We start from the raw sequence: 71,943 nt of genomic DNA, 5'->3' as shown, positions 1-71,943 counted from the left end.
TACAAATAATGACGCCAGATTTTTAGCGCAAACACAATAGCAGCTAATTCTAGATCATGAATAGGGTACTTCTCCTCGTGAGGTTTTAACTGCCTGGATGCGTAAGCGATCACATGATCATTCTGCGTCAACACACACCCTAAGCCTTGAAAAGAGGCATCGGTGTAAACACTGAAACCATCAGATCCTGATGGTAACGCCAAAACAGGTGCAGAAGTCAGAAGTCGACGAAGCTCTCTGAAACTATCTTCGCACTCAGATGACCACTCAAATGGAACATCCTTCCGAGTAAGTTGCGTCAATGGTCTAGCTACCTGAGAGAAATTCACAATGAAGCGACGATAATACCCTGCCTAGACCTAGGAAACTACGGATCTCAGCCACCGTCGTAGGACGTGACCAATTCAGCACTGCCTCAATCTTGCTGGGATCCACAGAAATTCCTTCCTTGGAAATCACATGACCAAGGAATACTACACGATCAATCCAGAACTCGCACTTACTCAGCTTAGCATACAATTGCTTCTCGCGAATAATCTGCAACACAATCCTCAAGTGCTGGATATGCTCTTCCACACTGTGAGAATAAATCAAGATATCATCGATGAAAACCACAACAAACTGATCCAGAAAATCACGAAAGACTCGGTTCATTAGATCCATGAACACCGCTGGCGCATTCGTCAATCCGAATGGCATAACTAGAAACTCGTAATGCCCATATCGAGTACGAAATGCAGTCTTGGAAATATCATCATCTCTGACTCTCATCTGATGATAACCCGATCGCAAGTCAATCTTGGAGTAAACAGAGGTACCCTGAAGCTGATCGAACAAGTCATCAATACGAGGTAATGGATACTTGTTTTTGATCGTCACACGATTCAGCTGGCGATAATCAATACACAATCGCATCGATCCATCCTTTTTCTTGACAAACAAGACTGGAGCTCCCCAAGGTGAAACACTCGGGCGAATATAACCTTTATCAAGAAGATCCTGCAATTGCTGCTTCAATTCTCTCATCTCTGACGGAGCAAGACGATAGGGGGCACGAGAAATCGGTGCAGTCCCTGGCATTAACTCAATGCCAAATTCCACCTCTCTAACCGGAGGAAAACCAAGAATCTCATCTGGAAAAACATCAGGAAATTCACAAACCACTGGAATATCATCTATACCAACACTACCTGTGGAGGAATCAATCGCATAGATGAGGTAGCCTTCCCCGCCCGCCTCTAAAGCACGACAGGCTTTCAGAGCAGATACCACTGGCATCGGAGGTCGCGCTCCCTCACCATAGAAAAACCAACTAGAGCTCTCAGTCGTACGAAACTGAACAAGCTTCTAGTAACAATCCACGGTAGCTCGGTAGGTAGTCAAAAGGTCTATACCTAGAATACAATCAAAATCTTCCATCTCCAGGATCATAAGATTCGCAATCAATTCGTTACCCTCAAAATCTAAGGGACAACCCATCACTAGACGCTTAGCTAACACCGAATGACCCATCTGGGTAGAAACGGAAAGAATGACGTCTAGAGAAACATACGGTAACTTATGACGCTTAACAAATCGTGCAGAGATGAATGAATGTGATGCTCCGGTATCAATAAGAACAAAAGAAGGAATACCGCATAAACGAAAAGTACCTGCTATGACTCTCTCTGTCTCACCTGCAGCCTGATCCTGGTTCAGCGCAAAAACCTGACCTTGGGCACGAGGTCGAAGATTTGAACTACCCATTGCCTGACCCTGCCTCCTCTGCTGAACAGTCGTCTGAGATCCGGAACCAGATCCTGCTCCACCTCGCAACTGAGGACAATTCTTCTTGATATGACCCATCTCTCCGCACTGAAAACAAGCTCCCGCGGCTGATCGGCATTGCTCCGATGGATGGTTCTTCCCACAATGCACACAAGAAACCTTCTTCTTACCAAAGCGAAAAACACCGCTAGACCGTGATCCAGATCCAGAAGAAGAAGAACCTGACTTCTTGAAAGACTGAGATCGAGGGCTCAAAGTACTCGGAGGTCTAGAAGAAAGAATAGCCCTACCACGCTGGAGACTGATCTCTGCCTGGCGACACCGGTTCACTAACCCATCATAAGAAGTAGGATTATCACAACAGTGACTCGATCAAAAATCTCCTGGTTAAGACCCTGAAGGAAATGGTCATACTTGGCCTCAGAACTGCCACTGATATGAGGAGCAAAGGGTAACAACTCGAAGAACTTCTGCTGATATTCATCAACAGACATACTACCCTGCTTAAGGTTCAGGAGCTCAATCGTCTTTGCCTGGCGAAGGGCTGGAGGAAAGTATAGCTGCATGAAAGCCGCACGGAAATCGGCCCAAGTCACCCTACCCTGGGACTGAACTATCGACGCAGAAGTCGATCGCCACCACTTACGTGCACGGCCCTCGAGAAGAAAACTAAGGGTCTCTATCTTCTGCTCCTCGGTGCACTGGAATGCACGGAAACAGCTCTCCATGCGCTCTAACCAATCCTCAGCATCATCGGGAGTCTCACCGCCGACTAAAGGCTTAGGCCCCATCTGAATGAAACGGTGCAAATCAAAACGCCTAGGACCATCCCGATGATGACGATGTTCACGATGACGCCTACGATCGTCCTGGTCACCCCAACGACCTACACTTCCCTGACTACTCTCATCACCAAAGTGGTCAGCCATCGCTACAAGATAGAATGGGGAAAATGGTAAAATGGTCAACGAAAATCCCAAAACAGAAATCTATATCCCAAAATCGTAAGCATGCTCTGATACCATAAATGTAGTGACCCGTTCCAGAATCACCTACTAATCAAGAACTAAGCATGCGATTAACTTAATTAAAAACAATCAGAAATAAAGGCGGAAAACTGTCACCAAAAGATAGTTATACAATCCAATCGAAAATCCAGGACAACTCAACTAAAATGAAATATACGGTACAACCATATCGAATCAAAAAGATACCGAAAAACTAAACCAACCAGCTACTCAACGTCCTCCTCCTCCTCCTCCTGAGCTGTCCAACCTGAGGCCTGCCCCGTGGGAATGGGGTGTCCAAGATAAACAAAACCGAGGACATGAGCGATAAGAACGCCCAGTACAAAAGCATGAGTATACAAACCTATATGAAATGCACATGCTATGATATGATACCAGGGTAGTCAAGAAACAGGAGTAACAAAGGATCTCAATATGCTCAGTCTAGAGGCGCCAAGTGGATAGTGCCGCGCGGTACTCCTCTGGGTCACTGCATCCACTACAAGAACAGACGTGGACCTAAAATGTCCCGGATCACCGAAGCCCTCCGGACCCGTCGGCCACTGTGTACTCTCGGTGTCCATGCGTCCACAACACAAGACAGGGCTGAGCGGCCCCACAAGATATAGCTTATCTCGAAAGAGATACAGCTCAACAGTAAAGGCTATCTCGAAGGAGATACGGCTCAACATGAAATGCAACATGCATCATACAGCGTGACATAATAGCATGCATCATATGACATATATCAATGCACCACATAATCATGCAACACATATAAGAATGTATACTCGACCAGGATATCTCGGATAGTACTTTCGTACCTCTATCACTGCAATCCTAATCCACTGGAAAACCAGACAAACAGGTCTATTCCAAGCCTATTCATCAAGTGAAAACCATCACTAAAACTTATCTACCAGACTTAACTAGATAATCCTGAAATAATAATGATACAATTCCAAACCTTCGTCCGTCGCTAGCCCGCTGATGCCGCTAGCTCCCAACTAGAGCACAGCTCCGCTACAAAGCCAGTAGCTCCCTGCTAGTGCCTGAACCTCGGGAAAGACTAGAAACCTCTCAGAAACGACTAAAACGCTCTGGAACGCTCTGAAATGGCGAGTAAGAAATGAAGCCTCGCGCCTCTATTTATAGCCAATGTTCGGACGATCCGATCCACTTCGGAAGCTCCGATCCGGTACATTCGGACGATCCGAACCCACTTCGGACGATCCGAACCTTGCATGCGTTCTACGTGTCCAGCCACCTGTCTCGGACGATCCGAACCCTTGCTCGGACGATCCGAATTCTGCATGTCTGCCACGGGTCCAGCCACCTGGCTCGGACGATCCGACATCTGGCTCGGACGATCCGAACCATGATCGGACGATCCGAACCCGGTTCGGTCCTTCCGATCCCACCGAAAATAATTAATCCAATAATTAACTCAAATTAGGAATCGGGATACTACAACTTCCATCTCCTTATAATAGTCCTCAACACTCTTCAACCATTGCCTCAAAGTTTGTAACCTCTTAAACATCTCCCTATAATAGTGGTTAGGCACAAACCTCTTCCTCATTATCCTCTTCATCTCATCCCAAGATTCAATGGGTCTCTCATTATACTTTCTTTTAGTGGTCACTAATTGATCCCACCAAATGAGAGCATAGTCTAAGAATTCAACCACCGCCAACCTCACCTTCTTTTGTTCGGAGTAGTGGTGACATTCAAATACGAATTCTACCCTCTTTTCCCACTCTAGGTATGCCTCCGGGTTAGATTTCCCATGGAACGATGGAATTTTCATCTTAATGCTACCCATATGACCATCTTCCCTAGTCTCCTCATATCTACCCCGCATGGCTTCTCTTCTTCCTCTCCCAAATCCTCTATCTCTTCAATTCCTACCCCAATTCTCATTTTGACTCTCATCGCCTCCTCCTAGATCATACTCCTCGTCATCTCTACCCAAATCCTTAGGCTTAGGTTTACCCCCACTAACACTAACCTCAAGTTTACCCAACCTCTCATGCAACGACTCCATTTGGGTCGTCATCACCCTACAAAAATCCCCAAACAACGCATCTAGTTGGGCCTTGGACACCCCCGAATTCGAACTATCTCCTACCTCCCTCTCCATTTAATTTCAAATTTGTACCTGCAAGAAAAGGTTAGTAGAAATAAAATAATCCTCACCCGAATGCTCACGGTCACTCCAAAGAAATTCACTCGTCTTTTCTCACAATTTTGTTTGCTCACAACAAATACTCACCGTTCACTCCAAAGAAAAGTCACTCGCACTCAAGTGTATCACTCAAATTTTGAAAGCTCTCTTGGAAGTGCTCAAGTTTTGTATTTTGAGTAAATCAAACAACCAAGTTTCAACTTGTGAACAATTGCAACCGACTCACTTGGACCGTGTAAACACGAAATTCGAATATAATATATATATATTTTTATTTTTTATTTTTTATTTTTGACTGTGAGAGACAATTAAATATGACTCTCTAAAGGAAATAGAACAAGATATAAAAAAGAATTAATAGTGAATTTTCGGAAATTTTGTACTCTTTTTTTTTTTGGCTTGAGTACTACTCGAAAATCCCAAAAAAAGACACAACAAATTTCGAGAATCACAGATTCACGAAAAAAAAAGACGAAGAACGATAGAACAAAACAGATCTGAAAATAAACGAAGAAATAATACAGATCTGCAATTTTAAGAACAAGATAATTCACTTGAATTTAATAAACCTAAAGCTCTGATACCAAATGATGTGAATCTTTGTACGAATAAATAGCAAACACGATTAAAAAATAAATCGCACCCTCTATTCAATTACGATAATAAGATTCGTGTGTTTTTCCCGATCTTTTGAATCAAGTAAGGTTGTGTTATTCACCTCTAAACTATAAAAGTTTAGCAACAAATAAACACGAGAATAACAATCGAAATTTGATACGAACCTTCGAAGAACGACGCCTACGACAATCCGCACAAGCACGATCGACAAACGCCACAAAGTTATAAACTCTGATAAGTTTGATTTGATTTAACAAAACTAAAGCCTTGAAAAGTTGAGAGAAAAATCTCACAAATTTGATAAACTCAAAATAATATGTGTATTGTGTTCTAAAAATTCGTTCAACATAGTCTATATATCAAAAGATATCATAAAATCTAGTTTCCTAACAAAATAAAACTCTAAAAAAGATAATTTTGTCGCGCAGAAAACACTAGGCACGGACCCCGTGCAGACCTCCGTGTCTGGGTCCGTGTACATACTGTAACTCATCTTCAGTCGGGATCAAGGGACACGGACCCCGTGCTCACCTCCGTGTACGGGTCCGTGTAGGCACTGTCTTCGCCAAATACATAGGGCACGGACCCCGTGCCTGGGTCCGTCTTCAGGTCCGTGCAGGCACTGGAAAAGCTCATCTCAGGTTGTAAAGGACACGGACCCCGTGTGCAGGTCCGTGTGCTGGTCCGTGCAGACTCGGCCGATGAGAATAATGTTTGAATCATGTTCCTTTGGCCTTCCAACATACTCCCATGCATCACGACCCCTTCATCATTTTGCTCCTCGCACGTAAATCCATCTTCTTTGCCCATACTCCCGTGCAAGGCTACCACGATCGAATCAGTCACTATGACTTTTTTTGTTTATTTTTTATAGTCTATGTGACTTCCTAGTAGAATTTGTAAATAGTAACATAATACTTGACTCGAGGTAGTCGAAAAGTGGATTAGACTTCCAAGATTTTGTCTCATGGGACAGTCTTGAATCCACCTCATGGGTGTTAAGGTATCCCATGATTGCATTTTTGTCGTCTTGACCTCTTATAGAGTCGTAGCTTAGGCAATCGCATAGGGCTTGCCAAACTTCTTAAATATATAACAAAATCAATATTTTACTTCCTAAAATAAGTAATTATACTTTAGTTTGGTACACATTATAGGATAAATATGTGATCTATAATATAAGGATAAGTTAAGGATAAATAAGATGTAGGATATTATATTTAATGTTTGGTATGATTTTAATATGAGTGATTAAATTTATATATTAGATTGTATTGACAAAATTAACCTTATCATAATAAATTTTATAATTTCAAATTTGTTGCTTGAGTTCATATTTTTTGTGTCGATAGTACTTGCATGATTTATTTATTTTTACCTAATTGTATATATTATATAATATGATAATTGAGCTCTTGATTTTGTGAGTCAAGTCAAATATCATTTTTTAAGGTTAATTGAGTGATACTAATAATTTTATTGAGATTTATAAAAATTATTTATATACTTATCTCGAATTCATTTATATAATTATCATATTATATAATATATAAAAATAAATAAAATATTTATTTAATTTTAATTTCTACCTACTAGAATAGATTTATAAAAAATCATTTATAAATTGAGGGTAATTAAGTCATTTGTAGTGTATTTTATCATTAAATTAAAATTATCACACCTTTTATTAAGGATATTTTATCCTTCTAAAAAATTATTTATCGAGGACCCGTGATATTATCATGAGCTTTTTAAAAATGTACCAAACATAGGATAAAAATGATTATTTATCAATTCCTCTTTTATCTCATATATCAAACTATGCCTTACGGAAAAAGTTTAGTACTAATAGTTCGTACTTTCTCCCTCAAGACTCAACTCATAACAAAATGGATAGCACTCTAAGCAAGGCTGTTTTCCTCCTTACGCTCCTGTTAATAGCATCTGGTTTGTGCTTATTTAAATAATCTCTGACGCACACCACACTTTCTGTATTCATATAAATTTTTACACACAAAGATTATATTAAAATATTTTTATGAGTGAGATCAGTTCCAAAATTTTGGAAGTTTTGTTTTGGTCAATTCTTGCTTCTTTCAATAGTTAGAACTGTAAATGACTATAATTTCTATATCAATAGGAAAAAGAAAATAATAGCGTTACTATTCATTCATTTTAATTCCCAGATAAACAATATTTCCAGAAACCAGAACAAGCGAAAGCCTTTCTCTCATTTATTGAACAATTTGCAGGTTAGCAAGTTTCGATAGCTCTAGGAGAACCAGGAGACTTTTATCGAGCACGAGTGATGGTCCAGAAAAAAAGTTTGCAGAACAGACGAGCATTGCATTAATTGGTGCCACCCCGAATGTTACAGCAAGAATTGCATATGCGGACATTGTTTTTGCGGATGCAAGCACTAGAACATTGTGATTAAAATATATCTCAACTTCTGATGTTTTGCTCGTCCCTTACATCTAAGCTTTCTATTTTTTTTGGTTCTGTTTCTTTGGCAAAATTTGCATCGAATAGCAGTGGAGAACAAAAAGAGACGGCTGCTTTAAATTTAATCAAGAACTTGTGCTCAAATATTTGCCACGGATACGAATGGTCTAGTTCCTACAAACAAGAAGACATGATTTTTATTTGGTTGAATTATTTCAAGTTTACCATTTTAATCTTTTCATCGATATTCTTTAGCCAGACCAGAAATTTGTGCAAGGCCGAATTTAAACAACTCCCAAGTTTATTATTTTACAGGAGAAACTATCCCGTATTAACAGGTGCGAATAATTGCAATGATTAAGCGCTATCTATAGATCTCCATTTTGTGGAATAGTGTCCGCCACAGGCAGCCATACAAGCTTCCTCCATTTTTGCGCCGGAGACCCCGTTATTGCACATATTTGCAAATGCTCGCATATGTTTCATGCCATACTGAGTCAACGAACCACAACGCGTTTCAAACAAACGGACCTGATGTGGAAGGAGTCGTTTCAATTGGATTGGGAAAAAATTCAAGAGAGCATGCAATGGGATGAAAAATTAGCTTACCATTGATTTCAAACACTCCCAGTCATCCACTAGCGGCAAACCACGACCTCTCGTGGAATTCAGAACTGACGGTCCATTTTCTGGACCAAATAAAACTAGGCCAATAATATCTATGCTACCATCCAACCGTTTTCTGTGCAGTATCGTGTCGGTTATCTGCTTCAGATGTTCCGCCTTCTCTGTAGGGTCTTGTATGATTTTGTACTGCAAATATAACAGACTCGTGTTCAGAAAATAAGCTAGCTGGTCTCTATGACTCTAAGGTAAAGAAAAGGAATGTTTGAACCAAATATTTTTATCCACCACAAGCTCCAGGGTCTCGAATATTTATCTAAAAAAATGGCTTACCCTTTCCCATAAAAACAGAAGATCTGCATCCCTCTGGTTGACAACATCCATGTGGTATTTGGTGTGGTGCATCCTGTTTGGTGGTAGGTCCATGGTTGCAGGATCAAAACCTTGAAACCGAGATAGCTTCTCGGGTTTGAAGCTTTTATTTCCGTATTCCATCACATGAGATCCAGCATTGTAGGTATCATGGTTAGACGTTCTGTCCTTCACCTGCATAAAACACGATTTTAAAAATTCTCACATGTTTTCCTCTTCGCATGAAGTTAACAAGAGTTTGATTCGAACATCACCTGTTGATATTGTTGCTCTATTGTCTCTCTTTTCAGGTTGTGAGTTTCACTGTAGAAGAAATTATTCAGGATGGGTCGAAGTCACTTTCCAATGGTAATGCTAATAAGAAATCTCAGCTTTAAAAACTACTCAACCGATACTGATGGCACTACATTTATGAAGAGCCAAGATATTGCAAGTTGCAAAATAAAACATCTTAATTTCCCCAATAGAAAAAACACTTTCAATATGCATGGAACCATAAATTTTTTGACGATGTTCATAAATCACCTATGTGGTGGAAAGTTCATACGATCAGGGAATTGGTTGTGTAGCTCCACCAAATATTTGGAAAGCAAATATACAAGGACAACATTCAACAAAACAACTCGGACATAGAGCAAGAATACCTGTCTTCCATCCAAGCAACACTATACAAATCTCCCAGACATGTGATATACTCTGGAGGTGGAGGAGGATCCATCCCCGGACAATAAGTTCCCCAGCTATTCTCTTCTGCATTTGATGCAGTTGTAACATAGATGTTCAGGTTATCTGACATCATCCCTTCAAATAAGCTTCCACTCTCGCAAGCTTCAACATATATAACCTACAAATTCATAAAATGTATTTTATGTGCACAGGTCAGTTTACAGGAAGTGAAAATTAAGCCTATAACTAAATAGACATGGCATGCCATTCAATGAGATGAAACAAAGACATCTAGATTGGGAGGGGGGGGGGGGGGGGGGGGAGGGGGGGGGGGGGTTGGGGTGGAGGAGCCTAGCAACTTTCATAAAATTAGAATGAGTGGCCAAAGCCAAATTTCTGAAAAAGTAGACACGAGTGTTGTTGTTCATGTTTTCAAGTTGAGGACCTTTCATGTCCGTTCACCTCTATGGTTAAAGTAATTAAGCATATCATTTCTCAACCAGTAATGCTCGAAAAATAAGTCCAGAATCGCGAAACCACTTGCCATTTCTTTGTATGTTCCAGATGCATGCTTCTTTTTCAGAACTTCGATAAAATCATTTGCATAAAGGTATGGCATGTTTGGCATTCCTGAAATTACAAATAATCCAGTAATTCTCTCCTGAATTTAACATAACTTCTTAATACAAACCACAATTTTACAACCGGTAAAAAAGTACAATATTAGTGTCCAGTTAATTTTTTCATGATCAACTGATCAAGCATCGAAATAATTTACCTAGAACTCCCGGGCCACCGTGATCAGAATAGTATATGAATATTCTGTCATCAGGTTTACTGTTGACAACTTTTCCGCTTCCACCTTTTACAGCACTCTTGTCTCCAAGTATTACAGCATATAAGTTCTCAGCCGTAACTTGGTCACCAGTGTAATCCTAGAATAAGCAGCCGTCAAGGTATATTTTGTATACAATTGTCAACTTGATAATGTCATAGCTTAGACTAAAAACTCACTCCCAACAACGACTAAAATTTTTTCAGCTCCACCCTTTCTGAATAATCTAAAGGGTTGTTTTCCTAAACTTTATTAATCTATCCAGAACCAGATTATTTCAACAGTGGTCTGTTACAAGTTCTTCTGTCTATCCCCACATATTAAAAAGCAGAAACAAACATTTCAATAACTTTTGCCTGACACAGAAACAAAGGAGTAGATCGAGAACTAATCAGAAGCTTGAAATATTATGCTAGAGTGCTATTTAGTTATAATTCCCAAAACCACTCGCAAAAACTAATAAATTTTGACCAATAACGGTTCCAAATAAAACAATAGCCATTTCTTAGAGCTATGATAGTTCCAAATCGAACAATAGCATAATATCCACGATACAACAACATTTCTCAACTGTAGTAACAAGATTACTCATCAATATAAAATGAAAATGCAAGAGCAAATTTCCTTTCCCGCAAATTCAGAATACCTTCGGAACGCCTTCATAGACATCCCCACCGGTCGGATGGTTAATTATAACTCCTTTCCTTGGATTTAAATCATTATTTGCAATATCATCATACATGAAAACTATAATGTTCTCATCTTTTAGACCACCTCTTTTCAATATCTGGAATGCATGACATATATCAGCCTGCATCATCAAAACCATGAAGTTACAAATCATAGAGTAAAATTTTTTATACGACAACACTGTTAAAATCCAAGATCAAGTGTTTGACTCCATGAGTCGTAAATTACTGCAATAGGGACCGTTTGCTAGCAAGAATGGTCCCCATAGAGAGCGGCTCGTGGCAGTCGAACTGCTATACACTCTCTGGAACGGTGAAAGTTATAAATACCAACTAATTATCATAGCCAAGTGTCCAAAGGTTATAAAATCAAATGCCAACTTCAACTTTTTCTATTAAATGATGGGCACTGACTGAATACACCTCCACCGTACAAGTTCATGTTTTGGATATTAGTTCCAGATATAATTCTCCTTTTCCCTCCAAACTGAAATTCATCGGGCATAAATTTATATAAGCAATCAAATATCCAACCTAAAATTCTGAGGATTTGAAACCAAATTTTGACTACTTTGACCAATACACAAGGGAGAAAACTCAGAAGACTGTTATGGCAATATCCCTTTTACTGTTTAAAATATAAAATCTTTTTACACGATTTTTTAATTTAATGAATCGATCAGAAGTTGAGATGAATTAAAATCAACTCAAATTTTTTTATTAGAAATATTATGAACAACCTTGATGAAGGCGAACTAGAGAACGAAAGCCACAAAATATGAACCCCACATATTAATCTAACACCACTTGGCATGTAATCAATTTCTTGAAATTGATAGACCTTGGAATCAAAACTTCACCTGATGTCGATAATTCCCATACCCACTTGAACCCGCCACCAGCACCGCCCATCTCGTAACTCCCTCCACCGGCGAACGAATTATTGGGTCCCATGGGTGTTGCCGCCTTCTTCCTCCGACTTCGAAAGGCAGCGCTACGACCAGAATCATCAGCACCAGAATCGAAGTAAAACGAGAGAAAGCCATCTTTGAAACGCAGTACGCATGCTTCAGCGTGCCTACTGTTTATATTGAAGGTGGTGTGCAGCCATGCAAAGCTGAAGAGTGACACCTGGTGGGAAGAATGGTAGGTGGGCCCGCAACTGGAGATCGGGTAACATGTGGACGTGCACCGGTCCGGACATTGAAATCAATCATTAAAGTCGCCGTATTGGTGCTTCCGGGTTAGTTCGATTATGGGTGTGTGGGCAGTGTCCACATCTCATATGTAGTTGAGATTCCACCTCATGGGAAAAAAAATTAAAAAAAAATTAAATTGGGCCAGAAAAAATTCTGGCCCTTGGATGTGCCTGCAGGGGTAGGATGAAATAATCCGTGCTTCCGCGGTTTTAACAGACTGAATCGTGTGCGGTTTTAGCTGTTTCTTCTTTTGGACCATTTTTCTGCTCTCACTTTTATAATTTATCGATTTCTTAGATATTTTTGCATTCGTAGATTAGGTTTTAAACGCCAAAATACAACTCTCGAAACTTTTTTTTTTTTTATAAATAAAAATAATCAATAGTGCTGATTCAAACATAGATAAGAACGTGTTATGGTTTTTTTTTTTTTTTTAAGGGTAATTTTCTTATTAGACGATCTCACAAATATTTATCTATGAGACGGCTCAATCATATAGATATTCACAATAAAAAATAATACTCTTAGCATAAAAAGTAATATTTTTTCATAGAAGACCCAAATAAGAAAGCCATCTCACAAAATACGATCCGAGAGACCGTCTCACATAAATTTTTTCTTTTTTTTTTTAATTGACATAATCTTCGACCAGTCTCCTCAAAATAAACGCCTACGTATTCTTTTGTGGCATAATTGTCTTTTTCAGAAAAAATGAGAGAAAAAAAATAATCTTATTATTCATTATGGTAATTGGGCCACAAAACGCAACATCATTTGGACTGGGGCCATCAAATTGGGCCCATCGGTTGGAACAATTTAGTTACAGGAGTTTCAACTTTCTCAGATTATTTCTTTTGAGCATGAATGGTATCATGGTAACGATATTTGATTAAGAGAATAATAAGAAAAAATATTAAAATTAGAAAAAAATATATGAAGGAGGAAAAAAATATAATTTATCTCAATATTATTATTCTACAAGATTTAATCAATTTTATATTAATAATTTTTTTTCCGTTGATTCAACTATTATAATTCAACAAAATCATGTAAGAATTAATAAAAATATATGTATAAAAAAATTATATATATGAATTATTATTTAAAAAAAAGTAAAAAAGACGATTTCACGCTTCATAGTCTGAAGACATATCTTTTATTTCAATTATCTATTAAAAAATATTATTTTTTATATTAAAAATATTATTTTTTATTATGAAAATTTACGAGATCGTCTCACCTATAAATAACGTGACAACAAAAATAATGTGACAACAGTCTCGATCTTTCTAGAAACTCTCCATTGAAACCTCTAGCAACTGCACCGTCTTTATTTTTCCTCCTCCATTCATCTGTTCTCATCGTAAACCATAATAATCTTCTTCAATCAAACGCTTCTCTTAATCTGTCTATGATCATAAACCCTATTAGTCTTCACACATTCATCTTTCGCTTAATTCTTGAAACCGTTCATGGCTGACGAAGCCAAGGCCAAAGGGAATGCGGCGTTCTCTGCCGGAAACTTCACCCACGCCGTCATGCATTTCACTGAAGCCATTAAGTTGTCCCCCACCAACTATGTTCTATACTCCAATCGATCCGCCGCCTTCGCGTCCCTCAACAATTTCTCCGAGGCCCTTTCCGATGCTCAGAAGACCGTCGAGCTTAAGCCTGAATGGAGCAAAGGCTATTCTCGTCTAGGTGCGGCGCACATGGGGCTTCGCAACTATGAAGATGCTATATCCGCTTACAAGAAGGGTCTCAAGATCGATCCCAGCAACGACGCACTGAAATCGGGATTGTCCGATGCCGAGAGGGCCTCTTTTAGGGCTTCAATGCCTAGGCCGGGTCCGGGAGCTAGCCCTTTCGACGATGCTTTCGGTCCGGAGATGTGGGTGAGGCTAGCGAGCGACCCTAATACACGGGGGTTTCTTCAACAACCAGATTTCGTGAAGATGATGCAGGATCTTCAGAAGAACCCCAATAATCTCAATTTATACTTGAAAGACCATAGGGTTATGGAAGCTTTGGGGCCTTTGTTGAATTTGAAGTTCCAAACAAGGTCGCCGGAGGAGAATGCGAAGATGCAGTCGGATGCAGATTCCGCATCATCTACTGCTGGTGGGTCAACTGAGTGGAAGAGGCCCAAACCCGAGCCCGTGCCTGAACCCGAAACTGTCCCAATTGAGCTTCAGGAGGAGAAGCAGAAAAAGGAGATTAAGGCTCAGGCCCAGAAAGAGAAGGATAATGGAAATGCTGCATATAAGAAGAAGGATTTTGAGACCGCGATTCAGCATTACTCTAAGGCCGTTGATCTCGACGATGAGGACATATCATTTTTAACTAATCGTGCAGCTGTATATTTGGAGATGGGCAAGGTAAATTAAATTTTCCCTAATTTGTTTGTTTCTTAATGCTATTTTTCTTATGATGTCTAAGTAATTTGGCGGTCAGTTTTCTTGTGGTAGTGTGATCCTTTCATCAGTATCAGACGTGGAGAAATGTATAACTTTTAGAAAATCGTGTTAAATAGAAATCTGGACATGTAGCATCCCCCCTCCCACCGCTGTAGCTATTGCATCATCGACACATGATGTAACTTTCATTAAAATGTGGAGACCCACATGATCAACGATGTTGGGATACAGGCATAGTTATTCCCGGCGGAAGATAGACTAATTCCATTTCTTAGATGTTAAACATTAAATTGGGTGTTAACATTTGGAAAGTGGGGACTCTTTTTGTAGCGAAATTGGGAAAAAATGTGATTTACTCTTCAAACTTTAGTGATAATGCTGTGTTTTAAAGTTGAATTATGTCAATATGCAATCATTTAGGTGTTTCCAGATATTTAATTAATTCTACCTGCTAGAGCTGCTAAGCTTATCTTTATTAGATTGATTTGAGATTGTAAAATGTGCATGATGGTGTAAAGCACATAACTAATTAATCTGTATTTAACAATTTGACGAGCCTATGATATTATAAAATGGATTTATTGACCTATTAGGGGCATAATATTATTTAATTCTCAATGATGTTTCTGAAATGTGTGTTCACTTGCTCCTTGTGCCCATGCTTGGGCTATATGAATTGATCGCTTTTATGTTCGTTTAACGATGTTAGTAGTTTAGAATATAACTTTTCGAGTGTTGTGCAGTGGCTTCTTTGAGATTATAAGTTTGTAAGTCGGCTAATTTCAGAGAACTGAATGCTAGGATATAAAAATCTGAAAACAGTAACGTCATAGTTTCTGTAAAGTATTTGGTGATTGAATCTATTGTTCTGGACCATGTTCTTTTTTTTAAAAAAAAAAATCTGTGTAAACCCCTGTTATCCATTATTGATGGTTGTGTTCTATTATCTTGTATTTTTAAGTTGATAGGCTTCTTCTTACTAAACCAGTTTTTCATCCGCGAAAAAGTTGATACTTTTAATAGTTAGTCGGGCTGTTACATATGAAGGTGCTTACAGGTGAATGTGTTATTTATTTGATATGGTTTCTTTCAGATTTATTCTTTTTTTTTTTTGCTGCTAAAAATGTAAAAAAGTTTGCATGCTTCTGATTTTAAAGAAAAACATGATTATGAATTTATGTGGTGGCAACATTACTCTCAGTTACGAAGAACAGCTTCACTGGGTTGATTGCAGTATACTCCTTGTGATGTATAAAAAATCTGAAAACCCTCCAATAATGAATAGCTTTTACGTTTAAAACGAAATGTGATAGCTTTGTATCAACTCAAATTATTTTTAAATGATTGTTGATTTATTGTTTACATTTTGTATGGAGTATTAGTCTTCTAATAATTCACTGGGGCCAGTGGTGTTATCATTTCTCATATTCTATCATTTCTCATATTGCATGTGAGGCATGTTTGCAGTGCTCTATAAAGTGATAGGCGGTAGTCGGACGGTCATCCACCGGCTAGCGTCTAGGCGGTTTTTATTTTATCTTTACCTAAATATATAATTTTTATTGTTTATCTTCATATTTCACTAATAGTTTCTTTGTATCAAATTCTAACTCAAATTTAATGACATCATCATCTTTATCCTATACAAATTGATTGAAAATATGTTAAATAATATTTTCTAAAAAATCAAAATATAAAAATGTTCTATGTATTACATTAGGCAGCTGCCTAGGCGCATCTAAAAATCGGGACGGTGGGCAACCGCTTGGCGCCTAGTCTAGGCGGCGTGCGTCTTTTAGAACAATGCTTGTTTGTATGTTTAATGTTATCCACATTGTTTTCTTTGCTTTGTTAAGGTGAAACGGTGGTGAATTTTGTCATTTTGCCCTAAGGCAGCCAAATTTTGGACTATGTTTCTCCTTACTGAGCTATATTGTACTGCAAGTAAAATAACATATTTGCTTACTATTGTGGTATTGGATTTGAAGCATGATGTCTTCGTTTTGCTATTGATTTCAGTACGAGGACTGCATTAAAGATTGTGACAAAGCTGTTGAAAGGGGCAGAGAACTCAGATCAGATTTCAAGATGATAGCTAGGGCTTTGACTAGGAAAGGAACTGCCTTGTTGAAGATGAGCAAAACTTCGAAAGATTTTGACATTGCCATTGAGACTTTCCAGAAAGCCCTCACCGAACATCGAAATCCCGACACTCTGATGAAGCTCAACGATGCTGAGAAGGCAAAAAAAGAACTAGAGCAACAAGAATACTTTGATCCACAAATAGCTGATGAGGAGCGTGAAAAAGGTAGTGCAGCCTTTTCTGCTCATCTAATAGAATTGAATCTCATCATAAAATAGATGTTGGACAATTTTTAATCGTTCGATTGTAGGTAATCAGTTCTTCAAAGAGCAGAAATACCCTGATGCTGTCAGGCACTATACTGAAGCGATAAAAAGGAACCCAAAGGATCCGAAGGTTTGTTACACTCGGGGTTATAAGCCTGTTTGTGCAAATACTACTTCCTAGAAGTTTGTATCATTTTTGAATTGTTGAATTTGCAGTCATATAGCAATAGGGCTGCTTGTTATACAAAACTTGGGGCAATGCCTGAGGGACTCAAAGATGCTGAAAAATGCATTGAGCTCGATCCAACCTTTCCGAAAGGTTACAACAGAAAAGGGGCCATCCAGTTTTTCATGAAAGAGTACCAGAAGGCTTTGGAAACATATCGGGAGGGTTTGAAGCATGATCCTCGAAATCAGGAATTGCTTGATGGTATCAAGAGGTAGTTTGATTTATTGCTTCTTTTTGTTTATGTTTCAATGCTTGCTGCAGTTACGAGTGGTTTTAATTCCTATAGCGTAATTATTTGGAGCCCATCGTGTTTTCTTGCAGATGTGTGGAGCAAATAAACAAGGCTAGTCGTGGAGATTTGACCCCGGAGGAATTGAAGGAGAGACAGGTCAAACACACTTCCTTTCAGCATTCTTGAGATCTAGCTATGACTACATATATTTATGTGCTCTATTTTGCAGGCTAAGGGAATGCAGGACCCAGAAATTCAAAACATTTTGACAGATCCGGTAATGAGACAGGTATGATTGAAAGGATTCTTGATGCATGTTTTGTTTTGGTAATTTGAAGTGTCTTTTGTTTGCTGCACCCCTCATCATTAGATTATGCATATCTTGTGGTTATGTCTGGTGCTTCTCATTATCAAATGGTGGTGAATGCATTTGTTGGGTATCGCTGTGATTGGTCATAAAGTGATTTTGGCATAAATTTCTCTAGCACTTCTTGTCCCCGTTTCTAGTTTCATTAGTCATAATAATGATGATACCTCTTGACGTTGGGTTTCTCAGCCATACCTAAGGTTTGGTTGATTTATTGACACATCTCAAGGTTAGCTTTAACCTTTGTTATTATTCAAACATAGCGTATTGATTATCGCTGTTGTGCTACTCGTGCTGAAATAACAGGTCCTAGTGAACTTGCAAGAGAATCCTAAGGCATCACAGGAACACATGAAGAACCCTCTGGTGATGGACAAGATACAGAAGCTGATCAATGCAGGAATCGTCCAAGTCAAATAAGCAAAGCACAACAGGATGCGGAGGAAAGGCAGTAATTAGATATCTCTGTATGGGAACTAATGGACCTGCCTCATTTTTGTAGTTTTGTGATATTTTGATCCATGTGTGTACTGGCCCTTCTAATATGTGTTTTTGTCTCTTGGAGCTTGTAAGACAGGGTTGCTACTGAAATGGATCAAGTTCAATCGAGATATTTCCTTCTGAATTATTTTGTGGTTCATTCTTTACTGAAGTCATTCTAGATTTTTGAAGTTGTCAAATATTTTGATGGAAAACTTTCCATTGATGTTGGTGTGGTGGTATTTCTATGTATCGATCGATTTTTTATTGGAGCCATTTCATGCGAAGTACTTTGGTCTAACCGTGGCGAATGTCTTCATTTGTGCATGAGGTGATCGATCGACGGAAAGTTACTTGTTACGATAATTTCCAAAAAATTGAAAAGAAACACCCCAGGATGATTGGCTTGCTTCCACATTTCCTGGTTGGATTTATGCTTGTTTATTGCCGTGGACTACTTTTGGTTATGGTCTGTTGAGATTTTGCATACACGTCAATTATGCATTGGTTAATGAACCGAGACCAGCTTGTTCATTGTTTGTCATTACGGTCGCCGTGAATTAATTTCAAGCTGACTTCAATGACTAAAGATTAAAATGTTTCGTTTAGAAAATCTTCAAATGGAAATTAGCGAATTCAAAAATCATGGATTTAAATTCACTAAATAATCCATTTTTTTGTATGAATGAATTTCATTTAAGTGAAAAGATTTTTAAAATTTTGTACAAATAATTATATATATATATTTTTTAATGATATTATAAAAAAAACATTTTTTTAAAAAAAACAATTAAATTAATGACGGTCTATGATATAAACCATCGTTAACGACGATTGTGACGGTGACCTTAGAGAGGAATTGATTGCGACGGTTTTTCAAAACATTCGCGAATTTGATAAGCGACGGAATTTAAAACCGTCGCTCATTAGAAATTTTTTTGTAGTGGGATATGATGCTTACTACTAAGCCAAAAGTTATAACTGTTAGGTTCATTAGTCCGAGGAGATGCATATCTATTTGTTGGTGTTATCTAATATATATTAGAGATTATTTATAAAATTTCTCTATTGTCTTCCATATATCCAATAGAGACAATATGATCCGTCATAATAATATTTTAGATGTAAATTTCCAATTTAATGTTTGATCTTAATTATATATTTATAAAAAATTAAGCATATCAAAACAAAAAAAAAGGTATATAAAACCCAAAAAATCGAAGGAAAAACTTGTGAGGAGAGTGTTCTCAAAATAGTTAAATTATGAAATTATTAAATAAAAAAACGAAGCTCGACGTTATTAAAAAATTAACAAGATATTAGTTTTATAATTAATTTTTTTAACATTGTTAATAAATATAATTTTTTTTACATATGTAAAAATATTAAAACTTATATCAAATAAAATTTAAGGACAAAGTGAAAATAGGACTGAAAATTAGTAAAGAAAATCTCGTCGTTATATTATTTTCACACACAAGATAAATAAATAAATAAATAAGTGTACTTTTTGTCAATTAATAAGATATAAAGTAAAAAAAAAAAAAAACTGAAGTATTACACTTTATATTTTTTCTCGTGAATATACGTGACAAGTTTTAGTTTCTTCACGTCTCCGATTTGTGAAAAAGGTGATAAATGCTACCTCGAATATCTATAGGGGAAAAAAAAATTATTAATAATAATAAACAAAAATACACTTGCAGACAGTATTCTTAGTTCGATTCTACCTTAATTAATTATATTATATATCCTCTTTTTTTTTTTTGAAGAGATATAACGACATATTTTACACATGTATTATTAGTTTACAATCCTCCATTTCTTTTACTAGTTATTTCAAAATACGAACCAAAAAAAAGGAAAAGAAATCATTGGACTTAAACGAGAGCCTTTCAAACTCGAGCGTAACTATTGATGAAGGCCAAAGCAACACTCGCCAGACGAGCAATTCTTAGGATCAATCCTCGTATCACAATTTTCATCTTCCCATTAACATTAAAATCATCGATGCACGTGTCATCATCGGTTAGAGCAGCACTAACCCATGTTTGAACATCACTCATTTGAAGCACAAAATTGTATCCCGTTTCAGTATGATTCAATCTGCTCAAGGATCTGTGAAGTTCATACACCGAGTCACCCACCACTTCCACGCACTCTGACAACGAAGCAACTTCTCCAGGTTTCGACATCCCATGGCTTTTTTCCATATTCTTCAATAACTTTAGTGCCGAGCTCGTACTGTTGAGCACCACGGAAAGCGCGGTGAGGGCTAATGTTCTAGGGTTGGATTTAACTATCGCTTCATATCTCGAAAGAGATTCGTAACAAAAATTTGGGTAGAGTGTTGTTGCACATGACCTTTTTATGTATCCAAGAGTGTTTGACTTTGTAGGAGAGGAGCTCAGGGGATGGCATGCAACCCTATTATAGCAGAAACAGAAAAATATAAGAATCTGGACAATCTTTAAAAGGTTGTGAGAATAAAAGAACTTGTTTTTCATTATAGTAGTCTTGTTATCTTTTTTCTTTGGGAGAATTGTAATATTTTTGGTGTGATTTGAGAGAATATATAGGATGGAAATTAAGGTTCTTTAGTTTATTTGAGAGGTGTGGATATTATTTGTCGCCTTTGTTGTGCAATTCTTGTCAATATGTAGTTGTTTAGATAAGAACTACATTGGTTTAACTCGATCCCTAAGACTGATAATACAATAGAAAATCGCAAGGTGACAAAGATCTAACATCCATGTACTAAATTAAGTCATGACTTTGCTGGTTGGCAACTACATCTGTGTTGTGTTTGAATCAGAAATCATGGTGCAACAACATAAAATTTAATTGTTTTAATCAAAAAATAAAATGGATTTGCAATATAATTAAGAATTCCTAATTTAAACCGGGAAAATTATAATTTTAGTTGATATGTTTTGAGTTTTAATCTTGTAACTTTTCATTGTTTGGTTTGCATCAAATAACTTGCTTTTTTTTTTTTTTATATTTTGGTATTTATTTCGTTTGAAAGCAATAAATTCACAATATATCATTTATTTGACACTGATGTTATCTTATATATCCCATGTGGCGACGACACACATTAAGATCTATCTAAACAAAAAATAAAGAGAAACAAGAAGTTTTTCCTCACATTTTGAAATATTGAGTGTCGTTTTGACTTATTTTCTTCTTTTCTTTTGTTTAAATATATCTTAGTGTGTGTAATTTATGTTTATTTTCAGTACAAGCGCTATGTCGGAGATAATCAGCGTCAAATAATTTATCGCTTAATGGGAAATTTTTTTTTTTAACTATTATATGAAAACCAAATATTACTAAATTACAAGATTAAAACTAAAATTTCAATATCTGTTTGAGATCATTGCTTTCACAAGTAAACAAGGAGAGCCTTGTCATCGATGTGATAATGGGGTGATGTTTAAAAATTTAGTGGGACATGATGTCGCACAATATGATTTTTTCTTTTTCACGTATTTATATTACGTAAGCTAGCTAGTGGAAACGTCTAATTAGGAGGACTATAATATAACAGTTATCTTCAATAATTGTAAAAATAATACAATTACTTCTTATCTTTTCCAAGTCCCCATCCAAAGAACATAATATATAAACTGATGTAAGAAGGTTTTACGGATCTATAATTGTGAGATGTATTAATTCGATCCATAACTATAATGAATAATAATGTTGTTGATATAAAAAGTAATATTATTAATGAGTTTGGTCGGATCAAATATAGACATCACAAAATTGATCCATGAAATATTCTCGCGTGATTTTTTGTGAATGAGACTATATTATATTCCATCCTTTTGTTTAATTTCATCTTTAAAATAATAGCAACTTGATTAGTATCAGTTTGATACCCCTGGAGATATCCTGGAGGTACCCGGGTCATCTTTAGCCCGGATTCTAGGAACTCAGGAAGCCAACGAAGCGGGGAAAGGAGCCAGCCCAGATGAACATTTGGATACCACAGGACCAGGGAAGTTGAGCAAATCGTCCAGTGCTAGGGTGGGCTCTGATCAGCTGAACTCGGGCAGTGTGAGCTCGGGTAATATAATTAATAGGCAGTACTCCACGTTACAATCACTACAACAAAAATGACTTTCCGCAGCGCGCATATTAGCTTTCCGCAGCGCGCATCGCACGCTACAAAGTTAAAAGCTGTTAAAAGTTCAAGATTATCCGCGGCGTGCATTGTACGCTGTTAATACTATTATTAACGGCGTGCATATGGACGCTGTTAATACAACTTTCCGCAGCGTGCATGCGTACGCCGTTACTAGTCATAAAAAAAAATATTAGCGACGGTTTTGGATAAAACCGTCTCCTATCAGCGACGGTTCATAAATTAAACACCGTCGCTAAAATAGCGACGGAATTTAAAAAAAAGACGGTTAAAACTTCGCGACGGTTATAAAAGCCGTCGCTAAATTTTGTGTAAATTTAAAAAAAAAATACTTTATAATTTAATAAATTTTAACAAATAAAAATTAAAAAATTAACCAAAAATGGAAACAAAAACAGGTATCTAAATCGAAACTAAAATCATATAAATATAGAAAAATTTTAAGTGTTGTTAAATAGTGTGGAGGAAATGAAACGGAGATCTGTTTAAATAGATAATTTGCGCTTTGTTGCGACGGTTATTTATTAAACCGTCGCCGATTTCTTTCTATTAGCGACGGTTATCAGTTAACCGTCGCCGATCTACATCGGCGACTGTCGTAGATAACCCGTCGCTAAATGTGGCGTTAAATCGTGTAAGGCGGCGACGGTTATAGATCAACCGTCGCTAATTGTGACCTTAAATCGAAATTCGGACTCATTTTCGGCAGCGTGCTAATAATATGCATGCCGTGAATAATACTATTAACGGCGTGCGATTAATGTACGCCGTTAATATCTGAACACGAATTTTTTTAAAAAAAAATGATTTATTTTTAACAGCACACATAAACTTGCACGTCGTTAATAATTCTATTAACGGCGTTCGTTTATTGTGAGCTGTCGTTTATATAATTTATTAACAGCGCACAAAATTGCAAGCTGCAAATATTACTATCCGCAGCGTGCGTTTAATGCACGCCGTCCATAGTAATATCCACAGCGTGCTTTTAATGCACGCTGTTAATAGTATCAAGTTACTATCCGCAGCTTGCTTTATATGCACGCCGTCGATAGTACTATCCGCAGCGTGCTTTTAAAGCACGCCGTTAATAGTATCAAGTGTAACACTATTAACGGCGCACAGGTCGGTGCACGCCGTGAAAAGTCGTATTCGCAGCGTGCTTTTAATGCACGCTGTTGATGACGTGCTGCGGAAAGTCATTTTTCTTGTAGTGAATCATCGACTCGGTGCAGTGGTGATACCCCCGGAGATATCTGGGTCATCCCGAAGGTACCCGGGTTCTAGGAAGCTAAGGAAGCGGGGAAAAGAGCCAGCCTATATGAACCTTTGGATACCGCAAGGACCAGAGAAGTTGAGCAAACCGTTCCGTCTTCTAAAAGGTTGCGCTCTCAGCTGAACCCAAGCACTGTGAGCTCGGGTAATATAATTAGTAGGCAGTGCTCCACGTTACAATCATCCACCCAGCACCCTTGTACAGGTGTCACTTTCGGGCCCACATGTATGGGACGCTATGTCTCGATAATCATCGACAGGTCTTTCAGCACACGTAGGAGTGATGTGACTAAAATCTAAAATTAGTATGGGCTGTCAGATTTGACAGTATCAGGGAACAAGGAATAAGCGACCATCTCCCCATGAATAGCAACTATGCAATGAAAACAAAATCATCTTTGATTTTTTCTTACAAATAGTAGTTTGCTTGACATTAATGTATGTTGATATTCTTACACAAAATAACATACATTATCCTTATACTTACCTTCGCATAAACAGTGGAATGACTTGAGTTACGAGTGATCACGCTGGAAAATCTTCTAAACACACCATTAACTATCTCTGCTTTCTTAAGTGAGTAAATTCTTTGTCTCGGATATTGGTCATCCCAGCTCCAATGTAAATCTTCGATCGATATCACAGTACTTTGTTTTTTATGATAAAATAAAATTTTGATGTGGATAAGAGGAGGAGGAAAATAAAAGAAAGTAGAAGAAGAAGAAGCTTGCCCACGTCAACAAAAGAATTATATATTTCCTGTAAATCTTAAAAATAAAATCTTGAAAACAATCCTTTTGGCTGTTTTTGGTAGAATATAAACTTATGGAGTAGGTCTCATGTGAGACTGTCTCACGGATCTTAATCCGTGAGACGGGTCAACCCTACCCATATTCACAATAAAAAGTAATACTCTTAGCATAAAAAGTAATACTTTTTCATGGATGATCCAAATAAGAGATCCGTCTCACAAATATGACCCGTGAGACCGTCTCACACAAGTTTTTGCCAAACTTATGTGAGATTGACACCTCTGAGATATAATTGAAATAAATGGAATCTTGTAGCTATACTCCCTAATCTAGACAAATTATGTCGACGTGATTAATTTGCGGAGGAAAATATAAAGACATAATGGATACATGCACTTGTGGTTCTTATATTTCCAAAAAATTCCTTCAGTACCTCTAATGACAATGATTTTTTTGTGATTTTTATTTGACCCTGTTGCATTAGGACCACGTATTGTACGTATTTAATTTAATTTAATTTTATTTTATTTTATTTTATGTGTTCTTTTTTGTTTTTGTTTTTGTTTTTGGAGTTAGAAAAGATTAGGGTTGTTACTACTCAAATGAGTAAGATTGATGAGCCACAAATTTAAAAACTTATTTAATCTAGTCAAAAGCTTTTGAAATGTTTAATAAATGCTACTTGTATTTTACAATTTAGTAATTGCATCTAGGTTGAAAATAATATTCTAATTTTTGATAAATTCATTTGAGAGTGTTCGTTTGAATAATTTCAGACTTTAAATATTCATCATTAATGGGGAGCAATTATCAATCAATTTATAGTTATGAGTAGCTTTATCATTCTTAATATCGTTTAAAGTAATTTTAAGTTTTGGCTTCATAAGTTAAATATATTATCTCCCAAAAATGAAAAGAAAATTATCGAGATGCTATCAAAATTTGAGCTTGAATGATTTTTTTAAAAAAAATCGAGATTATTATCAAACCGCACTCGAGTAGTAGTAAATTCTTCAAGCCAAATTCAAACTCAAGAATTAATGTATTACTACCAAATTAAATAAAACCAAGAGCTCGAGCTGAAATACTAAAAGTTTATCCGGTGATCCCTAGCTACCTTCAAAGTACATAACAATACAATTTTCCTTTTTTTTTGGGACAATATATATGGAGAAGCGTCAAATTAATTATAAAGATTTAGACATTTAGTACAGTTGAGGAGTGCATCATATAATAATAATTGAGACACAATTTTTTATTTATTTCTGAGTTAAGAAAATATGTGAATACATATTTGATCTGTCATATGTCCATTTTCAATGGGGAGACTGCTTCACAATTATTGTGAATGTTATTATTTTCGATATTTATATACCTATCATCCCCTTAATTCTTTTAAAAAAATCTTAAGCTAGATGGCGTTCATTTAATCGTAAAAACTCTCGTGGGACAGTCTCGTGGGTAAATTTTGTGCGACATATGTTTTATTTGGATTATCCTTGAAAGTACTACTTTTTATATCAAAAGTATTATTTTTTATTTAAATATTGGCAAAGTTAATCTGTCTCGAAAATAAAAATATGTGAAACTATCTCACGACCAACGAAACATCGTTGCTCAGGGGGGACTAGCTTGGGATCTCTCCTTCTGTTTTAGCTTTCCTAATCATTTTTATTGATGGCGTCACGTCTTAATTTTCAATTCCACGAAGTTTTGGGGTCCGATGCCATCACCGGAGGAAATAAAGAAATACGTTTACATCATGAATGATCATTTGACGATGGATTTGGAACTACCGGAACAAACTGCCCAGAGATAAAATAATAGGAAATAATTTTTTTGATCCACTAAATGATTTTGTTTTGGAAAATATTCAAATTTTGGTTTTAGTATATTGAATTTTAATTTCGTCTAATTTTCATTATCAAATTATTGTTACGTCAATATTCTAGCAAAACAATACTAAAAGACAAATAAAATCAAAATTATTGCAATAAAACCAAAATTTGAATACTAAATTAAGCAAAACTCAAAATGAGACAAGTTAATTGGATCAAGAAAATTATTTTCCCTCAAATAAACTTGAGAATCTAAAAGACAGAAGACATATTCATTTTTTTTTCTCGAAAATTAAAATTTCATGATTGGAAAACTTTGTTGGCGGCACGATAAAAAAAATTCCCGAAAACAATTCCTAAAATTTAGTAAAGAAAAAATAGAATCAAAATTCACAAAGAAATATAACCCGATCTCACACATAGGGGTGAGCGCAGGTCGGGTTTTTCAGATTTCGGATAGTTTGGATCGGGTACTCGATTTTTTGTGTAACATTTTCATTATCCAAACCCGATCCGATTCTGGACACTACCAGCCTTTTCGAATACTTGATAAGGTCAGGTTCGGGTTTTTTTTTTTGGACAGAATAACATTTTCTCCTGGGACGGCCGCTCACAATCACCTACCCTCATTCCAAGTACCCAAACCCGACTAGTTACCCGATTTTACCCGAAAATTGTACCCAATCGGGTTCGAGTAAGGTGGAACCCGAAAAACCCATCCGATTGCCCACCCCTACTCACACACATCCAATGAAAAATAAGAATATTGCATACTTTTAGCAATGGATTGCATTATTAGACGGTGAAATCTAAAATCGATTTTAGTTCTTATTAGAACTGTCAAAACAGATTAGGCTCGTTTCATTACATGAAATAAGAGATTGGGTTGGCAGTTTGCCACCCCACCAAAATGGGGACTCGCCTACTCCAATTCATCTCGTCATATAAAATAAGCGAGTTGAGTCGACAATTTTCTGACCTACACTGGTAGCCCGTTTTGAGTACAACCTGAAAGATAATAACTATTATCACATCATTTTATTTTATGTATTCACCATTTCATGGATGAGTTTGATGGGAATAGGGAAATTTCTAATTTTAGTTATGTAAGTTGCTCCATTTGATATTTTAGTCATGTAACATTTCAATTTGATTTTCATCTAGTAATTTTGTTTTTTTTTTTTTTTGTCTTTTTAAGGAAGTCATCAAACTCATTGAATATTGCTTGTTAAAACATATACTCTCATATGTTGATCATGCGGTGTACATTAAAATCTATATAAGCATAAATAAAGCAGAAAAATAGTGTGTTCGGGGGAGTTGCTGAGTTTAGAGGCGCTCCTTTGAAAGGAAGGGTCACCTAACCATTTTTTTATATATAGATAACAAACACGATTGCGAAAACATCTTCACCTCGTTGCTAAAGATGAAGAAGGAAAGGAGATTGCTTTGTAAATTGTTAGCTCTGTTTCAATATAAAATCTGCCGTTAGTGTATAAAATTATGCAAAAATTTATTCAATGTTCGGATGATCAGTATAGAGCCTTGTATGGAGTTTATTTTTTGAAATATTGGTGCATAAGTTGATCCTTGGTCAAAACAATTATACCGTTGCACATGTGATGCGTGTGTTGTGTAGAAAAATTAGAAAAATGAAGTATTTCTTTAAAAAATAAATAAATAAAATTGCTAGATTTTAAAATTGAAATAATTGGAAATAAAATAAAATTTGAAAAAAAATGGTAAATATAGTTGGATGGTTGGTTAATGGTGTTTTAGAAATTACAAAAAAAGTTTTACGCCATAAGAAAGTTAGCAAAAGTACATAGACACGCAAATCATACAGTATGTGCTCAATAAGTAATATATCACGTAAGTAAATATTGTCTATAGTAGGATAAATAACCAAAATAGTCCTTCTAGTGTCCTTATTTTTTATATTGATTCATTAAATTAGATTTTTTTTTGTCGGAGTACTGATGCAATGCAAATGAACACTGACGTATTTAGGCCATCTCCAAACCATATTCTCTATTTTTCATCCTCTATCCTCCAAAATAGAGATTCATGATCTTTATTTTCAAAAACCTTCTCCAACTCATATCCTCTAAATATTACCAAATACTCTATTTATTTATATTATTTTCAATCCATATTATCTAAACATTCTCCCACTTTGGTCGATCCAAGCTTTATCTTGGTCAACCAAAGCAAGATGCTTGCTTTGGTCGACCAAAGCATACCATAGCATGATATGCTTTGGTCGACGCATGGTATGCTTTGGTCGACAAAAACACAACCAAAGCACCATGCTTTGGTTGGTCGACCAAAGCACCACCAAATCTGCTTTGGTTGACCCAAGTATGGGTGCGTGAGTCGACCAAACTTGTGTGTGGGTCGATCTTTTCTTTTTTAAATCACCAGTCGATCAACAAAATAACTATATTGCAATTTTTAAATTATCTATTTTGTAATTATTTTCTCACTACCTTTTCAGTCCTTTATATGAACAGTGATACTCTATAAATAGAGAATCACTGTTGCATACTCTAAAATAGAGGAAACAAATAGAGCACAGGTTGGAGAGGTCCTTAGCAGCACCATGTTAGTACTCCATAACAAAGGACAAAAGCACAACATAATGTTTAAAAACCAAAACATAAAATACGCAAATTTAAAGAATATTGTAGCTATTATACCTTTACAATAATCGACAAATCAAATAGTAATGCTGGGTGATGGAGTTTAGTGCTCAACTAAGATTTTATGTTAACAATAAAACATTTGTCGGGTTTTAAATATCTCAGACAAATTAACATTTATTTCATTCACACATTTGCAGAGAACATCTCTTGGATAAAAGAACCCCACATGTTCTAAGGGTTGTGTTGTACTTGGATCAGATATTCGGTATAGCATAATCTCACTCATGTGATCTTTGCATAGTTACGCCCTGCTTATATGTTGTTCTTCGTTGTTCAGAATTATTTTAAATAACAACTATAATGTTCGAAAAAGAAAAATAACCGTCATAATATATATATATATATAGACATATATAGACATATATATATATTAACTTTAATAATAATAATAATAAGTACATATATAAGTTAATAAATAATAAGTATATATATTATTATTATTATTATTATTATTAGTATTATTATTATTATTATGCTAAGAATAATTAATTTTGATGTTATGACATGTTTTTTTCTATTAATAACAAATATCATCTTCTCAACTTATAAAAGATGTTTGTGTGTTCAAGAAGTTGCATCTTTTTCCAAAAGTTGTTTATGCATTATAAAAATAATTTCTTCTTTGTAATAAAGACATACCAATTTTCGTTTTTCTTCTTCTATTTTTGATGAATTTATATATTTGTTTTAGACATAGTTTAGTACACTTGATGACTAAATGATTAATTAGTCCCAAGAAACCCAAGAAACATTTATCTAACTTGATCCTCGAAACACATATCGGAGGAGACTAATATATTTAAATGAAACTGTACTTCATACATCGTCATTTTGTTTTACTATTTTCATTCTTTTAATTTAGGTTCGACCTTCTGTGTCGGTTAAAATTTTACACTACTTAATCATTTTTAGAAAACTAAGACATTAGCTTACAAACTTGACTCTATATCATTACGATGAGTCGAAATTATTTTATTAAATGGGCCCATTAAGAAATGCATTTTGGGCCATGAGATGCATATATTTATTTATACTGCTTTTGAATATCTTTGATTTCCAGCTCGATTAAGCTATACTTAATTGGGTAATCAAACATGCATTTGTTAGAGTGAGTCTTATGTGAGACCGTCTCACGGGTCCTAATCTGTGAGACGGATCAATCCTATCGATATTCACAATAAAAAATAATACCGTTAGCATAAAAAGTAATACTTTTTCAAGGATAACCCAAATAAGAGACTCGTATCACAAATACGACCCGTGAGACCGCCTCACACAAATTTTTGCCCATGTGCTATTGTCTCGGAAGCATCGTTACATTTTTAAATCGCATATATGGTTTTCAGTCGTTTGTATATTTTATAACATTTTCACATTAATAAATCCCTGTTGGTATAATTATTGATGACAATACGATTATTCCACCTTGAAAAGTAAACAAGAATGTAAAAAAGACTTCTAAGGAGACGTGCATCAAACGAATTGAATTTGAGTGGTGGCATGTGTGGGAAAATCTTCAAATCTGAATATTATAATATAATTATAATGTTTAAATATAATAATCAAATAAAAGCATTGGACACTACATCGGAATTAATTCAGAATTTTATTTTAATTATTATTATTGATTTTAATATTTAAAAAACAAATTGTGTCCTAACAATCTCAACATCCAATGTACTTTTCGAATTGAACAAGTACATATGCATAAAAGATGTTTGTGTGTTCAAGAACCTACATCTTTTTCCAAAAGTTGTTTATGCATTATAAATACTAGTTACTCTGCACACGCGTTGCGTGTATACAATTTTTTTATCATTATCGATGGACTAAAGTGAAAATTGACAAATTATGGAGGGACTAAATTGATATTTGAATTATTGAAATAAAAAAATAAAAATAAAAGTGTGTGTTGAAATTAAAAAAAACAAACAAAAACAAAAGTGTAATATTAGTAGCATATAAGGGTAAAACTGGAAGAAAAAGATGGTGTCCTCCTTGACAGTTTTTATAAGGTGCTCAGCCTTAATATAATAGTATAGATTAGGGGTGCAAACTAACCGAATCGAGCCGAATAATAGTAAAAAAGTCAGGCTCGAATTCAGCTCGAAATAGGTATATTCGAGTTCGAGCTCGATTCGAAGTTCGATAATTTCAAATATTTGGGCTCGAGCTCGGCTTGAAATATTCGAATATATTCGTGAACTATTCGAATTATTGCTCGGATATTAAGGTTTGAAAGCTCGAAATGCTCGAAATATTCGAAATGTATATATATATATATATAATTATATTATATTAATAAAATATTAAGGCTCGCGAACTATTCGCGAACTATCGAACAAAATAATTTGGGCTCGAGTTCGGCTCGAAAAAAAGTTCGAACGTGTTCGAGTTCGGCTCAAATTCGATAAGTTCGAATACGAATCGAATATTTATCGAGCCGGCTCGAAAAACTCGCGAACATGTTCGGTTCGTTTGCAGCCCTAGTATAGATAATTGCTTCTTTGTAATAAAGAGACCAATTTTCGTTTGAGTGGGTTTTTTGTGATACGATCTCACGAATTTTTATCTGCGAGACGGGTCAACAATGCCGATATTCACAATAAAAAAAGTAATACTATTAGCATAAAAAGTAATATTTTTTCATGGATGACCCAAATAAGATATCTATCTCACAAAATACGACCCGTGATACCGTTTCACACGAGTTTTTGTCTTTTCGCTTTTCTTCTTTGTATTTTTTTGATGAAGTTATATATTTGTTTCCGAGTATTATTATAGAAGAAATTTGCCATTAAATTCAGCAGCGACATAATGAAGACCAGATCTCCTCAAAGACAGCGAAGTCAAGCTTGAAACAAAATCTCAACATTCAATTTTATGTAAACTTCGTTGAATATTCCAAGTCTCCTAAACACCCATGTCTTGACAGGGTCCAAATTAGACTCCGCTGTATTAATTTGAAAGCTACCTTTACTAATTATTAAACAAGAAAATTAGTTAACTCATGGATTTTCGACCCGAGTTATTTATTAATCTTTTGTGCAGTAACCCAACGTTTACGTTGGAAAATTATATCGGTTCCAAATATTTCTTCTTTTTTAAAAAATAAAAAAAAATAAGAAGACCATATCGGCAGACTCTAGGAAGGCTAAATAATTATAGAAAAAATAAGCATTCGATTGTGTAGATTTTCTTTGGAAAGATTCTAAAGCCATTAGCATCATGACTAGGATCCATGGTGAAGATTTCATGTCTAAGTGAAGTCATACACAATAACTTTGATATTAACTATTTCGTATTTGAACTCGTTTAATAAAAATAAATTATTTTAAAAATATAATGAGTTATCATTCATTCAATGATCACTCATTTAATTGAAAATATTATACCTACATTCACAGTCTCAACTAATAGAATTAATATAAAATATATTTATATTGGCAATTTGATTATGTATTTAAAAGTAATTTATTGTGATCATATATAATGAATGATAATTTTTTTTTTTTGAATTATATAACATATGACATAAGATATTTAATTAGAATTTTAAGAAGCAACAATAACTTAATCATTATTATGATAATTTATTATTCTTATAAATTTCATTAAATTTAATAAGAAAATATAAGGACATGCAATTTGATTTTTAAAAATTATTTTTATGTTTTTCTCTGTGCCCAGTGTGAAAGGACGGAGCTACATGTATGCCCTCAAATGGGCTCTTTTTTTTATTTTTTATATTGAGATTTTAACTAAACTTGTATTTATTGAAATGTATTATTTTGTATTTTGTTAGAAAAATTTAAACCCAAATGTTATCAAATTTCTGCTCTTTCACATTGGGCTAAGAGAAGTTCCGGCCTTGTGTCTATACGTTCCAATTGAAATAACCATAGTGTTTTTTTTTCAAGGTTCAAATCATAGTATGGTCATCCCAAAATGTCACAAATTACAAAAAGAATATAAAACATAATGAATCTTGAAATCTATGCTCGAACACATACGCGTTGTTATGTCATATTGATCTTCAACCTTAAATGATCATAGACTGCATGCGTGTCAGGACCTCTTACAATAACAAGTAATGATAAAAAAAAATTAGTGATCTAAAATTGGATTAACAGACATTGTGGGTTAAATATGGATGATTGATAGTATTATTGAGATGAGTGACTTTTTGAAAAATTCTCATGCGTCAATCTCTTGAAGTTGCGTCGTTTGATCTGGTTAACTAAATGGACTGTGTTGAAAGATAAATAAGAATATAATTTATTTGGGATGAATCAATAGTTGAAAATGCTTTGCTTTTTATAGGCATACATGGAGAATCAACTAGCTTAATTTTCTCAACAAATTCCTAACAAACTAAGAAATAATCAAACACTAAAAATTAGCTACAGACTTTGACCAACTAACATTTGACTTGGTAATAACTAAAACAATTACCATTTATTCTAATAACCGAAGAATTAAATAAATGAATTTGTTTTACAACCGAAAAGAGCTGATGTTGTATTTTAACAGACTGTAAAAGAGTAACATCATATCTTAACGGATAATATTGACTTCTTGAAAAATTCTCGCGCGTCAAATGTATTTTCACACTCTTTTCTTGGGTTTGCTCTCTTCTAACTTGTTTTTTTCTTATAATATGTTCATGTTTTGGGTCCCATTAAAAACTTGTTGTTTGATCTTCCAAGTGTTGTATTTACGACTTCCAAAGATAATATAAACGTTTGAAACAAGAATATGACTGTTCGAAAAAAATTTGTACTGTTTCAAATATTAAAACGATCATATTCGACTTGCTGACAATTTTTAATATCAGGATGATTTTATGCTGGAGCGGTTGGAGTTGGTCCTGTGTAGCTGCATGTGAAGTTGGTATGGTCCGATTCGAGGTGCACCAAGTCGAGTTGGTTTTTTATCTTGATTTTAACTCTTGATTCATCAATTTTTGGACAAAGTGATGAACATTAAATTTTATTTCTTTCTATTTAATTTCCACATAATCAAGAAACACTCAATTTCGAATTTATATGATAGATATATACTCAAAATACCAGATTGTATATAAGCTGATGTAAGTCGAAATTGTCTATTCTATTGATTATAACTATCGATTCATCGATTTTTGGGATACTGATAATATAAAAGTTGTAGCACTTTCTCTTAGATTTCCAAATAATCAAGAATCACTCAATTCCGAGCTCGTATGAGAAAGATATGCTCAAAATACTAGACTATTTACAAGCTTTAACTTGTTTGTCATTCAGTACAAAACCAACAATTTTATCATGGTTTATTAGTTTTCTAAATTCTGATTCAGACTTTGACTTTAGAGTGGTTTGTATATCATTGTCTGGGATATTGTAAAGCGTAATGAATTGTTCCATTTCGATAATCGAGCTGAGTGATATGAGCAAAATATCAGAATTGCTCATGTCCAGCTAACAGCTGTATCCACATCATCCAGATCATTCTTATATCATCTAGTTAGTCTAGATAACTTCCGAACTAGTCGAATCTACATGTAATACGACTTGTAGAGAATTGAGGCTTTTTTTTTAAATAACCATTTTCCCCGTTAGTTATTTGGATCTCTGGTCTATAAGATATCGTTGAAATACTTTAGCTCGTCGAATTTCCAACTTGACTAAATTTGAGTTCTATCTTGTCAAATTTTCCAATTTGACATCTATGAACTACACACTTTAATAAAATATATTAAAAACACAACACAAAAACAAATTTTATTATTATTAAAATCAAGATCGCAAACATTTACGTAACCCAACAATGAACATCTTGTATAACTACTCATTCGTTGATCTGACTTGCGATTAATCATCACTTGGTGTCTGATCATTCAATTTTTATAACATAATATTATATTTTAACTACGCTTAACCTGCTATTTAAAATTGGATAGGCCACCTCACATAAGATTTGATAGTTGTATATTTATTAATAATTATATACAAAATGTTATTATGCGTGCTTCTCATACTCTTCATAGGATACTGTCTCAGCTCTTATTGTTCCAAAAGGTGAAATCGTTTACTTTAAGGCGCCTCTAATCTCGACCCGATAAGATTGTGAGAGGAGGTAAATCATAGTGACTCAGTCAACCAGCAGCAGCTAGACCTTATGCTACGTCGCGCACAAAGAGCTCCCTCTTATTGAAGAGAATTTAACTCTCACACTGTCGCTTGCGAGACTCGATCCCTGATCATTACTCTAAGATTCACTGCTGGTGTGTCCGCTCTTATTATAAAAGCCACATACATTTCATTACATGATGAAAAAAAAAAGTACTTGTAATTCTTGACGCGTACCCCCACTGGTTTCCTCCCGTATCCCATCCCAGCCTGTCCAACATTAAATAAAATAATTGACCAACAATGTATAATTGATTTGTCTCACATTTCTTGACCCGTTTTTCTCTTTCACCGATTTCTTACTTTCAGACGACAAGCATAAAGTATCTTCCACTTCGATCACAACCCAAATCAGAACATGGCAACAAAGACCACCACGGTTGCGGTAGTTTTGACGGTGGCTCTGCTGGTGGTCGCCACCAGCAGAGTGGCTGAGGGTCAGTCGACGGACTGCGTATCTAAGCTGGTGCAGTGTGCACAGTACCTGAACACCACAGGCCCGCCGGGCTCAGAGTGCTGCACCGCCATCAAATCAGTGGTGGAAAATGAGCTTGATTGCCTGTGCAAGATTTATAATCAGCCAGGTGGGTTGAGTGCTTTTGGGATTGATGTCAATCAAGCACTCGCGCTTCCCAAACGCTGTGGTCTCCCTAATGACGTCAGCACCTGCAAAGGTACGACTCCCGCTCCAGTATATTTTTCCCCTTCCGTGGCGTAATAATATACTTCGTTCATTCCCTGATTTAAATAGTAAATTAATGTAAAAAAAAAACAATAAATAAAGAAAATGAAATTATATGCTCTCTAGGATAATACTTGTTTGATGGTTCATCTTACACTATAAATCTTGATCACGAGTCTCCATATTTAATTGGTATGTTAGCCACAAATTGTAATTAATTTGCTAATTCCACATCACTTGGTGGATCGTTTGTTAAATGATCAAGATTTTGTTGTATTAGTGCTTGAATTTTGTGCTACAAATCGTGTTTATTTTGCTCCAAATTGTCGATTTTTACTGCGAGTAATTATCGATCGTATATTTGGATTGTATTCGTGGACTAATAGAGGGTGCTTTTGGTTTCTTCTGCCTGTACAGCTTTTGCTCCAGGCTCTTCGATTGTTCCTCCTCCTCCTCCAGGTAAAATAGCTATTACATTACCTCTTTTTCACTCTATTATTATTAAACAACATAAAAAAAAAATTTTAATCAAATGTGATCACGGGCGCCTATGCTCTTAATTTAAGATTGAATATATCGTGTGGAAGCAGATAAGAATCTTCGTTTTCAATGAGTTGACCATGACTTGTCAAATAAGTAGCATCACGTGGTCTTGTTGTTCCCACCTTACCTTCTGAGACCTTCTGAAAATTCCACAAATTGATATAATTTCACTAGTTTTCAAGTTGTAAAATTGAGGCCTCTGAAGCCAGGTTCTGGTTCATGGATTGACGAAATTATTCGGAATTTGAAAGGAAGATTTGGATCAAATATGGATCTAGATCTTTGCTATCACCACCCTTAATCTAAACACAATGTTAGAAACTTTGTAAATCCTAAAATGTTTTAAGTTATCAGTTGAGGTTATATCAGTAGGAGCTCTCGGATAAGACTGAAAATTAATTTCTCCGAAAAAATTCGCTGTCTGAAATTCTTGGTTATATTGTTCAAAGGTATATATATATTCTTTGGCCAGTTATTAAAATTGATTTTGATAGGGGCACCAGATAAGGGGAATGCCGTGGCCAGAATTTCATGGATTGGAATGCCAGCCTTACTCTTGGTTTCGGCTACCATATTTCTCTCTTGAGTGAAGACTTTATTCTTACTAATTTTCTGAATCAATATGGATTTTCATGTTTTTCTATGATGAATTTTTTTCCCAGTGATGCGTTAATAAGTGATATCGCAGAATAATGTGTTCGATTTTATGTTTCCCTGTATGGCATGATAATCGATGTATGTATTTTGTTTCCCTGTATTGCATGAAATTTGAACTTTTGGGAAAGCTCGAGTTTGCGAACCAAGCTCAAAAATAATTCAATACTAGTTCTAGATTGAGGGTGTATCACGCCAGATAGATCAGACCATGACTTGACTGGTTCCCGTTTGTTTACATACCCAAAGAAAACTGAGCTTGCATCATCTCTGAGAATATTTAAAAAATATATAAAAACTATCATGAGACTTCATCATAACTCAATTTTGTGAGAAAAATCTTTGAGTTGATCCGACAGATGAAAAAAATATTATTTTCACTCTAAATATGGATAAGTCGATGAACTACTCTTTTTAAAAAAAATTAACCTTCATTCGACGTTCAATTTGAAATATAACTCTTTCTTCTTAATTGATTCATTTACTTTTAATATTTTACCCTTTTAAAACATTTTTTCATCAACCTCACGTCCTTCAATCCATCTAAAACTCAGTTTGTCTGCAAATTTCATTTTCCGTATATCTTTGTCCAACGCTGCAGCGTCCATAGCATTTCGAACAAATAATACTTGACTGTAATAGAATATTTAGAATTCATTAGCTAACTTGTATCGTTAGTGAACAATATTCTACATCCAAAAATGAGAAATTAAAAACCTTAAAAAAACCAGGACCATCCAAAAGTGAAAAATGGCATAGAATAAGATCTTGATTAATTTCGCAGGAGGAAAAAAATTAGGATTTTGGGTTAGGGTAATTGGATTTTGGAAAAATTAGTGTTAAAATTCTAAATGAAAGTTAATTTTTCAAAGATTAAAGGTAACCAGGTAAAAGAATATCGATCAAAATTCAAAAGAAAATGAGATATGAAGTTATATATCTAATTATCCCTACAATCTGAGAAAATCGACCGACCATGCTCAATCCGATTAAACCTATATTCATCAGGCATTTATTTTTCTGTCACCTTACCCCATCTCGAACTCCTACCGGGCAGATCCACCATCCCAGCTTAACCCAATTATCCAGTATTAAATTTTAAATTTTGTAAAAAAAAATTATTAGGTTAATAATTTTTATTTTTTTTTGAGATTGTCTAGTTAAGAGATAATAAAAAAACATGTTTCAGCTTGTCTAGTTACGATAATAAAAAAACATGTTTCAGCTATTTCACTTATGAACAAGGTTCTACAAAGCATGAAGCGGCCCGAAGCGTAGATGTCGAGCTCCAAGCTTTTCAAGCTTAAGCGAGATTAGAACATTTTTAAGTGTGAAAAAGCGTTTTTTACCTTTAGCGTAATTGTAATTATCTCAAACCAATAAATAGATAAATAATACCTAAATATGATAAATTTAAGTCTGATACATTAATTCTCATATATTATAAAAGCATAAAAATCTCAAAATTACAATCTTTATTTGTTTTTGCAACTATAATACATTAAAAAATGTTAAATATTTGTTAAATCATAACATGCTTAATCATAATTAAAATTTAAAAATAAACATCTAAATTATAAACTTAATTTATTATTTTAAAATAAAAACACATACCTTCAAAATAATTTTCTTAAAAAAAAAGTAGATGATGTTAATTGTGCTTAAATATACTTAATTAAACGTCTTAATTACGTTTAATTCGATCAAACTACAGTGTAATCGTTTTTTTTTTCGCTTTTCTCCGAAGCGTGTCATTTTTTTCAAGCTTTAAGCTTAAGCGGATTTTTAGAACAATGCTTCTAAATAATCCCTTACTATATTTTCAATTATTTAAATTATTATTTATCAAAAAAATATAAAATATACTAATTAAACTCGAATCTAGATTAATCCATGTCGATTTTTTAATGCGATAAACTAATTAATATTATTTTAAATATATCATAGCTGGAAATCTGACTACAATTTAGTTTCGCCATTTCATTTGGAGTTACAAAATCTAGCCGATCCTACGACAACAGCGGTCGCTATTTAATACGGTTAGTCCTCTATATTATGCTAAGCTTTTACCATGAGAAATACTACGTACGAGTGCTTAGTACAAAAATCCCTTTTCAATGTAAGTCGTCCTATGATAATCGTACGATGTGATGTTAAAATATAAATATTGTCAAAGTGACACGTCATATAAAATTGTGACCGACGCACCAAACTCAATTCCGATTAATTCCTATGAAATGTAGTAATTATTATTACCGTTTCCTTTTCCATTTTTCCATGCAATAGGGCAAAAGTCCATCAAGCTCATCAACGTTACTGATCATTTTGGAAAAATGATACAAGCTTCAAGCTTATATAATGCGCGTTTAAGCGAGTTTTTTAGAATATTGATCATAGCCACACACAAAAAATAAAATAAAATAAAATAAAATCATAAAAAACAGTATCTGTGTTTCTTCCACCAACCGAGACCAAAAGGAGCAGCATATCATCATCAACTTCAAGAAAGACCATCTTCTCCAAGTCCTGTCATTAGTCCATTAATTATGGAGTTAACTTTGTAAGTACTCCTAACACTTTGTTTAAAGTCTTTAAGTTGGCCGACAACTCCATGTTAATTGTGAAAATAACCTCTCAAAAGGTAATTTAATGTATTGGCCGATCGAAGAGATATTCTACTTCAATTTTCAACGACCACTCCCATTCCATTATAATTATCACCGAATTCCGTGTGACGATGAGATTACACCCAAATTCCGTCATATTTACTTACATGGTGATGATCATAATATGTACATAGTATGTCTTAGAATATATTTAATGAAATCTGAAATTATTTTACATCTATTATTTAATATGTTCATTACAACCATTTATTGTATTTTTAGGCATTTCTGTTTAATGTAAACCGTAAAAAAATTGCGTATATCAGATATAAATGTTATCCCGAATATTTAACATTTAGTGACAACATGCAGAAGAATTACATAAACAAAAAATAACTTAAAGATAATTATGCACAATTATAAATAGTTGCGCGGTGTTTTATGGAAAAATAATAACCAGAAAAAAAAAACTTTGAGTTGGAGAATTGGCAAGCTAGCAATAAATTGTGTGAACGATAGTTCCCAAAGTCATAATGATGTAGTTTTGCCTTAGTTGCATTTGAGTTGGAGAATGAGACTTTTCTTACTAATGGAGATTAACCTGATGGATGACTTCAGGATTAGCATGTAACGTGCTAATTAATAAAAGCTTTAAATTAATTAGTTAATTAATTTTTATTCCCAATAATTTTCTTTGAGAGTTATGGGGGCCGGGGCAGTCAAGGCAACTACGCAAGGTAAATGGAAAATTGGATAATTAATTAACTTGTTTTTCAATTATTTCAATTAGCGACGTTGTTAATTTTCGTCGCTAAAATCATTTTAATCAATTGCTAATTTGATTAGCGACGGTTTATGCGACCGTATACACACACAAACTGTCACGCTCCGAGACCGGGGTTAGTCGACACGACGTTGTTCAACAATCACATAATCGTCAAACAACAAGCCTCGTAGTTCAGTATAAACCAAAACCAGTCTATTTCATAAATAACTCAAAATAATCTTGTCTTACAGTGATAAATTCCAAAACGAAATAAAATGTGCGGAAGCAGTGTACAACTTGAATCGAAACTTAGGAAGAACATAAGCGAGAAATCTTCATATTTCAAAACTTCATCTCCAACTCCAAAACACGTCTTATTCATCCTTGTCTGCTTGATCTTCATTCTCATCTGGGGAGAAATGTAAGGGGTGAGTGTTTGGGAAACACTCAGCAAGTGGGGGCCGATCGATTACCACAAATACATATAATTATAATTTAAAACCCATATTGCAACTGATTTTTTTTTTCAAAACGTAGTATCTCATATCAGATCAGAATCGGAATTGAAATGCGAAACAGAGATTATCAGACAATTCAGAACAGAACGAATCAGAACAAATGAAAACACTGTTATTCATCTCGTTATCCATGGTCAAATTGTCCCCAATATGTTAGTCCTCTAAGGGGTGAGGTCAAAACACAGTTTTATACCCACTGATGAGGACCGAAACACTGTTTTATACCCACTGATGGGGGCCATATATAATTTACAATCGTCGTTCCATATCCCACTCGAATCATAACAGTGCACCACAAAATCAGATGTATCAAACAACATTTATCGGGTTTTTGAATGAACTCAGCAGAATCAAAGAACATTGGAAAGAGAAGAACATATCGTACATCGATCGAGATTTTATAAAATATATAATAGCATTTTCCGAAAATGATTTGACACACATAGACGCATGTCATGAAATACTTATACAAAGTTTAAGTTACAAAGAAATACATAGCAAAAGCCCACTTACCTGATTTCGTTTGGATTAAGGCGCTAGAAGGACATGCTAAAAGAACTTCGTTCGAACAAGGTTGCGGTAGAGCTTCGACTAGGCTGCTGCAAATGCTAAATTTCGAATTCTTGAAGTTATGGGGAGGGAGTTTGCTTCTTATATAGGCTTGAATAATCAACTATAAAGGTAAGCCCGTATCACTCCAAGAATGTCGCTGATTGCTTAATCAATGCGATGATTGCACTTTTCTCTCCCGAATGAACGTGATCTCTTCTTGATTCAAGATACACACCCGAGATTCATGAGTGATTTTGGTTTTCCTTAAGTGCAAATGGAGAGTGATTTCCGCTGCATGAATCTCTTCCAAGATTGGTGCACTTCCATATGGTGATAAATGGTCAATAATGAAGAGACGATGATTATTCAAATTTTAATGATTATGATTGTATGGAACTAAAAATGTCGTGCCAAAAATGAGTTGAAATTGCCTATGACTTATATAAATTTTCTCGTTGCAAGATTTCGGGTCTTCACATCCCTCCCTCCTTATTAGAAGTTTCGTCCTCGAAACTTGAGTTAACTCGATGTAGATATGAAATGATTGATAAATTCGAAATTTAAATCCATGTTGAATAATCTATGGTTCGAGTTCAATTGATTCAAGGAAAAATTTAAACTTGAATTCTATAATACGAATATGATAGGTTTCAAAACACAAGTGGTGAGATGTAAAAAGAAATAATATAGACAAGAGTGTCCTTATTCCAAAATACTTATGAGAGCCTAATCTAATCAGTAACGTTTCCGTCTCCTAGCTCCTCGTTAGCGTCTTCTCCTTGTGCATTTACTGGATGTTGCTCATGTTCGAGTGCAATTTGTTGGTTGGTGATTTCTGCACTCAAGTTTTGGTTGTTGAGTTCAAGTTGTTGCACATAGTTTTCCATTTCCTGACGATAGGCATTGAACTCTTGTTCAAGTTGGTCACAAAACCATTTCTTAGCGTGATAGTGGTTGCACCAAGCTTCGAAGGTGGCAAACATTTGTTGACCATATTTTTGCGACTCTTGCAACTCTTCTTTGTAATCTTTGAGTTGCTTCTCCGCAAATTTCTTGTCGAAAGTGAGTTGTCTCACTTCTACTTGAAGGTAATCCCTAGCTTTCTTCAACTCCTCTTTGTCATAAAGTAAACCCGTAATGGTACTCCTAAGTTGCTCGATTTCGAACTCGAGTTCCCTAACGGTCTTGGCTTGCGTCGTCATTTGCGAACACGAAATTGAGAATCTTGCTTGAAGGGGGGCACAAAAGTATGAGGGGATTGTGATTTTTGTGTGTGTTTGAGTGACATCCTTCATTTATATAATTACTTTCGGTGAGATGCATGGTAACAAAAATTTTGGCCATTAATTCATTTAATTGTTATAATTTGTACTAATTGAGTGCTAAATTTTGGGTCAATGTTTCTAAATTTAAACAGTAAGAAGCCTTAAATCACAAGTTAATTGTAGGTCACGACTTTTTTGGGAAATAAGGCTACGGTGGATTCAAATTTATTTACCTTTTATTTATTTATTTATTTATTTATTTATTATTATTATTATTATTTTTATCAAACAAAACTTTAATAATAGTTTAGGACCATTTTTAAACAAATGAAAATTTTGTTAATTGACATTAAAAATAGAATTGGGAATGATGTTTCAAATCAAGACCATATATTTTCAAGTCAAGAAATTTATATGTTCACATATATTTGCTTAAAATTCTAAATATAATTTTTTTTTTAACTCTATTAAAATTTAGTCATGAGTATCAACTCCACACTTAAAAGTCAATCTAACTTAAACCCAAAAAATTAGGACTTAAAACTTTCTATTGATGATTTAACATAGATACTAGTCCCAAAATTAATCTAACTTAAATCCAAAAATTAAAATATCAAATTTTCTATTGACCAATTAATATAAAGACTAGTCCCAAATCGATTTCATATCAATCTCAAAAATCATATCTTAAATTCTTTTTTTAAAACATACTTATGCATATGGATAACAAATTTCGGTGCAGAATCAATGGAATATTCAAAAATAAAAGTAAGAATATTTTTATATGAATTTAAAATAATTCATGAGGATCAAGGAACGATTGGCAGATTTGGATTTCGATTCTCCTATGCGGAATTATAAGTCCTACGAGTATTTCCAAAAATGGCAAAAACCGAGCGTGGTTACGAGGGGCGTACGAAGCCATTTCCTGAAAAATACTGGAAGGCTTACAAAATGATAAGGTCATCAAACAGTAAATTTTAGAGTCATCTCGTTGCAAGATTTCGTGTCTTCACACAAACACTTCTAATGGTGTCGTATATTTCAAAATTTCTATATTTGTGGGTATGTCAGAATATAAATACAACTAGAAAAGCCTTTGTCATGCAACCGACTCCTTATTGGCAGTGCAAGCAGTCACTACCTCTCGGGATGATATTGGGATATACGGGCCTCTGCGCAACAGATATTAGAAAGCGTATGAGTGAATCTGAGATAACTGAGCTTATTCATGTTCGTCGTTCAGCAAATAATATAGCCCATAGCATTGCTCGTTTTGCTTTCAATTCCCTTTCATCCTTTGTTTGGTTGAATGGTGATTGGTTGAACTTGTAATGGATGATTTGAATCAATAAAATTACAAGTTTTGTCTTAAAAAAAAATATAAATACAACTAGAATATTTTTAATGTGTTATGACCATAAAAATTAAAATCAATGGTCATATGTCGAGAATTTTTAAACTACGATAAAATTATTTTTGGAAAAACAATTAAAATAAAATGTTAATATTTTATTTTGTAAATTGAAAAGATAAGGATAAAATATAAATCCAAACATAACCACTATTTTCATATAACGTATTCAATTGATAAATGTGACAAATACCGTTTTAGTTACTTTGAAAAAAGATATGATTGAGGGAACGAGTTCAATTTTGGTATCAATCTTTTCTGATCATATATAAAGACCATGAATCCAAATGAGTGAGTCTCATGTGAGACCGTCTCACGGATCTTAATCTGTGAGACGGGTCAACTCTACCCATATTCACAATAAAAAGTAGTACTCTTAGCATAAAAAATAATATTTTTTCATGGATAACCCAAATAAGAGATCTGTCTCACAAATATGACCCGTGAGACCGTCTCACACAAGTTTTTGTCAATCCAAATTCATATATCCAAGAGAGACATACAAAACAAAGCTTTTGACAAGAATATGATCATGTCTCCTGTTGAGAAAATGTTGTCTCCCGTCGGTAAATCCTCTTTGCTTAACTAGCTAATTTTTTTTTTATGGGTTTATCAACTCGAGTTTTGTTCCATTAAGTTTTCAAATTTTGGTACACTTAAATTAATTTTTTAGCTATTTAATTCCAATTGTTGACATGACATTAAACAAGTCATAGCTTTTTGACACAACGTTAGCATCTTTCAATTTCATGTTAGTATTTTCTGATGTCACGTCAGTGCTCCGATGAAATAAGACTGAAAACCAAAAATATTAAAGTTACTACATTAAAATAAAATGTTAAAAAGTCGGTGAATCAAAAAAATTTATTTTTCCACCTAACTACGATAAATTGTCATCACCTCTTTATATATTTTGTAACTTATTGTTGGAAACTTATAATTAACTCGATAGAAGAATGATCGACCAATGATATTTGAGTTATTATATGATTTAAAATATTTGAATTGTTTGATAAAGCGTCAAATTATCGATTCTACAATTGATATCAGAGTCAAGATCAAGTGTTCAGTTCACATGGATTACAAGACATACGATTACTATGATAAAGATTGTTGGTATGTAATAATAACACTATTAAGATAACGATAGCGATCTACATGTAATATTTAAGCTATACGATTTGGAAATGTTGAATTTCATACATAATTACCACAATCTAATCTATAATTCTCATTAAACTTATCGCATTTCATCTTACAGGTTACACCTGTGATTTTTATATATTTTTATATTATTATTATTATATAGTCGCTTGATATCTTTAATACGTTATTTCCATTGATTTGTCAAACCTACGCTTTATTACACGTCAGGAAATTATTTCTTCCACCAAATCCATCTTCCTTTAACACAATCAAAATTTTTATTGATGTTAATCTGTTTCTTATTATTTTATTATATAAACTATGCTTTACGACTAATTATACCGAACTTTAACAAATATATACGTCGATTCAATTCAGTGACACTGCTGTATTTTACCACACTAGTTTCGTTTAATATTTAGCAAGGCAATATTCCTGCCTGTAATAAATATATACGCGAGCGCTCGTCGTTTTATCAAAAGTTATAGCTAAAGATAATGGTCTAACTCAAATTTTTTAAACCGCACAGTAGCTCAAGCACCACGATTCGATCGCTCTACCAAGCAGAGACAATTATTGTACCCAACAATATCTCTCCTAATAATTGCACCCCTTGCAATCAATCGGAATCGAACCCGTGATCTTGGCTCTGATATCAATTATAGGATCGAGCGTTTGCCGCTTTACCAAAAGATGTAGCTAGTGGTAATGGTGCAACTCAAGTCTTTTAAATCGCACAGCAGCTCAAGCACCACGGTTCGATCGTTCTACCAAACATGGACAATTATTACACTTAACAATACACTTAGAATTTAAGATTAAAATAATCAAACAGTACTGATCGGTAAAATAAACTTTATGAAATTGTTCTCGAGTTTGAGTTTGCATGAAAAATAATTATATATTATTTAAATAAAAAAAAAAGTTGAACCCAGTTAGTTGCTCAAAGTCAAAGACCAAATTGTTGAAATTATTAGCTGCCACCATTTTAAGGCTCCGATAACATAATTTATTGCAATTTGTGTCCAAATCACAAATGATAAAACAATGTAATGTCCATAATTTGTTCAATCCGACTAAAATAAATCTTCTACATAAGACACGTACCACAAAATACAGGTTAACAATCTTAACAGTATGTTTTTCAAATAACTTGTACAAATTTCATTACACAAAAGTTTTCCAGGACACGGCCGGTTCTCTAAATAATTTAGCAACCTCAATAATTGATTGAAATTGATAGAACAATCTCGATATTTGTTTTAATCGGGAGACAAGATTTCATGCCAATTATGATTCGCAACGTGAAAAAATTTAATATTAGAATATTAATCATTGTCCTAATCAGCAAAAAACCGGATGAGAGCTGGCAAAAACTTTTCCTTTTTTTAAAAAAAAATTAAGTTTTTTTTTTCGTTTCACTGAATTGATTTTTATTATTTTTTTTTTAAAAGCAAATTTCACTCAGTTTTATTTATTCAAGTAAAGTCGAAGGTTGTCTCCCTAGTCACTTGTGAGTTGTGACATTCAAATATAGATACAATCATGATCGCGCGTCACAAGTCCAACTCGTAGTACTTGAATATGATGTCGTTCATGTTATATATGGGTCGTCCAACTATCTTATAGTTATTAGTCATATGATAGCATCGAACTTAGGGGTGTTAAACTTCGGATAAAACCAAAAAAAACCGAAAATCCAACCCGAAAAAACCGAACACTAAACCGAACCGAAAACCGAATTTTATAATTCGGATATAAATGTTAAAACCGAAATTAATTTGGTTCGGTTTCGGATTATAAATGTCAAAACCGAACCGTCCGAAAAAAACCGAAATTTAATTAAATTAATAATATTATTTTTATTTATATTATTTATTGAGATGATATTAATGAATGAAGAATTATTTTGAATAATACTTAGTTGATTATTGTTTATGTAATTCATTTGTACTTATATTTAAATATTTTACTAAAAAATCATTTAAAAAGATAACATATTATATTTTATAATATCTTTATATTGTTAATTTAAATAATTGTATCAAAATCGAAATAACCGACCGAAATAACCGAACCATTTCGGTAGAAAACCAAACCGAACCGAAGAAAAATGGTTCGGATATCGGATTATATATTTGTAAAACCGAAAACCGAAAAAACCGAAAAAAAAAACCGAAAACCGAACCGAACCGAACCGACCGATGAACACCCCTATTCGAACTAACCATTTTGAAAATTTGATTAATCCATAAAACATATGTGTTCCCAAATTGTCCTAGTAGTTGATTTGATGACTCAAATTCTTTCAAATGTGAAAAACTCGCGTGTTTTGGTAATCAAACCTCAAATGATGTTAAATCTGGCCGTCCAACTACCGTAGGGATTCTATCCCACATGGTAACATCAAACTAACATATTGAAAAATTCGATCGAAAAAACACACGAGTTCCCCATATTGATGTCGCAAGGGTTGATCTTATAACCTAAATTCTTTCAAATGTGGAGAACCATCATGTTTAATGTAACGTCGGTAATTTATGATGTCATCTTATCAATTTCTGGTATCACTTCATCAACTTGCGGCACCACGTTAACACTTTAGTGAAAAATGACTGCATGTGATAATAAGCACCAACCTACATGAATAAAACCGTAAATTGAAAATTTACACAACTAAAAATGAAAACTGATGAACTTTTCAATTTTCCTGTTTTAACACTCAGATCTTAAATGATGTTAAATCCGGGCCATCCAACTACCCTGTGAATATAACTCACAAGATAGCATCAAACTAACCATGTGATTTTGTCTCAAGGAAGCTCATTGCAAAAAAATTCTTTTGAAGCAGATATGCTTCATAGTATTTAAAAGTTCTTTATACACTTTTATACATGAGTGATCGACATGTTGCATTATTATACTGTTGGCAAAACCTTGTGTGAGACAGTTAAAGGGTCGTATTTTGTGAGACGGATATCTTATTTGGATCACCCATGAAAAAGTATTATTTTTTATGATAAGATTATTATTTTTTATTATGAATATCGGTATGGTTGACTCGTCTCACAGATAAAGATTCGTGAGACCGTCTGACAGATAAAGATTCGTGAGACCGTCTCATAAGAGACCTACTCTATACTATTTAAAAGATGTGAGTTGTATTACTGTGTAAATCAATAGTTTTGTAAATAAGTAGTTTCATATCGGCCAAGATTTTACACCTATATATATTGGACAGGTACAATTGCAAATTAAAATATATTAGCTAATTTGTACAGAAAATATGTTATAATTTAAACAAAATATTATTATTTATACATGGTTTTTTAATTCATGATATAATATGAGTTGAGCATCAAATAGATTTCGTGAGGACACCAGGCGATCCATAGATGTGGTTTTTTATGCAAACATATTTTTGCTTCGATTTTATTTATTATTGCTCGAGATTTTTTTAAAAGATCGGATTTTTCTTTGCAATAATATCAATCATTTACAATGTCCTGAAAGAAAGATATGTAAATACCAACAAAATTATCATTTTAGATTAACTTATGTAACAACGAAAAATATGTTTTCAAATCAAATCGTTTCCGTATTTCAAAACTTATGGATAGTAATTAAAAGTGGAAAGATCTTAACTTGTATTTTATAAAATGAAATAAAGATAGCAACTAGTTTATCAGTAAAATTGCTGTGTATTATTTTTTTGGGTTTCTTCTATATATACTAACTGAAAATAAGAAAGTCCTATTTTTGTATCAGATAAATGTATAAATAAATAAATATTGGGTAATGCTACTAACAAATTTTATGGTCTATACTAGAGGAATGGGCAATCGATTGAGTACCCGACTCGACCGAGTGCATTTTTCGGGTCACTTGGGTCTGATCGGATTCGGATACAAAATCCATTCCTTAAGTACCCGATCGGGTATCTGAAAACCTGATTTTTAAATATTTTTTAAAGATGAGATATGGGTTGGTCTTGAATGGAATGGTCCAAATTTATGGTATAATCTTGATTTTATTTTAATTGGTATTCTTGTTATTAGAAAGTTCGGAACTTTTTCAAATTTTGGATGATAATAATAGAGTAGGTCTCTTGTGAGACGATCTCAAGAATTTTTATCTGTGAGATAGATCAACTATATCGATATTCACAATAAAAAAGGTATAAATGATAAAAAAATTAATGGATGACTCAAATAAGATATATCTCTCACAAAATACAACATGTGAGACCGTCTCACACAAGTTTTTTATTCTAATAATAATAAATTGAGTTTGGGGTAGTGAAACTCATTGATTAGTTTTTTCCTATGTTATGATTTTTAGGTATTCAATATATAAAAAAAAAATTAAGTTCAAAAAGATGTTGGGAATAGGAAGTAGAAGATTATTTGGTTATCATTTCATTTTAAAAATATATATTTTTTAAAATATATGAGATCCGAATATAACCATACCCGAACTCAAACCAATCCGTTATCCGATCAGTCTGGTAGTCACCAGAGTCTGGTCAGATTCGAGTAGCAAAAACACTAACCAAACCCGACCCTAACTAATCGAAATCCGAAAAATCCAACCAATGTCCACTGTAGTCAGTATTGTTGGAATTTCAAGTAAACGAAAACAAAGAAATTACATAAATATTTACTTCCATAAAACATGTACTCTTTAATATATAATAAAGTATTTAGTCGATAAATACAACCTTACACATACATAGTTATAAAATTTATTTTCAACTAAATTGAAAACTCGATTATTTCCTTTTTCTCCAATTTTTATTTTATTTGAATTTAGTGATCCATCCTGTGAGCAGACAGGAGGAAATGATGAAGCTCCCCATAAAACGGATCCAAGCAAACGGGTGGTGACGTTAGTGATGACGGAGTCCTTGAGTCACGCAGCAATCAAAAAGGTTATCCTTGCGTATTTGGTTTAGACCCAAATATTTTCGGGATCTTCAAAAAAATTTCAGAATTTCCTTTATTTGTGAGTTCGACTTAAAAATTGTACACTAATTTTTAAATTTGATATATTTCTTACAACTTCGTCGTATTCTCACATTTAGATTTATAATGTTTCAAAATCACAACTTAAAAAAAATCAATATTCTCATTTTCAAGAATTATTTAAAAAACAAAAACAAAATATTGTATAGTAAATATTTATCTGTGAGACAATCTCATGAATCTTTATCTGTAAGACGGGTCAACCCTACCCATATTCATAATAAAAGTAATACTGTTAACATAAAAAGTAATACTTTTTCATGATGGCTCAAATAATAGATCTGTCTCACAAAACACGATCCGTGAGACCGTCTCATATAAGTTTTTGTGAATATTGTAATATAAATTTTTGGGTCCGAAAGCTAACATTAAACGGCAGTGCTTGAAATTCATTGTAGCTTTGTCTTTGGTTTACCCATGTGGAGTTGCTCCAATAATAACATCTAAAACCATGCTTGCAGTTCATCAGTGCCTTTCGGTGGGCCATACGTATATAATAACACATGCACACAAATTTTTTTATTTTATTTTTATTTTTTTGAAATTAAAGAAGAAAGTAATGGATACGTTTTATGCCTTAGCTTGGGGGTATATAAAGGTGGGTAAAGGGGACTTTTGAGTTCTACCAAAGTTTATAAATATATTTACATTTTTATTTATTTATTTGTGGTGGTGGTGGAGGAGATGGGAAGACAACCGTGTTGCGACAAAGCTGGGGTGAAGAAAGGGCCGTGGACGGCGGAGGAAGATAATAAACTTATTAATTTTATCCTGACAAAAGGCCAATGCTGCTGGCGGGCAGTCCCCAAACTGGCGGGCCTCCGCCGCTGTGGAAAGAGTTGTCGCCTCCGTTGGACGAATTATCTCCGCCCTGACTTGAAGAGAGGCCTTCTCACTCCGGCAGAGGAGCAGTTGGTCATTGATCTTCACGCGCGGCTCGGCAACAGGTATATTCAGAACATTGCTCGATCTCTCTTTGATTTTTGGTATGTTAAGCCTTGTACGTACATGTTTTTCCTAATACATTCAAAGTCCTTACGTAGGAAGAGACCAAATGCGGTTAACTTTGATTTATATATTTAATGTTGATCAAAAATCAAAAAATTAATAAATATTGAATGTTTTTATCGTTTTAATAAACTATATATGATACTAAATATTAGGATAATTATAAGTTAATTATCTCTCATTATACGTACATCCAAAGCGAATTATTAATTTTTTTTTTTTGAGAAGTATTTTATTCAAATAAACGACGATGTTGAATAAATTAAAGAAGTCATCATAAAAAATAGTATATATGAATCTATATATTAATATTAAAATTAAAATTCATTAGTCTTTGTATTCAAACATCAAAATTATATATATATATATATATATATATATATATATATATATATATATATATTTTCCCAAAAATAAAATAAAAATAAGTTTTAAAAAACGTAAAATTCATTAGTCTTGTATTATATCTATTTTTTTTCCTACAATAAAAATAAGGCGTCTATAGTTTTATAGTCAAAGTATCCCCGAAAGCTTTGTACATTGTAGGTGGCACCTCAATATCCATTCAAGGGGAGGAAACGTTACCAACACTCTATATATAAGCTCTTAAAAACACTAAGATAAAATAATGGTTTCCGAACAATTTGTTTTTTGGTTTTTTGATATGGCTGTGTCTGATTTTGACAGATAGGTTGTGTCGTATCAAACCCAAAAAATCTAATGGCCCCCTTGGGAATAAAGGTACCACACCGATGCCAAGAGGCTTTAGACATTAAAACCATTCTTTACACTGTTGAGAATTTTTTAGTACAGTGAGTGACATAATTAAAAATGGAGTCTTGCCACAAATACAATAAGATTTATATAATCAATTTATTAAAACTTCATGAAATAATAGTAAAATCTCAATAATTTTTTTTTGGGGTTCAATCTTGTGCAATAGTTGTTTTTGCAGATCAAATATTTAACTTAATTTTTAAAAAAATTTAGACTATGTTCACCAGCCCATATCGTTAGAATTATGAGTATTGTGACGCACTAACGCTAGCCTAAAATTTCTAAATCAGGTGGTCCAAAATTGCAGCAAGATTGCCAGGTAGGACTGATAATGAGATTAAAAACCATTGGAACACCCATATCAAGAAAAAGTTACTGAAAATGGGAATTGATCCTGTCACACATGAACCCCTAGTCCAACAGCCAAACACCAACGAAACTACAAATTCCCCGTCCAATGAATCAGATAATTTCCCGAAACCAGCCAAAAATAAATCCCCAGAATGCACCGGAAGCTTAGAAGAAAACCCGTTTTCTCCACATGAAAATTGTTCGTCCGATGAATCGATCTTACACGAAAAATGTTTGTACGAAAACGACCCTCTGATCGCTTGCCTGTTTGGGGGTGAGAAATGCTCGTCCGATGAATCGATCTTACACGAAGACAGTTTGTACGAGAACGACCCTTTGATCGCTTGCCTGTTTGGGGATGATCCTCCTCAAGTCGAGGTTCCACCGGAGTTCCCATGTTTAGACGAAGAGGTGAACAACTTTTGCTTGCAAACTTGGGACGATACATGCTCGTGGCTATTGGAATGTCAAGATTTCGGGGTTCATGATTTTGGATTCGATTGTTTCAGTGACATGGAAACTGAAAAGGCCTTAGGTATGGGGGATCAATGATATTATAAAAAAAAATATTAAATTTAGGCAACCAAATAGACTACTAGCATAGTATGGGCTTTTTTTCTTTTTGTTGTTCTTGGTACATATATATGTTTTAGATTCGAGTGATGCACAGGTGTGAATTTTTTTTAAATTATTTATAAAAACAATGTTGTACATAGACACTAATAATGCACCTCGCGTATTGCATGGTACGCGATATATATTCCACTTAAACTTGTTTTTACAAGATTCAATTGTATATTTGTACGACTATATATGATGCCTGTAAAATTCCACGGTGGATTTGGTTTATCCTTCTTCTAACAACAATGTTTTTAATACAGACGATTATAGCATATATAAATAAATGTTTCGACCAATGTTTTTATAATCAGATCGATGATCTAATCGGCATCGATCTGTATTAAAAAAAAAACGGTTCAACCGATCAGATCGAAAAATGGTTATAACTTATATCAGATAGAATAATAATATAATATAGTAAATAAATATTTTAAATTCTAAAAATCTTACATATATATATAAATAATAATATAATTCTAATTTCGATTGGTTTAGTTGTGCCACCGTGGCTAGCGAACATTGTAAACTATGACCTTGGCTGTTTCTTTATTGGATTTAGAATTAAAAAATAATAATAGAAAATATATATATCAAATTTAAAATATAAACAACATATATATAATCAAATATAACTATATTTATATTTTTTAGATAAAAAATAAATCAAAATAAACTCTAATACTACTAAATAATTTTTTTTAGCAAAATTCAAAAGTCAAATAATCATATATATTTAACTACAAATAAAAAAATAAAAATAAGAAATATTTTTTTTGCAGGTATATAAAAAAATATTCAAATTCTAAACAAAAAAGAAAAGAAAAGGGTGTACTGTTTTTTAATTGGTTCACGATCGGTGCGATCGATTCGGATCGATTTGATCATAGAAACAGTTATTATAGTTGATTAGGATCGGACCCACCCGTGATCGGTTAATGGTCTAACCGGCCTGACTAATTTTGAAAACACTAGTTTCAACTAACCCACGGTAGCTTAAAAAATCCATGTAGAAGCTATTATCCGGTGTTCTAAATCTATGTTATTTTATGTCAATGTAAGGATGTCCTTAATTTTTTTTTTAACAACATAGAACAAAGACAAAAACTTGTGTGAGACGATCTCATGTGTTATATTTGTGAGACACATATCTTATTTGGGTCATCAATGAAAAAGTATTACTTTTTATGCTAAGAGTATTACTTTTTATTGTGAATATGGGTAGGGTTGACCCGTCTCCCAGATTAAGATCCGTGAGACGGTCTCACATGAGACCCACTCTAAAACAAATTATTTCAAATTCAGCTCACTTATATAAAAAAAAAGAGTTAATTTTAATGGGTATAATATATGTTTTATTTCAAAATGAGAGGCAAAAAATCATCGTTTCCCTTTATTTTTTCCTTAAATAAATTATAATGTCTATGATATATGTTATTCTTGTTATATGAGTTATGTAGTAGAGCATGAGTTTTAAATATCTGATACAACACATATAGCAGGCACTCTCCAAATAACATTTGCTGTCGGCATAAGGCATTCAGTGTTGTAAGATTTATGATATCGTATTCAAATATCTAAAAATCTGTACTCTTCGTGGGAATGAAAGACAGGCGAATAGTAATTCCATGAAAAAAAACAGAGAGCCAATAGCAGCATAAGTTGCAGTACATGCCGGTAGCGGGCCAAAGTTGTATTCGGACTAAACAGGACGATTGAGCGAAGTGAGCTTCAAGAGCTGAGACGGGCTAATACCGTTATCCAACAATAAAGACATAAACACAGGCTATTTCGTTTCTGCCCATACATTTTCGTTTCTAATCAGTAAGGTCAAATAAGTGGTGCGCATGGTTCGATGTCGCGGAGATCAGAACGGATGCTATCATTCCAGTTACAATGAAATTTCGCGTAACGGTCGTGGAACTGGTATTTTAAAAAAAATTAAAAATTTTGGAAAATATTTAGAAATATGAAAATTAAAATAAATATCATTTAAATAGATTATTTGATGTAAATAAAATATTAAAATATTTTTAAAATTTTATTAACAATTTATTGAACACAATTTATATCGTCATTATATTTAAAATATTTCCAACCATATCAAAAATTAAATATACTATTTTTGTTCTTGTTGCAGCTGTACAAATCCTTTCCGTTCCGTTCCGTGTCGTTCCGCGTGTCCCGTTCCGTTCCGCCGTTAAATCCTCGTTTTCGGTATATGAAACGTCGATACAAGCCATCAACCTACACACCCGGAACCTCGTCAAGGTTGCTTGCGTTCCAGTTCCGGAACGCTCGTTCCGTTCCCATTTCGTCCAACCATGACTTCATCTTCTTCTCCATCAACAAAAACAAAATTCATGTCCATGTGAAAGTTGAAAATTCGGATTTCACGTTTCCCAAGGTCGTTCCGTTCCGCATCACCGTTAAATCATCGCTAAAAAGTCGAAGAACATCGCTACAAAACACTCACCGATTTGTCCTGGAACTTTGGAACGGCAGTCGTCGTTCCAGTTCCGGAAACCATGGTGGTGCGGCTTGAAGAATTCACCAAATTGCACTGTGAGATATGAGATAAATTTGAAATTAATAGATTTTTATTATAATTTTATGCTTATGAATGAAACTTATTTAACTTATTCATATAATAGTTTCCATATGACATAATTATTAGATGAATTTGAAATCTATTTTAATTAACATAAATCGGTAAATTAAATATGTCTGCAGATAAATTTGAAGTTCATTATCTGGTTTATTTAAAACAACAAGAATTAGATGGAGTGTAGCTTACGAAACAGTAATTAACAAATAAGATGCATCGAATTACATATACATATCTAAATCATGGAACCTTGGAGAAGGAATAGCAAGCAACGGCGTCCTCTTCCTCATAACAATCCCAAATTTTTCAGACAAATCAAGCTTTTCTCCCTCAGGCAACTTCCAATCAAACAAATGGAAAAGGGTGGCCAAAAAGTGCATAACCATCCTCTCAGCCAGGAGAATTCCAGGGCAAACCCTTCTCCCGGATCCAAAAGGGAGGAAATGGAAATTGTTCCCATTGAAATCGAATTTTCCAGAGTTGTTCAAAAACCTATCAGGCTTAAATTCAGAAGGGTTCTCCCAAATAAGAGGATCCATGTGAATGGACCACGTATTCAAGAAAACTCTAGAGCCCTTTGGGATTGTGAATCCTCCAATTATGCTGGATTGGCTGGGAAGCTTGGGGACTAGCAGAGGAAGCGGTGGATGGAGCCGAAAAGTTTCTTTTATAACGGCATCCAAATAGTGTAGTCTTGGCATGTGGGATTCTTCCACCGTATTGTTTAGACCTACTACTTCAGTTAGCTCGTCTTGCACTTTTTTCTTAACTTGTGGATTGTTCAAAACCTCAGCCATCACCCACTCAATGATAGTTGCCGTCGTATCCGTGCCACCAATGATAATATCCTATTGCAGAAATTTTTTCCAGTCAGATATTTTCTGTACAAGTTTTCATGTTGAACACGTATACTAACATGCATGCATCATATATTAAATGTATCCTAATCTCCCTCTTGTTTTTTTATCGAACCAATATTATATTGAAGCACCAATGGTCAACAACTGATGGCCATTAGAATCACCTCAAGTTTCTCAAGTATAAGGAGATTAAGTTCATGTTGCATCCAGCACATGGCCAAATCATTCCATAATAGTGATCAAACAATTGAGCTGTAAACTGAGATAGAGAAGGGGCAATTAATATAGCCCTTATTTTTTCCTGAGGGGTTTTTTTTAACTTTGGTCTTTCAAAGTAAAATTAAAAGCGAAGAAACTCTAGGAATTACCAGTAATATAGCCCTTATTTGAGGCAGATCGATTGACATATCTAGTTCATTTTTCTCCTTGAGATCCAAAAGAATTTGCGAAAAATCCTTTATTCTTTCGTCCTTCCTTTTGCCACTCACCATCGTCTTCATACGTTCATTTATTAAAGAATCAAGAATTTCTTCGACAGATAGCTTTACACTCTTTGCTTCTTTCTCTATTCCTTGAATATCAAACTTAGCCAAAACTGGGAAAAAATCAGAAATATTAGGCTTGCCGAGCAAATCGACAAGTTTCAATATTGCCTCCCGAAACTCACTTCCAATCCTGTCGAATATTTTCTTATCCATCGTATCACCCCAAATCATACTGAACACGACATTCAGTTCAGTACCGAATATCAATTCACTAATTTCAACCGAACTACCGGCATTCGTATACAAGCTTTTAACAACCTTTCTAACCTCGTCTTTTCGATGAACGTAGGAAGCTTCAAGATTGCTGTTACTTAGCATCTCTCGTACGAATAGTTTACGCATCTCCCGCCAGTACCGTCCATACGGAGACCAGACTATGTCTACCCCGCCAGTGAGAACTATGGCCGCAACAGGGGGATCCCGGTTGGCGAAAATCGTGTCTTGGTCTCTCACAACTTCTTTTATCAAGGACGGTGAGCTGATTACCACGCATAATTTGGTTCCAAGCCAGAGCTTGTAGACTGGGCCGTATTTTTTAGCCAATTCTGTGAATTGTTTGTGCAGGTTGAGCTGAAGGAACGGCAGGTATCCAATAATCGGGAAGCCCTGAGGACCTGGTGGAATCGGGTATGTTTCTTTTTTAGTTGTTTTGAAAATCCAAAAATAGGAGAAGATGGATACTGTGATGATGAAGGCAGTGAGAATTGGAATGTGGAAATCTTCCATTTTTGCAGCGGATAAATAGCTATAGCAATAATGGAAAAATCATCTCCTTATAAATAGGACCGAAATATTTATATATAAAAATGCATATTAAAACAAAAAACAAAATTCCGCCAATTAAGTTATACAAAAGATATAATTCACCAAATAAATTCCAAGTTAATGATTTAAAATCTAAATTAATGTAATTTAGATATATTATTTCAATAATTTCAGAGGTTTTAAATAATGTGTATATATTATTTTAGTTTTGCAATTTTTGGAATGATGGTGGGAAGGAAGTTATACCTACCAACCATATTTTACATATACGTTGTATATGCAAAAATTAATGATAAATACGAGAAATAGAAATTTGATGTGGTGATTATTTTTATTTGATATGAAAATTTAAAAAGAGATGTAATATTTTAATTAAATAAAAAATTAAACAAGTAGAAGAAAATTAAAGGTTTAATTAAATTTGTAATATATTTTGTCTTAAAAAAGTATGAAAACTTTTTTGAATTTTAGAAAAGGCAGCACCAGCACATCAAAACAAACTGAACGAGGTTAATTTTAATTATCAGTTAATTAATATTAATTATTTTAATATTTTAAAGTATTGTTTGATTAATGTGTTTCAAAATTGTGTCCTTTTCAAAAATTGATCCGGTTATGTAACGAGTAATCTTATTCGGCGGTCGAATGCAAAATCTATATTATTTTGTTAAGTTTGAGACATTTAGAGTAACTAATTTTGATGTCATGATCTGTTTTAACAATTATATATATTAATAAAATGTTAAAATTCTAATGTATGTTATAGGTAGTTTAGTGGATAGAGTCATTGTTTTCTGGGGTTTAGGTTATAGGTTTAATTCTTACTGATGTCATTTTTTTATTCTTTTATTTTTCAATTTATTTTTTAATTTATATATCAAAATTACAGTGTAATCCCTCACTATTTCTTATAATTATATTTTGATACTCATTTAAATATATTAAATCAAATGACTTATAAAAATATTATACAAGCACGCAACACATATGTACTAGTAATAATTATGTCGAAAACATGAAAATGGTTGGAAATTATTATTTTTGATTTGTTTGGGGGAAAGAAAATCAGACAATGTGAAAATATATCTACGCTTACTTACCACTGCAGGTAATTTTTATTTTGTTTTGTTTTGTTTTTTTTTTAATAGTAGAATATATAGGTGTATAAATATGTATTGATATGATTCTTCAAGAACATGAAATGCAAACGTGATCTAGATAAATTAAAATAAAAAACTCGTTAATTTGTTCCAATCTTTTGAAAGAAACATTGTTGTGAAAATTCACCCCTAAGCTAATATAATTTAAAACAAATAATCACGAATAAACAATTGAATTTCAAGTGAACTTTCAAATAATTCGCCTTTGACAATTCCGTGAAAACAATCGACAATCGCCACAGAAATTGAAATTTGGTTTATTTTTTCTAAGAACAAAAGCAAACGTGTGTTTTTGTTTGAGATAAAAATTCACAAAAATTTGAATAAACTTCAATAATTTGTACAATAATGTCAAAATTAAAACTGTTGCAAAGTCAATAATTAGCAACGTTTTTGATAAAAAAAAATAGTTTTATAATTATTTGTACATATTTTTAAATAATCTATCATCAACTCACCTAAATTAATGAATTTCAAAATCCTAAATAATCTATGAAACGATCAACTTTGATTTGAGATAAAATAAGCTAACAAAATTCATGATGTTAACCAACACTCCGAAATTTATCAAAAATTAAAGCAAAAAAATTTAATCGAAACTAAAATCGCTTAATAAAAATTATAGAAGCGGGCCGAAGATGGGTATATTTATAAACAATTTGTGACGGTTTTTTATATGGTAAAAACTTGTATGAGACGGTCTCACGGGTCGTATTTTGTGAGACGGGTCTTTATTTGGATAATCCATGAAAAAGTATTACTTTTTATGCTAAGAATATTACTTTTTATTGTGAATATGGGTAGGGTTGACCCGTCTCACAGATTGTGATCCGTAAGACGGTCTCATATGAGACCTACTCTTTTTATAAAACCGTAGCTGCTAGCGACCGTTTTATCAAAAACAATCGCTAATTAGCGACGATTTATAAAAAAGTCGCTAATAGCGACAGCTGTAAGAAGAACCGTCGCTAATTATTAGCCACGATTTAGAAAACTGTCGCTAATAATTAGCGACGGTTCTTCTTATATCTGTCGCTATTAGCAACGATTCATTATTACTTGTCGCTAATTTAACCGTCACTAAATTAAAGATGGTTTTTTCGAATTCGTATAGCTATCATAAACCTAATTTAGCGAATGTTATTAATGAACCGTCACTAATTTTTAAATCGCAACGGTTTTGTCTCAACCGTCGTAAAATGTAGACATATTTTTGTAGTGTAATTTCCCTATTTTCAACAGAACTACCCGTCTTCGTATGTATGTAACAAGCTTTAAACAAATTTTTCAACCTCGTCTTTTCAGTGAACACAGGAAGCTTCAAGATTGTAGATACTTAGCATCTCTCGTATGAATAGTTTACGCATGTCCCGACATTACCGTTTGTGGAGGACTGTAAGAATTATTTTGTCCGACAGATTGTCAAAATAATAAGAATATCAGTATAGGATGTAAAACAGAGAATTTGTGTTTTATCAGAATCAATGACGAAGAAAATCACATGTTGCTGACTGCACTTTTGGAAGAAAAACATTGGTTACAAGTTAATCTGCTAGGTGTTACCGCCATTGTTGCAACACTTATCCGGAACATCTCTCCAGAATCAATGTGCTTTAACTTTATAACTTCTGCAAATTTAAGTGCTCAGGAAAATCTGGAAGCTGACGATGAAGAAATCACTCTAGAAAGTGTACAAAAACTGTATGAGGAATTATATGTTGAGTGGATAAAAAGAAACAAGTTGAACACGACTCTCTCAAAAGAGAATACTGAGCTAAATTATGTTGTTGCCAAACTCGAATTGATCTTAAGTAAAAAAAGATTTGGAATTATGTCAAATCAATGATGAACTTAAAAAAACAACTGAAAAACTTGTCAAGTTCTACTCGAGTACGTCCAAACTTGATTATATACTGATGATGGGAAAAGGTAATAGAACTGAATTAGGCTTCAAAAATAGTGTATTTGACGTTGTAGAATCATCAAAATCAACTGTATTTGTGAAGGAAAGCATGGTGCATTGAAACCACAATCAATTATTTCTACGACCAAGAGATCTCCATCAAAAGGGCAAGATATTGCTCAAAACTGAAGCGAAGGAAACACCATTTTCTGTGTCACTACTGTTTTAAACATGTTCATATCAAGACCTACTGTTTCAAGTTTAAGGAAGACCATGTGTACAACGAAGTAAATCGGATGTTGTCGAGAGATTAAACTCAAACTTGATAAGAATTAGTCAATTATGTGATGATAATTTGCATGTTAAATTTAACAAAAATTTGTGTGAAGTTTTTTATAATAGTAATATGTGTGTTATGAAAGATACAAGGTCTGGAGATAGTTATTATCAATTAGGAGAAGAACTTATATGCAAACATGCAAAAGTAAATGAACTTGATATTTGGCATCAAAAGTTGGGTCATGTAAATTTCGAGACTCTGAAGAACCTCTGTAAGTATAGTGTTGTACGATGTATGCCCAATTTATCATCTGGAGTACCATATGTTTGTGGTGATTGTCAAAAGGGTACGCAAACTCCGGTGTCACACCCTATGTTGCAACACTTCGGAACAACACGCTGACTTGAGTTATTACATATGAATCTTCTGGGTCCTATGGAAATGGAAAGCTATGGATTTAAAAAAATATTCTTTTGTGTGTGTCGATGACTTCTCATGTTTTACATGGGTAAGATTTATTAGATAAAAATCATACGCATTTTTTTCATTTAATAATTTACTCACAAGGATCATTAATCTCCATATCTTGAAGGCAAGCAGAATCGGGACCGATCACGTAAAGAATTCGAGAACTCCTTATTTTTATCTTTTTGTGATAAGATAGGTATATCACATGAATTTTCTTCACCAAAAACTCCAAAACATAATGACATAGTTAAATGCAAAAATAGAACACTACAAGAAATAGATAGTGATGCTGAGCTCAAAGAACATTTCAAAGAGTTTTTGAGCTGAGGCCCTAAATACTGCATGTCATATCGCAAATCATGTGTACTTAAGAAGCGGTTCAACTGTGACACCTTATGAGATAATCATTAGAAAGAAACCATATTTCATGTCCTTAGATGTGTATGCTATATCTTAAACGACAGAGATCACATAGCAAAATTTGACTCTAAAAAGGATAAGTGTTTGTTTGTTAGATATGCTAAAAATAGTCGTTCTCATCGTATGTTTAATCTAAGAACTAAGACTATTATGGAGTCTATTAATATTGTCTTTGATGATCATACAGATCTCAAAAGGAAAATTGTTGACGATGACATGTTGGAAATCTCCATCTCATGGGAAATTCCAAGTGTTGCCCCAGATGTGACAACACCTAACACAACACGAGACAACATAGCGACTGAACCCGAAGATGAACAACAAAGTGATGATGATACAATCAATGATGGAAAGAATATTCCAAACAAAATTCATAAAAATTATCATTCGTCCCAAATCATTGGAAATGTCTATGGAGACATACAAACCCGAAAGAAATAAAAAGTTGACTATCGCAAAATGGTCAGGTTAGTGTGCATGAGTTCCATGTATTCACAGATTAGACATTCATGTTTCATATCTAACATCGGACAAAAAAATGTTGAAGAAACATTGAAAGATGATTTTTGAATCAATGCAATGTATTATGAGATTTAACAGTTTGTTCGAAATAATGCGTGATACTTAGTTCCACCTCCTGAGGATGGAAATATAATTTGTACAAAATGGATTTTTAAAAATAAAACCGATGTGTCAGGAAACATCGTTAAGAACAAAGCAAAATTGGTTGCTCAAAGGTACGCACATGTAGAAGGAGTTGACTTTGATGAGACCTTTTCCCCTATAACTTGCATTGAGTCAGTCCAACTATTGCTAGTTATTGTATCTTATATGAAGATCAAACTCTACCACTTGGATCATGTTTACAAGTTTAAAAAGGCTCTCTATGATTTGAAGCATGCACCACGTGCATGATATGGTAGACTTACCGAGCATTTGCTCAAAATTTGCTTCAAACGAGGTGAGGTAGACAAAACCCTTTCTATTCAAAAGTCAAAAAGACGAAACACTTATCTGCCAAGTTTATGTAGATGACATAATTTTCGGTGCATTATTCCAAAAGCATGCAGATGACTTTTGTAATGATCATGGGCTATCTCGATCTTGAGCTCTCCTTTAGGGCATTTTCCCTCACGGGTTTTCCACGTGCGCCATTATTCATAATATTATCCCACACCTGGCAATGGTTTCTTTTGCCTCCCCAAGTCTTGAACCTAAGACCTCTAGGATTAGTACTTAGATTCATAAGACTTGTTACTAATTATACTAATATTCTCATGATATGATATTACTTTTTAAAAGAGTTTATTTCTAGTAAAACTCTTATTTTATATATTGCGTAAGATTTTTTTTTGGAATAAACTCTAGAAGAAAAATATTTTATATAAAAAAACAGAACGCATTGGATGAAAAAAGACTTTTGTGCGACGAGAGATATCATGCAAGAGCACTCAGAGCATCTCCGTATGAAGATCGTCGTTTCTATAAGGTGTTGTCATGATAGCTGGGAACATCTGAAGATAACACTTGTGACATTGTTGATTGAAGATTGTTTTTTTGCTTCGGCACACTGTTTGTGTTCCTTGAATAAGTTTTTAATATAATTATTTATTTTAGGGTGCAATTCGAGTCCTTAACATGTTAAGGAATATATATAGCTTTCATAGAAGCGCTTGTGTTGGTTTTTATAAACTTAAAGTTATTTTCTAGTAATTATTTTGCTCTGAGACATCACGTAAATATTTATACTTATGCACAATTATCTGAGATATTTTTGTTTAAGTTATTTATTTCTGTGTTGTATTATTCTGTTATGTGTTGTCACTAGGTGTCACAACATATGAGACAATATCTAAATCTGATAGACACATCTTTTTACAGTTTATGTTAAACAGAAACTTTGATAATAATAATAATGTGTAAGAAATATATAAAATTAAACCGATGTAGTTTAGATATATTCTACCGACAATTTAAGTTTTGATCAGGATTTTAGATTTAAAATAAGTGGGATTAATTTTGTATTTCTCCCGTTTGGCACCATTTCATTTTCAATATTTGAAAATTGAGAACAAGGATCATGATCATGTGGAGGAAAGAAGATAATGATCATGTGGAGGAAAGAAGATTATGATAATAAAATACATGTCAGTCCAAATATCAGTTTCTGTTCTTTTTAAAGGAAATATGTAGCTATAGGGTTCACGAAATGTGAAATTATTGCTTGGATGCGTACAAAAATATTGAATTCAAAATATCAAATAAGTTTTCTCAAAAAGCAGACTTCCTTTTTTTAAAAAAAAAAAAAGTAGACCTTTCTAAAGTGCTAGCGGATAAGAGAGAAGTGTTTGTGTTGGTAATTTCCATGAATAAACAAATAGAACCTGGAGTTTTCAAAATGATAAATTTGAAATCTGATTTCATGTAGATCATGAAATTGAGTCTAACTTCAGAGTCTTATAAATTCAAACAACTTTGCCTCCGTCGAATTCATGTCTTTGTCTAACAAGGGTCCAGCTTATAAATTCAAACAACCTGCATCCGTCAAAGTCATGTCCTTGCCTAACAAGTGTCCATCTCTGATCTCTATGTCGCGGTGGCCGAATGCAAAATAGCCAGTAAAAGAAAGAAATAACAAAACAAAAGAAAACGTCGAAATGAAAATAAAAATAATAATAATAATAATAATAATATGAAGAGGAACGAAAATGCATTTTTGACATTAATTTTTTTGAAATTTTAAGATTTGTCTCTATCTCATACCAAACTCGAAAATCCTCGTACCCAATTATCTATTTATTTAGTGGAGTTAAAAAACTCCTTCTTACCCTCTTCATTCGAATCCAACATCAGATTTTCCGTCGAAGCGTATTTTAAGTATTTGAGGCCTCAAGAATTGGTTATATCATCTGATATACGTAATTTAAATTACTTGAATTAAATTATAGGTATAATATTTTTAAAGAAAAAATTTAGAACGTTTTCTGATAAATTATCAAAAGATTAAACCTAATTTGTTTAAGGAAATTTTGCAATCATATAAATTAACGTATTTTGAATTTTAGTCGTACAACTTGTCAAAATCTGGTTTTCATTTGTTGACTTGAATATTTTTTGTTTTGGTCTTTTTTCATTGGAAGCCAGTAATTCCACTTAATGTTGTTAACTTGGCACTTATATTATACTATATGGTTCGTGTAGTGAGAATAAAACTTATATAATACATATTCAAATTTACCTATATAAAAATGAGAAAATTTTTCCATTTCATTTTGAAATTATGGGTGTCCTTTGGTGAAGTTTTTACAATATTTTATATTTCAAAGAATGAAATGATTGATTTTAATTTATAAATTAATGTTATTAAATTTTCACATTAATTAATACCATGTTATTACCATTGTATTTTGTAACTGTTTTCCATCAATACTCTTAATTATTACTGTTAATGGTGGCCATTGAAATTTTTGCTAATTTTGTGTATATAACTATACACATTCTTGAAGAGGGAGAAATAAAAAGAATCACATTTTCAGCAAACACAAAGAAATGTATTTTTCAATTGAGAGTTTTTTTATATGTAATCTAGCAATTGTGTACTCTAGACACTTATGTGCTCTAAGTTGTGCCAAAACTCATTTTTTTACTTCTACTGTTGTGACATAAAACGAGAATTATTCATGGAAGTCTTACTCCGAACAATACAACTCTTGAGCCAGACGAGATCGTTGTATTCTCGGAGTATATGTAAAACCCAAGATTTTTTGTAATCGTGATAATTTTTTTTTTCTTTTGTAATTTAATTGTATTATGATTATGCAATCTTCGGGTATCTATCGCATTATTTAAGAGGTAAGATTAGAAAGATTATCTAAAGTTGTGTGGATGATTATATCGTGTACAATATTTTTGAGCTCGAGATGAAGATAATATTGTGCATATATTTTGAACTTGGGATAATAAATAGATCATGATATAAGAAATTAAATAAGGAATATTTGGATATGAGCAGGCAAAGTTTGAGATATTAATTCAAATTTGGAAAGATTTTTACTAGATAAAGACCTAATATTTAATATGATATTGAAATACCTGGATAAAGATCAAGAAAATGATAATATGATCCCCATATTTCGAAATTCAAAGATGTATTTAATATATAATTTTCGAAATAACCAAAGGATTGATATTTAGATTTCGAAATATTATCCAAGATCACGGATAAAAACGATAATTATCCTGAATTTAAAGTTTGATTTGAAAGTTCAAACTCGGGGATAATCTACGATCATGATAGCTGTCAACCCCTATAAATAGAAAGGCCGTGCAACTCAAAAATCACACCCCAAGTCACTCAATATTTTAGAGTTTTCTTTCTAGTCTTCCTAAGAACTTCGAGAGCTTGCTCTCTTAGCATGCTGAGTATCAAAGCGCTGGTGGAATCTAGACCCGGAGCTGAAATTCGAAATTTCCAGTGCAATACCCCTCTTTTCATGTTTTTTTTTTCCACCAAGAATTAAGTAAGTGTACTTGTTTTAAAGATTTAGTTTAGGTTATATGCATTTTCGTTTTTTAAAATTCGAATTGAGTGCAAATTTTTCTTTAACCCCCTTCTGGTTATGATTGTCGCATGACGTATTTGTTTGCACTGTGAAGATTCAACTTGATATGAGAGGGAGTCTCAAATATAATATGACCCTTATGCGATGGGGATCTAATCGTTATATGGTCTCGCTCTCTTAGATGAGTAAAAATTAAAGACTGATATCAGTAAATCATAGAAAGTATAAGAATCTCAATGTCTAATAAATGATATACATATGGTATGAGTCATGTTATGCATGGTATGTATTTCAAATTTTTATGCATTTTGTTATATTGTGCTCGAATCACCCTCACTTGCTAAGTGACGACCATATCACTCACTCCCTACTCATTTCGTGCAGATGTGGAAGCAGAATTGAATTGAGAAGAGTTTGATGAATACCTACCGAGATCATCATTGTTTCATTAATCTATTTTTGTATTTGAAACGAAGAAATCTTGATTTTCTCAAATGAAAGTTAAAGAAATTGTGATTTTTAAGGTATAATGTAGTTAATTTATAGGATATGATTGAATTTAAATAATATGATTGTTGGTAGTTTTTCAGAATTTTTTCAAAAAAAAAAATTTGTTTTTTTTTAATTTATTAAAAAATTTATTTAGTTTTAGTTTTCAAAGGCTGATATTGCTCTGCCTAGATCATAACAATCTTTATGATTTTTTATTTTTTTTTATTTTTTTTGCATTTAATAAAAACAAATTAATTAATATGGTCATTGATTTTAACAATAAAAAAAATAAGAGAAAAAGAGTGGACACTTCACCACGCAAACCCATCCACAACATCCTATTCAGATGTTTACATATGCGACATCCTCGGCCATTGAAGGCAGATGACTACATAGGGCGATGAATAGTAATAAGATTTCTCTTAAGATGAATTGGACTCAAGTTTTTTTGCATGGAAAGATGGACGTTCTGAGAGATTCCTCATTACAACATATTTGACCGACCTTAATTTTGAATTAATTTAGGCCGAATGTGGTTTGGGTTAACCAGAAACTCCAGACAAAAGGTCAAGCTGAGAATTGTATTAAACATAAGAAAACAAATGTTTTACCTCATTATCATTTCCTTTCCAGGTGGGAATCAATTAAACATGTATTTATTTTATGTCAAATATAGTAAAGTACTGATCAATCTAATTTATTTCTGAATTCTGTACATTAACTTGTACACAAGGTTCAAGTTCTGTCTAGAATTCTTGCCAATTTGTACATCTGTACTCCATATCGAGAAAAACTAAATGAAAGTTGTTAAGCTGAAGCATCAGCTTTGCAGATTGGAAGATCATTCTCAACAGTTGGAGGAATCTTGAGAATGGGATTGCTCTCGAAAAAATTCACCGGCTTCAGATCGAAACTTGACGATACAGTCGGCATTATTGGGAAGTCTTCTTGACATGGAATGTGATGAAACCCCAATGTGTACCACAATACAATATCTCGGTTCTCAATGGCTCGGTTTCTGCAAGAAGAACATTTAAGCAGTTAGAAACCAAAACGCGGAACAGGAGTAAGAACTATGGACCTTCAGCACATGTTGATCATTCAAGACCGAGCCAAGAATTTCTAACAATATATATGTTACCTGTTAGACCATACTTCAAGCGTGTCTTCCCCGTGACTCTGGTACACAAATGACCCACCAGCCCATTGTTCGGTCTCATTATAAGGAGTAACCCATATTTGGTTATTGGTGAATGCTCCTCTCTTTTGAGGTGGATCGTTTAAGTCAAGCAAATTAGCAGCGGTGCCACCAGGGACCAACTTGTAGCCGACAGGGTTCCCCACCCTTGTTTTCTTGGTAGGATTAATAACATGGAATTCCGAAGGACTGTAAAGTTTGAGCTTAATTTGTGCATCCTTCTCGGCCTTAGCCACTTCCCTTACTGTTTTCAAATAGCTCAATCGGGGTGATTCTCCAGGCGACGTGTATTCCCTTTGGATACTGACATTCACAAAAGAATTATCCGAGCCATCAATGTCCATGTCTAGATAGAAAGTGATAAAGTGGTCGTGGATTACACCAATGACATTTTCAGACAAAAGGGTTCCATATAAGTTTTCTTGCGGGTTAATTTGGTTCGTATTTGAGTAAGGAGTGCCTTTCACCATCAGTATTCCACTGAGGCCAACCTACGAAAATAGCAGAAACCAAGAATTATTTATATCGTCAAATAGAAACAAAAATTAAAAGAGATCTTCTTTTAAAAAGGAAGTCTCTTTAATTGGACATCATTTTCCTGGACAAAGTGTTTATGTAGTTAATGGAGGTTTGATAGATTATCTATCAGCATGACATTTCACAAAAGCAGTCATGGAAGGCAGAGTAATACAACATCATCACGAAAGCCGGTAAGACTCTTCAGTCCATTTTTAGCTTTGAAATTGTTAGGTGTTTTGCATTATGTGATTTTAAAACGTGCCGACTTAGAAATCACATTTCTGTGATGAGTGACACCTTTAAAAAAATCAATCAATCACCTTTGTCCTTCGTATACGACCTGAACTCAAGAGAGCAAACCATATGACCACTCGGCTAAAATTCTATACCCCAATGGGATAGTCATATGTAATTTTATTCAATACCCATCCACGATGCATTTTCAACTTCAATAAAGATTAATAACGAAGTCGACTTTAGAAAAGGAGTTACATATGTATACAATAACTTGCCTTGATTCTTATTAGCCCATCAGTTTGGAACTCCCAATCAACAATGTAATCATAGTTGGCCACAGATGCAGCCATCCTGACCACCAGCGTCACTTTTGGCCTCGCCTCTCGAATCTACCATACGTTCAGTCAAGTAATAAAAAAAATTAAAGATGATGATCAAGCAAGTTTTGGTGTTTCTCATTTTGTTTCTTGGTTTAAAAACAAGGTAGGCAACGAATCCATGATGATCTCACTTCCATTTCGATTTATTTTAACAAATAACAAGAACATTATAAAATAGAAACACACACAGATTCATAGTCTTCATACCTCCATTCCAGTAATTGGACTTTCAGAATGCCTCCACCCAATTTCACCTGCATAGCTCTCAAACACACAGACCATATCAGACCGTACATATGGTGTTCCATCGGCTGCTGCAAACACCCCATCCATATAATATGCATTCCGGGGACAATCATTAAGCGGGTCGAGGGGCATTGCCTGCAACCCAAACCCGTATTCCCCAGCATCCATATATGTCTTGAAATACCATGCATCCGTAGGATCCATATACGGAACAAACAGCTCTGATGTGAAACCTTTGTACATCACTTGCCTCATGACTCCACTAGTCGGGTCTAGAACCATGGCCCGGGAAACAATCACCCCAGCTCGAGGATCAGGTTTGAGGTGAAATTCCCAGTTCGCCCACTTAACCAAATGATCGTCTACAGTAAAACTCGGACCTTTAGGTTGCTCAAGGGAGATTGGGTTCACTAGCCTTTGATACGAATTCTGGGCAGAAAAACGATAATCGGTGTTTGCAGCATTCGGTATCGGTATGTTTTTCCCGTTATCAACGAGATGCACGACTTCTTTCGTATCCAGATCAACAAGAACAGTTAGGCCTTCAATTGGCCTCATGTAAAAGTTAGCAGTGTCTTTCATGGAGTAGCATTGTATTTTAATTAATCTTCTGTTCTCCTCACTTTTACCTATAGAGCAGCCACAAAACAGAACAGAGAAGTTCTTAAGCATACAATTTCAGAATGATGGAACATCAAATCATATGTAAGATGAAGCTTCCAAATTCTAATTTCTTTATATCAATTACGATATAATATTTTAATGTCCAAGTTCCAACATTCTGGCACAAACATGAACTCAACAGCAGCATCTTTCTCTTCATGGTGAAATCTAAATTTTCCAAACGAGTGCATTATTTTGATTTATATGTAGCCCAAGAAAAGAAAGAAAAATTAATAATACACATTAAAGAATATACTAAAATGGGGCCAGAGTTTCGTACCAAACCATCCAGTTGAGATAGGCAAGCAAGCAAGGTCAGCTAGATCCACCCCGCGCTCTAACACCGTCCGATTAAATTCAGCACTCGCCAGTGGGGCCCAAGTAACCGAGTTCATATCTTCCACGGTCATGGTCGGGTACCCATACACCCTGCCCATCTCTTGGCGGGTCACTACACCGGAAACTAGCTCCACCGTCAGAGCGTGGGTCTTTCCACCAGCACGTGCAACGACCGAAGCTACCCTCGGCGGTAGAGGATCACCCTTACCCCAGGCGATCACCTCTTCCTTCTTCGGCTCTTTAAGAACTACAGAGTGTAGAGCATAAACTGAGTTCTTGAAAAGATCAAGACCTTGAATGATTTTTTGAACTCTATTCAGCTCCGAAACTGTGAGAGGGTCCAGTGGGTGGCGAGGCACGTCGGTGGAGTGGCTGCGAATGGGGTTAGTGTGCTTCTGTATGTAGTCGGGTCTATTGGATTGGAAACGGTTTTTGGAGACGCACCAGGGAGCGTTGGTAGCGCAGTCGAGCAGCTCCGTCCGGTTGGAGGGCGGAGATGGGATGTTGGATAGAAGGAAGAGTAAGAATAACACCGTGCCGAAGAGAAAGAGTATGTAGCGGAGGATCTTTCCAAGTTCCATATCTTTCTAAGTACCAACTTCACTTCTCTTCCCAATATTATGATTAATATCCGTGTGTGCGTTTCGACGGGATTGAGGAAGCTATTATATATATATATACATGGAGAGATGAAAAATAGACGCAACCACTAATTCTCTCACCCTTATTACTACGTAGGTTTGTTTATTTAAAATAATAAATAAATAAAACCTTAAGAAAAAAAACCATATGTATAGAATCATTATGGAATTGTAATCTTTAATTATTACGTGAAAAATTATAGCTAAAGTTTAAAATTCCGTGTAAAGTTTACAACTGCATTTCTAAGAAATGTGATTAATGGAGATATATTATTTTTACTACAAAAATCAAATTCAATGAAATATTCTTTAATTTATATTCAACTGACCAAACAAAACTACAATTCCGGATGTTT

The 71,943-nt window shown here is 34.1% G+C and overlaps 7 protein-coding genes and 1 long non-coding RNA gene across 10 annotated transcripts; 3 read left to right on the top strand and 5 right to left on the bottom strand.

Moving 5' to 3' along the window:
* Positions 1-8,235: 8,235 nt before the first annotated feature.
* On the bottom strand, positions 8,236-12,438 carry LOC140828874 (vacuolar-processing enzyme-like). Its single transcript, XM_073191743.1, has 9 exons — positions 12,072-12,438; positions 11,169-11,333; positions 10,466-10,622; positions 10,232-10,317; positions 9,666-9,865; positions 9,276-9,324; positions 8,983-9,195; positions 8,635-8,838; positions 8,236-8,556 (listed from the first exon to the last, which is right to left on the bottom strand). Exons 1-9 carry the CDS (start codon positions 12,255-12,257, stop codon positions 8,383-8,385), a joined length of 1,434 nt encoding a protein of 477 aa, XP_073047844.1. The 5' UTR covers positions 12,258-12,438; the 3' UTR covers positions 8,236-8,382.
* Positions 12,439-13,698: 1,260 nt separating this feature from the next.
* Positions 13,699-18,771, top strand: LOC140828873 (hsp70-Hsp90 organizing protein 3-like). Its single transcript, XM_073191742.1, has 7 exons — positions 13,699-14,788; positions 16,847-17,135; positions 17,221-17,306; positions 17,393-17,616; positions 17,727-17,793; positions 17,867-17,926; positions 18,311-18,771. Exons 1-7 carry the CDS (start codon positions 13,883-13,885, stop codon positions 18,422-18,424), a joined length of 1,746 nt encoding a protein of 581 aa, XP_073047843.1. The 5' UTR covers positions 13,699-13,882; the 3' UTR covers positions 18,425-18,771.
* Positions 18,772-20,379: 1,608 nt separating this feature from the next.
* On the bottom strand, positions 20,380-20,697 carry LOC140830292 (pectinesterase inhibitor 9-like). The gene has a single exon (XM_073193577.1). It carries the CDS (start codon positions 20,695-20,697, stop codon positions 20,380-20,382), a length of 318 nt encoding a protein of 105 aa, XP_073049678.1.
* Positions 20,698-35,552: 14,855 nt separating this feature from the next.
* Positions 35,553-37,353, top strand: LOC140828871 (non-specific lipid transfer protein GPI-anchored 7). 3 transcript variants are annotated; one of them, XM_073191739.1, is made up of 3 exons: positions 35,553-36,051; positions 36,477-36,513; positions 37,095-37,353. In XM_073191739.1, exons 1-3 carry the CDS (start codon positions 35,736-35,738, stop codon positions 37,186-37,188), a joined length of 447 nt encoding a protein of 148 aa, XP_073047840.1. In that variant the 5' UTR covers positions 35,553-35,735; the 3' UTR covers positions 37,189-37,353. The 3 variants fall into 3 exon arrangements, with proteins under 3 accessions (XP_073047840.1, XP_073047839.1, XP_073047841.1); XM_073191738.1 differs by having other exon boundaries at positions 36,477-36,518; positions 37,097-37,353; XM_073191740.1 differs by having other exon boundaries at positions 35,557-36,051; positions 36,477-36,518; positions 37,106-37,353.
* Positions 36,074-37,335, bottom strand: LOC140828872 (uncharacterized). The gene is made up of 2 exons (XR_012117364.1): positions 37,103-37,335; positions 36,074-36,512 (listed from the first exon to the last, which is right to left on the bottom strand). It is a non-coding gene; the product is annotated as an uncharacterized lncRNA (long non-coding RNA).
* A 13,774-nt stretch (positions 37,354-51,127) lies between the features above and the next one.
* Positions 51,128-53,468, top strand: LOC140828870 (MYB-like transcription factor ODO1). Its single transcript, XM_073191737.1, has 2 exons — positions 51,128-51,494; positions 52,623-53,468. Exons 1-2 carry the CDS (start codon positions 51,232-51,234, stop codon positions 53,233-53,235), a joined length of 876 nt encoding a protein of 291 aa, XP_073047838.1. The 5' UTR covers positions 51,128-51,231; the 3' UTR covers positions 53,236-53,468.
* A 2,559-nt stretch (positions 53,469-56,027) lies between these two features.
* On the bottom strand, positions 56,028-58,086 carry LOC140828869 (labd-13Z-ene-9,15,16-triol synthase, chloroplastic-like). Its single transcript, XM_073191736.1, has 2 exons — positions 57,138-58,086; positions 56,028-56,757 (listed from the first exon to the last, which is right to left on the bottom strand). The coding sequence occupies exons 1-2, from the start codon at positions 58,038-58,040 to the stop codon at positions 56,131-56,133; spliced, it is 1,530 nt and encodes a 509-aa protein (XP_073047837.1). The 5' UTR covers positions 58,041-58,086; the 3' UTR covers positions 56,028-56,130.
* Positions 58,087-68,019: 9,933 nt separating this feature from the next.
* LOC140828868 (amine oxidase [copper-containing] gamma 2-like) lies at positions 68,020-71,628 on the bottom strand. Its single transcript, XM_073191735.1, has 5 exons — positions 70,888-71,628; positions 69,906-70,573; positions 69,594-69,707; positions 68,506-69,053; positions 68,020-68,382 (listed from the first exon to the last, which is right to left on the bottom strand). Exons 1-5 carry the CDS (start codon positions 71,525-71,527, stop codon positions 68,172-68,174), a joined length of 2,181 nt encoding a protein of 726 aa, XP_073047836.1. The 5' UTR covers positions 71,528-71,628; the 3' UTR covers positions 68,020-68,171.
* Between the last annotated feature and the right edge of the window lie 315 nt (positions 71,629-71,943).

This window comes from Primulina eburnea, chromosome 4 (genome assembly GCF_022965805.1).
Source record: "Primulina eburnea isolate SZY01 chromosome 4, ASM2296580v1, whole genome shotgun sequence".
NCBI lineage: Eukaryota > Viridiplantae > Streptophyta > Magnoliopsida > Lamiales > Gesneriaceae > Primulina > Primulina eburnea.
Note: the sequence above shows the minus strand (reverse complement) of the source record. Positions and strands in the feature narration are given on the sequence as shown.

Excerpts from the sequence above, each read along its gene's own strand:
- LOC140828874 (XM_073191743.1), bottom strand. The coding sequence starts at position 12,257 with ATGGCTTTCTCTCGTTTTACTTCGATTCTGGTGCTGATGATTCTGGTC. Across the intron at positions 10,623-11,168 it reads TCTATGAAGGCGTTCCGAAG|GATTACACTGGTGACCAAGT; the intron begins GTATTCTGAATT and ends TGCTTATTCTAG. Across the intron at positions 9,866-10,231 it reads CTGGAACATACAAAGAAATG|GTTATATATGTTGAAGCTTG; the intron begins GCAAGTGGTTTC and ends ATGAATTTGTAG.
- LOC140828868 (XM_073191735.1), bottom strand. The coding sequence starts at position 71,527 with ATGGAACTTGGAAAGATCCTCCGCTACATACTCTTTCTCTTCGGCACG. Across the intron at positions 70,574-70,887 it reads TATCTCAACTGGATGGTTTG|GTAAAAGTGAGGAGAACAGA; the intron begins GTACGAAACTCT and ends GCTGCTCTATAG. Across the intron at positions 69,708-69,905 it reads GTCCAATTACTGGAATGGAG|ATTCGAGAGGCGAGGCCAAA; the intron begins GTATGAAGACTA and ends AACGTATGGTAG.
- LOC140830292 (XM_073193577.1), bottom strand. The coding sequence starts at position 20,697 with ATGGAAAAAAGCCATGGGATGTCGAAACCTGGAGAAGTTGCTTCGTTG.
- LOC140828870 (XM_073191737.1), top strand. The coding sequence starts at position 51,232 with ATGGGAAGACAACCGTGTTGCGACAAAGCTGGGGTGAAGAAAGGGCCG. Across the intron at positions 51,495-52,622 it reads CACGCGCGGCTCGGCAACAG|GTGGTCCAAAATTGCAGCAA; the intron begins GTATATTCAGAA and ends TTTCTAAATCAG.
- LOC140828869 (XM_073191736.1), bottom strand. The coding sequence starts at position 58,040 with ATGGAAGATTTCCACATTCCAATTCTCACTGCCTTCATCATCACAGTA. Across the intron at positions 56,758-57,137 it reads AAATAAGGGCTATATTACTG|GATATTATCATTGGTGGCAC; the intron begins GTAATTCCTAGA and ends TTTCTGCAATAG.
- LOC140828873 (XM_073191742.1), top strand. The coding sequence starts at position 13,883 with ATGGCTGACGAAGCCAAGGCCAAAGGGAATGCGGCGTTCTCTGCCGGA. Across the intron at positions 17,307-17,392 it reads GGAACCCAAAGGATCCGAAG|TCATATAGCAATAGGGCTGC; the intron begins GTTTGTTACACT and ends TTGAATTTGCAG. Across the intron at positions 17,617-17,726 it reads TTGCTTGATGGTATCAAGAG|ATGTGTGGAGCAAATAAACA; the intron begins GTAGTTTGATTT and ends GTTTTCTTGCAG.
- LOC140828871 (XM_073191738.1), top strand. The coding sequence starts at position 35,736 with ATGGCAACAAAGACCACCACGGTTGCGGTAGTTTTGACGGTGGCTCTG. Across the intron at positions 36,052-36,476 it reads TGACGTCAGCACCTGCAAAG|CTTTTGCTCCAGGCTCTTCG; the intron begins GTACGACTCCCG and ends CTGCCTGTACAG. Across the intron at positions 36,519-37,096 it reads TGTTCCTCCTCCTCCTCCAG|GGGCACCAGATAAGGGGAAT; the intron begins GTAAAATAGCTA and ends TGATTTTGATAG.